The 72,089-nt window shown below is 44.2% G+C and overlaps 2 protein-coding genes across 2 annotated transcripts; one reads left to right on the top strand and one right to left on the bottom strand.

Moving 5' to 3' along the window:
• Positions 1–40,168: 40,168 nt before the first annotated feature.
• On the bottom strand, positions 40,169–61,325 carry LOC122689289 (zinc finger protein 616-like). The gene is made up of 4 exons (XM_043895582.1): positions 61,287–61,325; positions 56,401–56,476; positions 52,686–52,812; positions 40,169–46,275 (listed from the first exon to the last, which is right to left on the bottom strand). The coding sequence occupies exons 2-4, from the start codon at positions 56,434–56,436 to the stop codon at positions 42,182–42,184; spliced, it is 4,257 nt and encodes a 1,418-aa protein (XP_043751517.1). The 5' UTR covers positions 56,437–56,476; positions 61,287–61,325; the 3' UTR covers positions 40,169–42,181.
• Positions 61,326–64,993: 3,668 nt separating this feature from the next.
• Positions 64,994–65,736, top strand: LOC122690142 (clathrin light chain A-like). Its single transcript, XM_043897144.1, has one exon. It carries the CDS (start codon positions 65,095–65,097, stop codon positions 65,734–65,736), a length of 642 nt encoding a protein of 213 aa, XP_043753079.1. The 5' UTR covers positions 64,994–65,094.
• The last annotated feature ends 6,353 nt before the right edge of the window (positions 65,737–72,089 follow it).

Raw genomic sequence — 72,089 nt, 5'->3', positions numbered from 1 at the left:
TTGAGTATAGCCACGGCCACACACATCACATTTATATGGTTTCTCTCCAGTATGAAGTCTCCAATGATGTGCCAGCTGTCTGCTTCGAGTATAGCCACGGCCACATACATCACATTTATAAGGTTTCTCTCCAGAATGAAGGATCTGATGAACTGTGTGGCTTTCTTTGCGAGTAAAGGCCTGTCCACAGAGATCACACTTAAATGGCTTCTCTCCAGTATGAACTCTCTGATGAATCCCAAGGTCTGACTTTCGAGTATAGCCACGGCCACACACATCACATGTATATGGCTTCTCTCCAGTATGAACTCTCCGATGAATTCCAAGTTGTGACTTTCGAGTATAGCCACAGCCACATATATCACATTTATATAGTTTCTCTCCAGTATGAAGGATCGGATGAAGTGCCCGGCTTTCTTTGTAAGTAAAGGCCTTTCCACACACATCACATTTATATGGTTTCTCTCCAGTATGAGTTCTCCCATGCTTTTGAAGGTGTGCATTGTGCTTAAAGCAGTGGCCAAATACATCACAGTTATATGTTCTCTCTCCAGCATGAACTCTCAGATGAATTTGAAGCGCTGTGTTCTGTTTAAAGCTGCGGCTACATACATCACATTTATACGGTTTCTCTCCAGTATGATTTCTCTGATGAACTACAAGGCTCACATTATCTTTAAACCCCTTGCAACATACATCAGCTTTATATGGTTTTCTTCCTGTATGGATTCTTTGATGTCTAGTGAGTTCTGAGTGCTGAAGAAAGGTTATGCCACACTCATTACTTTTGTAAGATTTTTTCTTATGTCCTTCCTGGTCTGGGGCCTGTTCTGAGGGATGCGTAACAGCACACTCATTTTTATGAGAAATGCCTTTGCAGACATTATGAGTTCTCTGAGGTGGCAAAACTGAGGCACTACTGTTGATATTCGTCACAACTTGACTACATTCACAAATTGTCCCTTCAGACTGAAGCATCTGCAATTCATGATGAAAGTTTGATCCATGCTTTTCAACAGGCTTTTTTCCTGCATCATTTCTACTCTGATGATCTTTTCCATCAGTGAGATTTTTGTTATGGGATATAGATATTCTGTTGTCTCTTCTTTCATTATCTGTCCACAGACTCTCGAAACCATCCACAGTTTCCTGTATCTTCCTGAGGAAAAAATCTTTACTTTCATGAGTTTTGGCTCTCTCAAATATCACTCTTTGAAAAATTTCTCCTTTTCCACTGTTTCCTTTTGCTTGTAATTTCATGGTCATATCTATACAAGACACATCTACAAGATATAAAGAACCATAGGTATCCTATTAATCACAATTCATAAATAAATTTTTTTCCTGTTGAACACATGATATTATACCAAAAGTCCTACCCATTCTAAACTGTATTATGAATCTAATGATGAACTTAAAAACATAAGGAACATTATCAGAATACAACTCTTTAAAAAAAGAAAAGAGCGATCACACAGAATTCAAATTAATTTTAGGGTACCCAAGTTTGAAAGACACAATCAGGAAAACATTCATTTTATGCAAACCCATGTCAGTTCTCAAAGAAAAAGATCTTTTCTCACCACGATCGCAAAGCTTGTTCTACTTGGTAGTAAACACACTTATGTCTCATAATTAAGGATAAAAAAATAGTAAAAATTCCACGGATGGGGAGATTGGCGGGCTACAGTCCATGACACCACAAAGTGTCAGACAGGACTGAGCGATCAGCAAGAAAGGATCAACAAGGCAATACACTGTAATGGTAAATAATCTGAGGGAAGCATTCTAACGAATACTGTAAAACATAAATGGCAGTTGACAACTGTTCAACAAATACTGCATAGTGAAAATAAAGAATCTGTTAAAACAGCCCCCCTCTCCATCAGGGCTTACGAGATTTTAGTTCCCTAACCATGGATTAAACCCAGGATCACTGCAGTGAAAGTGCTGAATCCTATCCACTGGACTGTCAGGGAATTCCCTAAAATAATTTTTACAAAAAAGAACACTTTTCTAAATACTTCCTATAAATCTATAAGGAAACAGACGTATAGACATTTTGTAACAAGAAATGGTTCATGTCATACTGTGTAAAACATGAAGACTGTCATCTTTAAATGACAAAGAATTAATAAATGAAACAATCTCTACTTAAATAACAGCCACTCAATATAGCAATTGCCCATCTATATAGTATCATTTACTTACTCGATTCATTGGCTCTAAGATACATGTAAAGGAACAAGCTTTAGGGCGTTTCTTATGGCTAAGAGGTAAAGAATCCGCTATAAAAGAGTAAAATTATTTGAAAATTTATTAACTAGAGTCAGAGACAAACTCTTGGGAAGGAAATGTAAACTAACAATATATAGGATGTAATGCAGAGAACAGACATGTCATAATAACCATGCTGCTGCTGCTGCTAAGTCACTTCAGTCGTGTCCGACTCTGTGTGACCCCATAGACGGCAGGCCACCAGGCTCCCCCGTCCCTGGGATTCTCCAGGCAAGAACACTGGAGTGGGTTGCCATTTCCTTCTCCAGCGCATGAAAGTGAGAAATGAAAGTGAAGTTGCTCAGTCGTGTCCAACTCTCAGCGACCCCGTGGACTGCAGCCTACCAGGCTCCTTTGTCCATGGGATTTTCCAGGCAAGAGTACTGGAGTAGGGTGCCATTGCCTTCTCACATGAAGTAAATATACATTTTAAGCAAAAGTAACCTTTGAGGCCAGACATCCTGGAATATGAAGTCAAGTGGGCCTTAAAAAGCATCATTACGAACAAAGCTAATGGAGGTGATGGAATTCCAGCTGAGCCAGTTCAAATCCTGAAAGATGATGTTGTGAAAGTGCTGCACTCAATATGCCAGCAAATTTGGAAAACTCAGCAGTGGCCATAGGACTGGAAAATGTCAGTTTTCTTTCCAATGTCTCTGACTTTACTAGAGTTGGTATCATTCCCTCCTCCAGGGGATCTGCCCAAGCCAGCGGTTGAACCCACATCTCCTGCATCTCCCACACTGGCAGGCACTTCTTAACCACTAGAGTCATCTGGGATCCCTGGTAAAGGTTAACTTCAAGATTTTCTGTAGGCAGGGCTTTTTAAGAAGCTAGCTGTTTTTATTCCATATGCAAAAAGAAATGGTTTTGTACTTTAAAAAAAAAAAGGAAAAATCATTTTAACCAGTTTTCTCCAGAGTCTAAATAATATCACAGCAATCCCTGTGTGAAAAAACTTATCTTCCCTTTCTATAGTCACAGTTTTATATCTAAAATACAGAGCAAACAGTGCTCAAATTGACTGTGATTAACAGGGGCAGACGGATGATAAAAATCATAGATTGTCCATCTGGGGAGATGGGGGTCTTCATTTGATCAGAAGAATCTGAAGGGGTAAAGAAACTTGCTAGAGTGGGGGCAGGAGTGGGGGAAGCTGGGCTCCCCCTCCCCACTGAGAGACAGGGGAAGTTAGAAGAGGACTAGCTGATGGAGAGGGAGACAGAGGGGTGGGAGGGGTGAAATGCCACAACAGGACAGAGATAACGGAGACAGAAAGGGCAGTGGGGGACACTGTTAAGAGATGCGGGCCAGCTCAGGAGACAGCCCACTTAAAAAATGAGAATTTGATCAGCTAATAGATAATTTGACATTGTAATATGGACAACCATCGTCACTAACCGCATAATTCTGTTTCCAGTTGTGACTTCTCTTCAGACAATTTTAAGATCGTTTTATGTACCTCATGTACTTCCTTGGTGGCTCAGCTGGTAAAGAATCCTCCAGCAATGAAGGGGAGACCTGCGTTCAGTCCCTGGGTTGGGAAGATCCCCTGAAGAAGGGAAAGGCTACTCACTGCAGAATTCTGGCCTGGAGAATTCCACGGACTCTACCGTCCAGGGGGTCGCAAAGACTTCGAAACGACTGAGCGAGTTTCCCTTTCATTTTATGTACCTCATGGTAGGAGAGAGAAGGATCCAGCCTCTCATCCAACATGGCAGATTCTTATCCTTTCTCAACAGGTGAGAGTCACAAACATTCAGTAACTTCTAAAGGTACAGCCCTCTTTAATTTAAGGTTCCAATTCTCACACCATCCAGTGAAGACGTCCCATGTATCAGCTAACTAGTAGTAAGGCAAATCTTCCTATTAGGGAATAAATACTTCCTCAACCTTAACCTCTTTCTTCTTACAGAGTGGCATTTTTGTCTCACAAATACTGCTCACAGGCCAATTAAAGTTTTGCCAAATGTTGTCACTTTCGTCTCAAAGATGTGTTAACAAAATAAGCCACTGGTTCTGTAGAAATAAATAATACAAATACTTATTATAGAATTATCAAGCTGACTTTCAATACGCTAACATTAAAAGAAAAAAGAAGTAGAAACACAGCAGAAGATATATCACCAAATTGGGTTCTGACCAACATCCAGACTCAAACAGTGCTGGAAAATCCCAGGACACAGCCCATCTGGAGACTCAGTGGGGAAAAGGTCCCAGTCAGCATGTTACGGTCATGGGTGAGACTAAAAGATTGCAGTTTGGGGTTCCCGCTTATAATCCCAGGATGCTAACTGTATTCATCAGCAATCTGTGAGCAAATAGCAGCCTTGGTTGCATGTTAATGCTATTTGTTTGTCTTACAAAACTTACAATGCTGCTAAGCCTGTGGCTGAGTAGGCAAGGGCCCCTCCAAGGGCTCAACAATCTCAAGATTTGTCCCCTATCTTATCTCTGGTGCTGCAAGCCTTGCACTCACAGCAGGCAGTCAGGGCAGTGTCCAGGCAGGTTAGAAGCAAGCTCAGAGGCCTGCTTTAGAGAGGACCTAGGCCCTGTGTCTCCAGCATTGCCAGGTGTAGAATTCCACATCTTTATTCATCCAAGAAGTGATGGACATTTTGGACAGACAGAAAAATATTCACAAGTTAATTTACTATGTGCGTCCTTCTGAATGCACAGGAAACAGTAGAATATACAGTATAATATGCAGATACCTGGGCTTCCCCGGGGCTCAAAGGTAAAGTATCCACCTGCCACCCAGGAGATGTGGGTTCAACCCCTGTGGGGGAAGATCCCTCTGGACAAGGGCATGGCAACCCACTCCAGTACTCTTGCCGGGAGAACCCCATGGATAGAGGAGCCTGGAGGGCTACAGTCCATTGGGTCACAAAGAGTCAGGCACTACTGTACCAACTGAGCACACAGGCATGCATGTATAGTTCCTTTCCAAGAACTAGTGAACCAAGAACACAGGGGTAGAAAACTGGGAATTGGATATTTTAAACTTCGAAATCAGCTTTGTAAATACTCAAGCTGTGGAGAAACTTGTGTTATCACACAGTAGGCAGATCACCTGAAGAAAGGACAAGGCTATGAACTCAGTCAAGCACAACAGGAGCTCCCAAGAGACACAGAGGGAAAACGCAGAGATACCCCCAAACCAGATTCCAACTTCTCAGGAAGTGATCCTCACCCACAGACAGTAGGTTCCTATAGGTCTCCTCCATCACGTCCCAGTACAAGGCCCTCTGAGCAGGGTCGAGGCATTCCCACTCCTCTGGAGTGAACTTGATGTCCACATCCTCGACAGTCAACTGTGTCTGAAATGAAAGTACATTTCACTAACAGGCACTGAGGAGGATTCTTATTTTCATATGAAATGAGAAGAGGTTAGAGGGGTAGTGATCAATTCAGGTAATTTCCCTGTTGTTTCATAAGACTATGACATCTTCCAATCAACATGAATTTGTCACTTTTATGGATAATTCATGCAGAATATACAAATAAAATTCATTCAGTGAGTTGTCTATACAGAAGTGTTACACTCTACACACTGAGGGACATTCACTATCTAGATGAGTTACAAGACTGGTGTCTTCAGAGACGACAAAGTCCACACCAGCTTTAAAGAACACGTATTGTGATGATTATGACATCATCACACTGATGACAGGTGTTTCAACACTTCCTACACACTAAGCATTACTCTAAAGACTCTGCACGGATGAACTTATCATCAACATAATAGCACGTTAGAGAAAGATCTGTGTCCATCTGACTAGGGAGAAAACTCTGTCATTCTAAGAAATCGCTCAGATCAAAAAGTTAAGAAATGAGGCAACAACACCTGAGGTCAGGTGGTTGGGACTGACAACTGAACCTAAGGAATCAACAAGTTAAGTATCAGAGCAGGAAAGTGCATCCAGAGAGAGTTCCCTGAGAATACCTGAAATAAGTTCAAGAAAGCTTAAGTGCAATGGAGCTGTAGAATCCCAGATCTTTTGTCAACCAAGAAAAGATAGACATGATAGATGGACAGAAATATATTCACAAATCAATTTACTATCTACCTCCTTCTGAATGCACAGGGAACATTATAATATACAGTATCTTAAGTAGGTATCTGGGTTGCCCTGAGGCTCAGTGTAAAGAAACCACCAGCAATGCAGGTGACGTGGTGTTGATATCTCCGGGGGGGAAGGTCCCCCTGGAGGAGGGCAGGGCAACCTATTCCCGTATTCTTGCCTGGAGAATTCCAGGGACAGAGGAGCCTGAAGGGCTATGTCCCACTGGGTCACAAAGAGTCAGACACGACTATAGGATAAATGGTGACTGTACAGGGTCACCCCCTCTTCCCTCCAACCACACAATGTCAATACTCTTACTACTATTTCCATCATTCACGTGATGAAGTAGAAAAAACTTAAGGAAATGGAAAACACTTAAGATACAAGTGCAACTGCTACAAAGCATAAAACATGTTTCTGAGATGATGTTCTGTAATAAAAGCATGGAATTACAGACCCATGCACTCATGCATGCAAATGTAAACACACAACTACAAGGTCTCCGTGAGGAGGAAACACTTGGATTGGCAAGGTGGGAAATGGAAGAGTGTTGCAAGGAGAAAGAACAGGCTGAGTGCCGGCTCTGAGGCAGGAAGATATTTAGTGAACAGAAAGCCAGTCAGTCTGACTGGGACACGGGGAACACAGAGGGGTGATGCCAGGTAGAGATTGCTTTCTACAAGGTCTTTGGATTTAGGACTTTATTCCAAAAGTAACTAGAAGTCACTGAAGAATCTGTAGGAGGTCAATCAGGTTTAGATTTGTTTTTCAGAGCTCACTCTGCTGTGTGTGGAGGTTGCTGCTCCTTAGTCACTCAGTCGTGTCAGGTCTTTGCAACCTCATGGTAGCCCACCATGCTCCTCTGTTCATGGGATTTTCAGGCAAGAATACTGGAGTGGGTGGCCATTTCCTACTCCAAGGAGATGCCTTTTGACACATTCTGGGATGCTACTCCCATTTTCTTTTATTCACGTGTATTTCCGCATCTTTGGGACATTAAAAATGCATCAATTTGTACTTCAGTAATCTGTCCCCATTCTTTGTCTTTTCTAAGTTATTTATTTTAGTTTTGCGGGGTTTGTTGCTATGAGCGGGCTTTCTGTATTTGCAGCTGCAGTGCACGGGCTTCTCACTGCAGTGGCTTCTCTTGTTTTGGAGGACAGGGTCTACAGTATGTGAGTTTCAGTAGTTATGGCTCCCAGGCTCCAGAGCTCACGCTCAGTATTTGTGGCACATGGGCTTAGTTGCTCTGAGGCATCTTCCGGGACCTGGGATGGGACCCGTGCACTGTACATTAGCAGGCACATTCTTAGTCACTGTACCACCAGGGAAGTCGTCAACATTATCTTACACTAGCTCAAAAAAATGAAAATACAAGCAGAAAATAATATACAGAAGATTTATTCTAACCTCTATAAAATAGCTGTATGTAAAACTAATATGAGGGCTTCCCTGGTGGCTCAGTGGTAAAGAATCCACTGGGCAGTGCGAGGCACAGGTTTGATCCCTGGTTCGGTAAGATCCCACATGCCAAGGGGCATCTAAGCCAGTGAGCCTCAATTTCTGAGCCAGAGCTCTAGAGCCCAGCAGGTGAAACTACTGAAGCCAGCGCGCTCTAGAGCCTGGGCTGCAAGAAAAGAGAAGCCACCATAATGAGGAGCCCACACACCTCAACTACAGAGTGGCCACCACTCACCAGAACTAGATAAAAGCCACTGAAGCAATGAAGAGCCAGTACAGCAGAAAAGTATATTTAAATATAGTAATATTATCTTTTTCTTAATGTTAGGTATGTAGTTATTAACACAATTCAAATTTTATCTTTTCATTCCATGACCAAATATTGCATCAAGATTAGGAAAGTTGGGGGAATTCCCTGTCGGTCCAGGGTTTAAGATCTCGCACTTCCACCACAGGGTTTCAGGTTCAATGCCTCCTCAAGGAACTAAGACCCTGTAAGCTGCATCGTGTGGCCAAAAAGGAAGAATAAATAATTAGCAAACTATATTTCATAGTTTAAATTAGATGCTGTAATGAAACACTCTCTAGCCCAGAGGTCTCTTTCTGAACTTTTCATTTCACTCCCAAACATTTAAGATTTTCAAGGAGGTCCTCATTTAGTTTTAAATGTACTATAAAAAGTAGGATTGATTCTCCTTCATTGGACTCATTTCCAGATTTTGGCACGTATTATGCATTTTAATACCTTACATCTATGTGGAGCTTCATTACCCTGGTTGACAGAGAGCAGACAGGGCATCCAGATGGGCCCTAAGCAATCCCTGCTGCCCAACAGCACTGAGACCCCATCTCTAACCCGTGGGTGAGAAGCCCTGCCCAGGACGGTGCCCAGGGGAGCCTCCTCACAAGGGCCAGGTCACCGGGTCATGGAGACAAGGGATCTAAGTGGAGATGACAGGCCCTGAGGGAAGGCTCCGGGTGAGTGCGCTTGTACAGGAGTCAGACAGGACACTCCAGAGTCAGACATGATTAGCAAGCCCAGAGAAGGGCATTTCAGAAAGGACAGACTGAGTATCCACTGAGAATATGAACTTACCTGAGAAAGAGCCATTCCTGACACGTTTTCTTTCACCTTCCTCCTCTTCTGGGCTTCTTCCTCAGCTAACACGAGTCTTCAGAGGAGTGTCAAGAAGGTGGAAAACATGCTATTTAATGCTTAGAGTCAACACACCCCCTTCCTGAGCCCCAACCACACACAGGGAAGCCCTCACCATGAGGATCAGACAGTCCCCTGTGCCCACTGTCTCAGGAGGGACTCAGGACAGTCAACTCCCGCACAGAGTCCAACATGGGACTTTCCCACACTTGCCCTCGGATCACACTCCCCTCCTGGTGAGGCCTCATGCACACAGCAGCAGGGGCACCTCCACTGACCCCACGATGCCTCTCAGGTCACACAGCAGGCCCTGGTCCAGCCCCACTCAGAGCTGAGCACCCTCCCCTCCCCCAGGGCCTGATCTCAGTCTCAGAAGTGGAGGCTAAGAGCCCTGGTGCTCAATGCAGGATTCAGATCGGAATCATCTGCGGCCTGTGCACATTCCTGGGGCAAGGCCCAACACGAGATCCTGAGGAGCATGTCTGATGGGGGAGGGGTACAAAACATGCCCTGGCAAAATGCCTCATGATCTCATGTGAAGCCTGGGTTGAGCACCACTCAAGGGGTCAAGTCCAGCCTACCTCCCACTTTCTTCTTTTCCAGCCTGACTGACATAGAACGGACTAACAAGAAGGGATGTGTATACATAGCATGCATGATGTGACCATGTGACACATGTCTACACTGTGAAATATTTATCACAATCCACGAACCAACACATCATCACCTCCAAATTCCCATGTTCTGTGTGTGGTGACAACACTGACGATGTACTCTCCTGACAAATTCCCAGCATGCAGTAACAGAATAGGATTAACTACGGTCAGCGTGCTGCACACACCTCCCCAGGATGCCGTCATTTTACAACTCAAAGTCTCTACCTTTTGACCAACATCTCCCCATCTTCCCCACCTCCCAGCCCGATAACCACCATCCCAGTGTCTGCTACTAGTGGTTTCACTTTTTTACATTCCACATATAAGCGAGACCATACAATCAAGTCTTTTCCTATCTGCCTTAACTCACTTAGCATAAAATTCTCTACATTAATCCAAGTGGTCCCAAGTGACAAAAATCACTTTTATGGGTGCATGTCATTATATACGTGTTTGTGTTTCTCTGAGTGTATGCTACTGTTAGGGGATTGCACTGATTGAAACCTCCCACCCTGGCCAGGCACCATAGTAACTATTTGCATGAGTTGTTTTACAACAGGCAGTCCTGGTAAGGAGCAGGGAACTAATAAGCCTCTACCAACCAAAAGAGTTCGAGAAAGGTCAAAAGGAGACACCACCTGTCCAACCACCTCCTAGAATCCTTCTCTCTGGCATCCATCTTGGCTGAACAAGGCGTGCACCACCAGGAAGGACTCTGAGTCAAAATGATTGGCTAAAGACAACCTGGAAGCTAACCCCATCACCATAAAACCCAAGACTGCAAGCCATGTGACAGAGCAGTTCTCCTGGGTTCCCTTACCGTATTGCTCCTCCACCCGGGTGCCCTTTCCCAATAAAATCTCTTGCTTTGTCAGCACGTGTCTCCTCGGACAATTCATTTCTGACTGTTAGACAAGAACCCAGTTTCGGGCCCTGGAAGGGGTCCCCCTTCCTGCAACACTACCAACCAGGACTTCTCTGGTAGCTCAGATGGTAAAGAATCCGCTGCCAACGTTGGAGACCTGGGTTTGATCCCTTGGCTGGGAAGACGCCCTGGAGAAGAGAATGGCAGCTCACTCCAGTATTCCTGCCTAGAGAAAGCCATGGAGAGGAGCCTCGCAGGCTACAGTCCATGGGATTGCAAGAGTCAGACACGAGTGACCCCAGCCAGTCCCCAAACTGTTATCTCCAAACTCTAATAATAAAAGACAGATATGTAGGCTGATGCACATATCTGAATTTGACTTCAGTATCTTCCACAGAAACACTCCAAGTTTTGTTTAACTTCCAAATGCATCTGAAACCTTCTTCATGGGCAACTCAAAAATAACAGAAAATACCAAAGGTAACCCACAAAGTGATCTCTAGGGTTTTACTGACAGTTATTCTATGGGTTGCATACTTAATTCTCGCCCTCCCTAAAGACCACAAAAAATCCACTGTGTGGAGGGGGTGCTGTGGGGCACCTCCTGGATCCCGCCTCCCTTCTCTGGGACCACTGTGCGCATCCTCCTGCACCCAGACCTCCCTGTGGGCTCAGCTCAGGCCTTGCTTCTAACACACTGCAGGGTAACATTCTTCTTCCCAATCCCACATCCTTCCTTCCTCCAAAGGTGTGATCACAAGATTCCCAATTAAACCCAGGCAAGCAAACCTCAGTCACAGCATCTGTGTCCCAGGAAAACTGAGCAAAGACACTGGCACACCCACCATTCCACGCAGCCCACAATTAGCCATGAGCCCACGTCCAGGGCCTCCAACCAGAACCGAGACCACCTTTGTCAACAGGTCCACATGCCCCGTGATCCCACAACTATGCTTGTCTCTCTCTCACACACACACACCACTCATCGGGTTCACTAAAAGGTGCACTCCTGCTCTCACAACCCTCCTCGAGACCCCGACGAGCTCTCCCTCACTTTCTCCCATTTTTCTACCTCTTCTCCGTGCACAGCTGAACAAGAGCAGAGACCTCTAGGCGTGGGCATTGCAACAGAAATGTGCCCTAGCTGCAAATCCAAGGACACTGGGCACTCAGTATGGAGACCAAGAAGCTGGTCCTCTTGGGGAAACCACTCAGCAACAAGGACATTACGTAGCTGAGGGATGGCTGGACTGAGTTCAGTAAAGAAGTCACAAGGAGAGAGAGGCCCCAGTCTCACTGGCTCCTGTTCTCCCTGCTCATAGCTAACTGGAAGATACCCCAGCTCATTAAATGGGGGAGGGTGGTTTGGGGATACGGAGGGATCTTAAGGGATACTCCCTTAAGATACTGACCTGTCTAATCACAGGAAACTCAGCATCTACTGCTGAGCAGATGAACTGCTAGAAGGCAAAGCTGCTGTTCAAAATGGCAACTGGTCCCTGGATGGACAGAGCCTACAAGACCTGGGGACTGCAGTGAGCAGTGACACAGCGGACTAAAACATGGGGATACCTCAAGACACTAGATCTGCCAGGCTCTTTAGGATTCCAACATCTTTTTTCTTTTGAGTAATTAAGTCTCTACACTGGGTAAGGATCAATCAGAGTTGAAATGTCCAGCACAAATATGGGGGCCATCATCACCAAGTCTATAATCTCCATCATCCCTGAGGATTCTTCAGCCCAACCCACAGTCCCAGTCCTCTCCCCTAGAGTGAGATGCTGCAAGCATCCTGGGAGCAAGAGGAGTACGGTGAACACTTCAATGAGGGGAAAAGAGGAAAGACTGCAAATAATTAAAGGAGAAGGGCATATCTGATGAGGGTAGCTAATACAGAAGCAGTAAACCTGGTTAACATGACAGAGAATATCAGAAGTAGATGGGGAGACCTCTCTGGCCTAGACCTGAAGGAACAGAAAGAGCAAGGGCAACAGACCAAAGGCAGACGTAGTAACTAATATCTGAGACAGAGAAGGTTTTGGTGTTTACGAACAAGGACTAAGTGACTGTGACCAGGACAGACTGACCATGAGAACAGGGTCGGCTCCCAGGATGAGGCTGGAGACCCTGGCAAGAGGTGGGAGGCCTCCCTACAGATTGACCTTTATTCACAGAAGATGAAGAAGGAATTCACAGGGCCTGGACTCCATCTTAGCCCTGTCTATGCTGGTCCTGCTCAGCTGCCTCTCCAATGGACTCTGAACTCTCTGCTTAGTGCCTATGGGAACGACAATGGAAGGATAAGACCCCCTCCGGACAGGGGAACCTTGAAGATCTTATCCAGGTTACTTCTCACCTAAGAGAAAACATACTCTAATCACCCCTGCCTCCGGACAGTATCTATCGGAATGTAACCACAGGCTTATCGGTTATTAACTGGTTGGAATGTAACTGTGGGCTTATTGATTATTTACTGTTTGAACACATAACACGTGAATGATGGGGTTACTGTGATTGTATTTACCCTTCCTTTGTAAGTGTCAAGAAATTTCGGGTGGTGGGTTCGGACATGTACACATAGGGTATAAAAGATTTTCACAAATGCTGGTCGGGTTCCTTGGCTAAGAGCAGACTCTGCCTTGGGCCCACCGGTGTAAGAAACTGCACGCCACTATCTGCATTGTCCTTCTGAGTGAGTTTGTTTCCCAGAAAGCATGGCTATAACAAAGACAGCTCATGATTTCCTCTCAGGCTCTGAACCGATGTTCCTGCCGCCATCCTACTGTTGTCCTTTTTCATTTTGGAAGACTGGGACCCATTTCAAGTTCTAATAACAAGTGGGCTCTCCCTCCAAGAAGAACTGCCACAGAGTCACACATCCAATTTGGCCAATCATTTCAGGGGTTACTGTTGCTCAGCTTCTGGACCTGAGGAAGCATCATCAGATCAAATCATAGCTTACTAGTTATTAGATCACAAAGAGAGGAAAATGGAGTATCAGACTAACTGCTTAAATTAGGTCGTGACTCTTAATATAAAAGATCACTGACACCTTTATGAAATATTCATGAAAATGGTCTACAACTATTTATTAGTTACCAATAAATGTTTTCAAGATATAAACAAGAAACATCAAATGGGCCTCTAATAAATGTGAAACAAACCTAAAGTGAATCAGCTTATTAAAATTTTTTTCATTGAAGAAATCTGGTATAAAGTATAAAAATAAACTCAGAATATAGAATATTTAGAAAAGAATGACATGAATTAATTACAGGAGTCCACCAAATCTTATTTCAGAAGTGGATAATTGTTTACAAGAAGGTAGGTATTCAATGAACTAATCTTTATCCCAAGATACAAAATAATGAAATATAAAGAAAGGAGAAAGCAAAAAGTAAAACCATCACAAAGAGTATTTTTAATGTGCCTGGAAAAGGCATCATATAAGACGACATGTAGTAAGTCAGTTCTTGCCCCACTTCGCTCCATAACCTCTACTCTGCACCAGGAAAAGCGAAGGGGTTGACTCACCTCTGAGAGAATCAACTCACTGCCACAGACCCCACCTCTATAGCCTCTGCACAGGATGTTATCTTTTAATACAGAAAATTACCACACACACAAGCCTTACAAACAGAAGTTTTGCAATTCTCATTTTCATCTGTATAATTTTAAAAAGTGTTTTAAACTAAGTAGATTTTAAAGCCAAAAATCAATGTATCCCGACTTAATAATTCTTACCCAACCAATTCAGCGCTCGTCTGGATCTAGTCCCCTCCCCCACCTGCACACTAGTTGTTTCCACTTCATTTGGTTTATGTTTCCCTACTTCTTTCTCCGTCTCCCTTCCTCTTCCTCTCCGCTCTCCTGCTATGCCTGTCCTCTACTTCTTCCCTGCCTCCCATCCAGCCTCTCTCTGCCATCTGTTCCCCGTCAAGATGTTTTCTCTCCAACCTCCCTGGTGATCCTCAGTCTCCATATTTCTGCCTTTCTTCCGCCATCTCTGCCCGCCCTTCCTCCCAACTCTCTGGCACCCCCACGTGGCTACACTTCCTCTCAGTTTCCTTTCTCAGCTCCTCCAATCACTAGGCGTCCCCTTTCTCTCCCAGCAGGATATTGCTCTGTAAGCCAAGGTCCCAACTCTTGTATCCCTTTTGCGGGCTCTCTGTGTGAACTGCCTCTCCACTGTTGCCCTCTTTGGGACCCCCTGATTTACAGTCCCTTTCCCTTGAAGGCTATAGAAGGGGGCGGCAGAGGATGAGATGGTTAGATACCATCTCTGGACTCAACGGACACAAATCTGACCAAACTCGGAAATAGAGGGGTCGTAAAGACTCGGATTGAACACCACCACCTCCCTACCTTGCTCACCTTTAACTCTCAGGAAATTCTGCTTTTCTCTAAACTTTTCCCCTAACCGCTACCTTCAAGGCCGATTCTTTCTCATGCTGTTGTCTCTTCACAAGTTCCTCACCAATCCTCTTCATTGCCATCGCTTCTCCCTCATGCTTTTCTCAATTAAATATTTCTCTAGGAGTCGCTGCTTCTACTGCTTCTGACCACCCCCCAGCCTCCTATTTGCAGGGATGGCGACTGAATAAGAAGCCCCCCTCCCGTAAGAGCCAAACTGCAACGGAGGGAATTTGGGACGTAAGAACCTCGGGTGTCACGTGGCTGGCGCAGGTCACCTGCCCCGACACGGCTCAGGGCAACGTCCTTATGAAGGCAAGGCCTGTGGGGCGGAAGGACCCGCCTGAGGAAACTTGAGGTGAGAAGGTCTGGGAGGGAAGGGGTCTCAGCATATAGGCGGGCTCTCCAGAATACCAGGACCGAGGAAGGGGGTGGTCGGCGCAGCTAGGGGCCGAGAGGACGAGGCTGGGGTGCGCGGAGCTAATAAACCCACCTCGCCGAAGAGAGTTGTATGCGGTGTAGGAAGGCAGAATGGTCAGTGAGGTCAGCACATGGTTTAAAGCAGGAAAGAGGTGCGAAACGCAGCGTCTCTGTGGACAAAAAGCTGGAAGCGACTTCAGAGCGACTTTAAAGCAAAATGGAGGCGCCCCTTTGCCGGGCACCAAGACGTCTGAACTTGCTGGGGATGGTGGGACCGGCGCAGGGATTTAGAGTCACTAGCGAAGCTGAGGCTCGGGGTACTGAGGAAAGCAGACTGCAGGCCGGAGGTTTGATTAGAAAGAGAGAAACTCACGCTGAGCTGAGAGACCTCCATTTGCCGCGCTTTGCTTCCGGGTTTGTGGGACGCCGCGCGCACGCGCAGTGAAAGGGCGGAGCGGCCTGGGGGCGGGGACTCAGCAGAGCCTGGTCGTCGGGGGGCGGGGCGTTGAGCGAAGCCGAACCCGCGTGGGGACGGCGGGAGCGTGGGGAGGGGCTTCGAGGCGTGGGGAAGGGCTCCGCGAGCAGGGGGCGGGGCGGGGGGGGGGGGGGGGGGGGGGGGGGGGGCGGGGCGGCGAGGAGAAACAATTCATTCTTGTAGTCACCTCTGAAGGTGACTGCAGCCGCAGTATTAAAACAGGCCTACTCCTTGCAAGTAAAGTTATGATAAAACCAGACATTGTATTAAAAAGAAAAGGCATATATAATTCCAGAATACCTAAAGAGTGAGACGCAATTTTGAAACCTATCATAGTCATTGCATTTCTAAGTATAAAGTGTTTGGTGAACCCTGAGTTTGAAGCAGTACCTAAAGGCCTTGCCGCGTTCTGTACACTAGCAAGGTTCTCGTTGGGATGGATCCTCTGATGGTTGGTAAGGTGTGACCCTGAGGTAAAGGTTCTACACACTCATGTCACTTGTAAGCTTTCTCTCCAGAATGAGTTCTTGACTGAATCCTGACTTCAGATTGTTGTCTAAAACCCCTGATGCACTCATTTCATTGATGTAGCTTCTACCGAGGGAGTATTCTCAGAAAGCCAAAGGTGTAAACAGCTGAAAAGCCTGGCCACATTGATTGCATTCGGATGGTCTCTCCAGTATGGATCAGCTGATGTCTTTTTAGGCCTGAATGCCACGTAAAAGATTTGCCATACTCTTACATTTGTAACGTGTCTCTATATTAAATAATCTGATGATGGGAATGATCAGCCCATTACTGAAGCTCTGACGACACACAATATATTTATGATTCCCTCCAATCTAGACTGGAGGGATTGACTGAGCTCTTTATGTATGGCTTCTCACCAGTACGGATTTTGTAAAAACACATAACACATGCACTATGTGGGTAAGACTTCAGTGCTAATTAATTATCTGATGGTTAGTTACGTCTGAACACAGAATCAAAGCTTTGTCACACCTAGCACATTTCATGTGGTTTTCTTCAAGTTTGACTTTTCTGAGTGTCAAAAAGTGGATATACTTTACTGCATTTACTACACTTGTAAGTTTTCATTGCCATATGGATTCTCAGATGATCTGCAAAGTTATTCCTTGTGACTGAAGGGTTTGCCACATAAATTACATTTATGTGGTTTCTCTCCTCTAGGAACCACCTAACGGTCAGTTAAGGCTGAGCAAGCACTAGAAGCTCTGCCACATTTGAGTGCTTTCTATACAGTATGAATTCTCTGATGAATTATAAGGCCTGAACTCAGATTAAAAGCTTTGCCATACTCATTACATTTGCACTAAATGTGTCTCACAATTGTTCTATTTCTAATATTTTTCTCCACTATGAATTATCTACGATTTCTAACATGGTCATTTCAAATATAGTGCTGGCCACATATATCACATTTCTACGCTTTCTCTCCTACATGAACTGCATGGCGGTGAGTTAAAGTTGACTGTTCACTAATATGTTTGGCACAATTGTTACATTTCTAAGGTTTCTCCCCAGTATAAACTCTACAATGAACCACAAGGTTTGCATTTAGATTAAAGGACTTGCCACTGAGGTCACATTTACATGGTTTCTCTCCAATATGACTTCCTCAATGAACTACAAGTTTTCCAATATGACTAAAACCCTTGCAACAGATATCACATTTATATGGTTTCTCTCCGGTATGAATTCTCTGATGAACTGCAAAGTAAGAGCTGGAACTGAAGACTCTTCCACAAAACTACATTTCTATTCTTTCTCTCCTATAGGAACTGCCTAATGGTGAGTTAAGGATGACTGTGCAATAAAACATTTGTCACAATTGTTACATTTGTAAGGTTTCTGTCCAGTATGAATTCATCCATGAACTACACAGCTTGAAGTTTGACTGAAGTCCTTTCCACACACACCACATTTACACAGTTTCTCCCCAGTATGATATCTCTGATGAACTGCAAGCTTTGCAGTTTGATTAAAGCCCTTGCCACACAGAACACATTTATATGGTTTCTCTCCAGTAGGAATTTTCTGATGAAGTGTAAGGTTTCCATTTACACTAAAGGGCTTGCCACATACATCATATGTATATGATTTCTCTCCAGTGTGAACCCTCTGAAGAACTGCAAGTTTTGTGCTTTGACTACAGCCATAGCCACACACATCACATTTATATGGTTTATCTCCAGAATGAGCTCTCTGATGAACTGTAGAGTAATACCTGCAACTGAAGAATTTGCCACATAAATTACATTTACATGCTTTCACTCCTGTATGAACTGCCTGATGTTTAGTTAGGTTGACTGTGTACTCAAACATTTGTCACAATCGTTACATTTGTAAGGTTCCTCTCCAGTATGAACTCTTGATGAATTCCAACACATTCCTTTCGAGTAAAGCCATGGCCACATACTTCACATTTATAAGGATTCTCTCCAATATGAATTCTTTGATGAACTGAAAGGCTTGCATTTACACTAAAGGCCTTGCCGCACACATCAGTTGTATATGGCATCTGTCTAGTATGAATTTTCTGATGAACTGAAAGGCTTGCATTTATACTAAATGCCTTTCCACACACATCACATTTATATGGCTTCTCTCCAGTATGAAATCTCCAATGAATTCCAAGTTGTGACTTTCAAGTATAGCCACAGCCACATACTTCACATTTATATGGTTTCTCTCCAGTATGAATTCTCTGATGATTTTGAAGGTGTGTATTCTGTTTAAAGCAGTGGCCACATACATCACATTTATGTGGTCTCCCTCCAGTATGAACTCTCCGATGAATTTGAAAGGTTGTATTTCATTTAAAGCAGCAGCCACATATATCACATTTATATGGTTTCTCTCCTGTATTTCTCTGATGAACTGCATGGCTTGCATTATCATTAAAGGCCTTGCCACATATGTCACTTTTATATGGTTTCCTTCCTGTATGGATTCTTTCCTGTCTAGGGAGTTTTGAGTCCTGAAGAAAGGTTGGGTCACACTCATTAGGGTTTTTCTTGTGTGCTTTCTGGTCTGGGGCCTGTTCTGAGGGATGCGTGACAGCACTCTCATGTTTATGAGAAATGCCTCTGTGGACACTACGAGTTCTCTGAGGTGGCAAACCTGAGGTGCTACTGTTGATACTCGTCACAACTTGACTATATTCAAATATTGTTCCTTCAGATTGAACTATCTGCAATTCATCTTGAAAGCTTGATTCATGCCTTTCAACGGGCTTATTTCCTGTACCATTTCTACTCTGATGATCTCTTCCATCAGTGAGATTTTTGTTATGGGATATAGACATTCCTTTGTCATTTCTTTCATTACCTGTCCACAGACTCTCAAAATCATGCATAGCTTCCTGTATCTTCCTGAGGAAAACATCTTTGATTTCATGGCTTTTGGCTCTTCCAAACATCAGTTTTTGAATAATTTCCCTTTTCCACTGTTTCCTTCTGCTTGTAATTTCTTAATCATATATATATTTGAGACATATCTGCAAGATACAAAGAACCATAAGTATCCTAATAATTAAATTTATAAATAAACTGTCTCATGTTGAACACATGATATGATACTGAACTCATACCCATCCTGAAAAGAACTATGAATATTCCCAAAGATCTTAAAAACATAACAATAAAGGGATTGATCTCTGTTCGTTTCCAAGGCAAATCATTCAATATCACTGTAATCCGAGTCTATGCCCCAACCACTAATGCCAAAGAAGCTGAAGTAGAATGGTTCTAAGAAGACTTACAAGACCTTCTAGACCTAACAGCAAAGAAACAATGTCCTTTTCATCATAGGGGACTACAATGCAAAAGTGGGAAGTCAAGAGATACATGAATAACATGCAAGTTTGGACTTGGAGCACAAAACGAAGCATGGCAAAGGTTAACAGAGTTTTGCCAGGAGAAAGCACTGGTCATAGCAAACACCCTCTTCCAACAACACAAGAGAGGACTTTACACATGTACATCACCAGATGTCAATACCAAAATCAGATAGATTATATCCTTTGCAGTCAAGGATGGGGAAGCTCTATGTGGTCAGGAAAAACAAGACTGGGAGTGAACTGTGGCTCAGATCATGAACTCCTTATTGCCAAATTCAAACTTAAATTGAAGAAAGTAGGGAAAACCACGAGACCATTCAGGTATGACTTAAATCAAATCCCTCACGATTATACAGTGGAAGTGACAAACAGATTCAAGGAATTAGATCTGATAGAGTGCAAACTAATTAAGGACTGAGGTTCATTACATTGTACAGGAGGCAGTGATCAAGACCATCCCCAATTTAGACAGCATATTAAAAAGAAGAGACATTACTTTTCCAATAAAGGTCTGAGTATAGCTTTGACTAGACGGACCTTTCTTGGCAAAGCCATGGTTTTTTCCAGTAGTTGAGTATTGATATGAGATTTGGACCATAAAGAAAGCTGAGTGCTGAAGAATTCATGCTTTTGAACTGTGGTGTTAGAGAAGACTCTTTGAGATTCCCTTGGACAGAGAATCAAACTAGACAATCCTAAAGGAAATCAGTCCTGAATATTCATTAGAAGGACTGATGCTGAAGCTGAAGCTCCAATAGTCTGGCCACCTAACACAAAGAGGTGACTCATTGGAACAGACGCTGATGATGGGAAAGATTGAAGGCAGGAGGAGAAGGGGAAAACAGAGGATAAGATGGATGGGAGGTATCACCAAATGGGTGGACGTGAATTTGAGAAAACATTGGGAGTTGGTGATGGACAGGCTAGAGCCAGTGCTTCACAACAAAAGAAGCCACTGCAATGAGAAGCTGTGTGCCCCGCAACTAGAGAGTAGCTGCTGCTCACCTCAAATTGAGAAAATGATGCAGAGCAATAAAGACCCAGTACAGCCAAAAAGAAAAGACCCTGCCTTTGGGTCTTTGAGCGACACAGCACCACTGGAAGGTGGTATACATTTCACACGTTAAAGAATGTAGGAGGAAGCTGGGGAGAAGAATAATCTCCTGTGAGAGTTCACAAACACTGAACACGTGTTTTCCCACAGAACATCCCATTTGGAGTTTCCCAAACACTATGAATGGTGTGGCTTCCTCTCTCTCTTTGTGAGATCTGACCTTTGATCACACTGTTGATACCTTACAATTCATCAGGTTTCTGGACATTTGCACCTCATTCTCCACAATCCAGGGATCTTCCTCTGCTACAAAAATAGAGGTGAGATTCAGATCAGATACAGAAATTCTTGCTCAGAATAAATGCCATGTACTGTGGCTTCTTCCAAAATCCAACCTCTCCTTTTTAACTAAATGTATGTTACTTTCAACACTTCTGTTTATTCGTTTATTTATATTGGTTATGGTGAGTGTTCATTGCTGCTTGGCCTTTACTCGAGGTTTGGCAAGTGGGGGTTCCTCTCCAGTTATAGCACTCCATTTCTTATTTGCTGTGGCTTTTCTTGGGTGCATGGGCTTTGGAAGTTGTCCCCTGTGGGCTCAGTAGTTGCAGATTCTGGTCTCTAGAGTGCTGGTTCAGTAGCTGTGGTACACTAGCTTAGCTGCTCTGTGACATGTGGGATCTTCCCAGACCAGGGATTGAACCCATCTCCTGAAATGGCAGGGGTAGAATCGCAGCTCTTTTATCAGCCAAGAAGTGAGGACATTATAGACAGAAAAACTCTTCACAAATTAATTTACTATCAGCCTTCTTCTGAATGCACAGGGTACAGCATAATATACATGAATATGCAGTCGTTCCCTGCATGGGGAAGAACCCCGTGGACGAGGGGATGGCAACCCACTCCAGTATTCTTGCCTGGAGAATTCCACAGACAAAAGAGCCTGGAGAGCTATGGTCATTGGGTCCCAAAGAGTCAGATATGACTGGAGTGACTGAGCACACACACATGCAGATATGTAATTACTTTCAAAGAACTAGTGAACCAAGAACACAGGGGAAGGAAAAGGGATTTGGATATTTCAAAGTTTGAAATCAGGGTTACTTACAAATGCTCAAGCTGTGGAAAAACTCCTTGTATATCACACAGTGGGTAGATCACCAGAAGGAAAGACAAGCTTATACTGATGCCAATCATGAGCTTTTTCACCTCTGAATCAACAAGGCTGTGAACTCAGTCAAGCAAAACAGGAGCTCACAAGAAGCACAGAGGGAAAATGCAGAGATGCCCCAAGCCAGATTCCAACTTCACAGGGAAGTGATCCTCACCCACAGACAGCAGGTTCCTATAGGTCTCCACCATCATGTCCCGGTATAAGGCCCTCTGAGCAGGATCAAGGCACTCCCACTCTTCTGGAATGAATTGGATGTCCACATCCTCGATGCTCAACTGTATCTGAAATGAAAACACATCTCACCAACCAGCCGTGAGGACGGTTCTTATTTTCACACAAAAGTAGAAGTAAGAGGTGTAAGGATCAATTCAGTGGAAGTAATATTCTGATTAATCTATTAAAAGCTATTTGGAACACACTGTTGGTCTCTAATTTCCTGCTTTTTCATAAGACTATAATATACTCCAATCGACATGAACTTGTCACTTGTGTGGACAATACATGAAAATGTATTATGTATTATGCCTGATGTCCGAATCCCCAAGCGGGAAGAGAGAAGGCCTCCAAGACAATGCAACTCGCAAAAAGGGAAGTTTATTGCTGACTCAAGTCAGGGCTCCTGACACATCCAACGCAGTGGTGCGGGGTCAGAGAGCCCCGAGCCCAAGCTGTTACACAAATTTATAGGGTGAGCACACGCCGTTGGTAGTTGGTTTAAGCGGATTGGTCAAACACACTCAAAACTTTTGCGCACGCGGGACTTTCCTGGGGGTTTCCGCCCCGTTTCTAGTTGGCAAACAGTGGTCAGTGTTAAGCTGATTGGTTGTATCCAGTTGGCCTGATAATCTTACCACCAAGAAGTAGGAAGGCCTACTCCTAATCTAAGCTGCCTGCCATGGCGTTACTTCTGCTCGCCTCACATTCCCCCCTGTCTGTTGTTCAAGTAGAGGAATCTTCCTCTTTTCCATCTTGGGCCACTGGCTGATATTGTCATCTCAACACCATAATCTGAATGGTGTTGAGGCGTTTTATAATAAATGATACTAGTCGGTTTAAAATACATGGGCCCAATGTGAGTATCAATAATAGCACTATAAGTGGACCCAGGAGGGTGGAAATTAAGGTAGTCAGCCAGGGGGAGCATTGAAACCAAGCCTCAAACCATCTCTGCTGGGCTTCCCGTTCTCTCTTTTGTTGCGCCAGTCCCTCTCTCACTTTTGCCATAGATTCTCTTACCACTCCTGTACGGTCTGCATAGAAACAACATTCTTCTCCCAGAGCCGTGCAGACCCCACCCTGTTGGAGAAAAATCAAGTCTAATCCTCTCTTATTCTGCAAGACCACCTCAGACAAGGAAGTCAAAGACTTCTCTAAGTGACTGATTGATTATTTTATGTGAGTTATATCTTCATCTACAGCGGCTCGTAGGGAGGAAAGCCCTTGGCCTTGCAGAGATAGTGAAACTTAGTTAAATTGCACCCGTATCTGAGGTACTTGGCCCTGGGGATTGCGCCACACTCGCGGCTACCAAATCTCTGTTTCCTACGTCCCATTCCCGGGGCCCATCACAAGAGGTTACACAGCTCCAGCTCCTGCAATAATAGCTTTCCATGCCACCACAGGTTTTCCAGTTATTTCCTATGTTGCCCGGGCATGCGAAGAACCCCTCTTGGCCGAGTTTTCTCCCTGTCCCTGTGGACCCCATGGCCCGAATTGTGGGTATTTCCCCCGGGGTCCTTCCCCGGGGAAGACTCCCCTCAGATCAAAGTAAAGGTCTGGCCACCAGGTGTTCGGAGGGTGGACTCCTGAGGTTTTGTTGAGCAGCTCATGGGTCTGCCCGTCGCTGAGTTTCCAGGTGATCGACTAGTCGCTCCTGGGTCGATAAGGGCAGCCATCAACAGGAGAATTAGGAGGCCTCTCGGTGGACGAGTTTCAGCTTCAAAGGATTTGACGGGTGAGGACTCTCCTTCCATTCTGCTCGCGCTTTTTCTTGTTCTTCTGGTGTGGCTTGCCGCACGTGATTGCAGTGAACCCAGGGTCCAATCCCGTCGACCTTGACAGCGGTAGGAGTGGTAGGGAGAACAACATAAGGGCCTTTCCCTCTAGGTTCTAATACTTCAGATTGGTGCCATTTTACCCAAACCCAATCACCTGGGCCAATATTATGTGAGGGGATGGCCCCCTTATTTTGACCCTTGTGTATCTCTCGAATCAATTTCCAAACATGGTTATGTACCTTACTTAATGCCATCAGAGTTTGCTGGAATTGTCCCAAAGTCCTGCTCCTGCCAGCCCAAGACTGAACAAGGTTGCTATGGTGATCGCACTGATTGGCCCTCTCTTTTGTCTTAGCATTTCCCGGTCCCAATGTGAGTACATAACCTCTTCAGAGTGGTATAAGATTTTTGGCATTACAGCAACCAAGACACAGAGGGGGTGGCAGGCATTTTCCTTCGAAAATAGGACACACAGGAGGGGGTCTTCCATACAGAATCTCAAAATGGGTAAGATTCAGCTTATAAGGGGTGTGTGTGCCTGAAAGAGTGCGAAGGGAAGGAGGGTCACCCAGTCCCCGCCAGTCTCTATTGCCAACTTTGTCAAAGTTTCTTTTAGGGTCTGATTCATTCTCTCAACCTGTCCTGAGCTCTCGGGATTATATTCACAATGTAACTTCCATTTTGTCCCCAGAGCTCGGGCCAGCCCTTGTACAATCTGGCTCACAAAGGCAGGTCCGTTATCAGAGCCCATAGTCACTGGCAGCCCGTACCTAGGCACTATCTCCTCTAAGATCTTTTTAGCAACCACTATTGCTGTCTCTCCCTTAGTGGGGAAGGCCCCCACCCACCCTGAGAAGGTATCTACCAGAACCAACAGATAGCGATACCCATACTTGCCTGGCCTTACCTCAGTGAAATCTATCTCCCAGTGTTGCCCTGGCTTTTCCCCTCGGTACCTCGTTCCCGTGTGCTGCTTCTTCTCTGCCCTCATTAGCTGGCATGCATTGCAAGCCTGAATTATCTCTCATACAGTTGCATTTTGTCGAGGGAACCTCAGGCAGGCCGTCTGGAGAAGTGTTAGGGTCCAAGTCCATCCGTGACTGTCATTCTCCCAGGGTCAAAATGAATCTGAGCATTAACTTTAGTCAACAAGTCTCTTCCAAGTAGAGGGGCTGGGCATTCTGGTATCACCAAAAATGAATGGGACACCTGGTGGGTCCCCAGATCTACTTTTTGTTCTGTGGTCCAACAATATCTTTTTGTCCCCGTGGCTCCTTGCACCAAGCTGGTTTTCTTAGACATTGGTCCCAGTTTTTGATTTAAAACAGTGTTGGGCACCAGTATCTACCATGAAGCCAACAGGTTTCCCCTCCACATGTATGGTTACCCAGGACTCGGGGAGGGGTGCCGAGTCTTGACTCCCCTAGTCACTGTCTTCCCCCGCATACAGAACTCGAGTTCCAGGGGAGATTCTCTCTCTCTGGGTCGTTCCTCTCCTCGGGTCCCTCTTGGGCACTCATTTTTCCAGTGCCCCTGTTCTTTGCAGTAGGAGCACTGATCTTTCTTTAGGGCCTGCCTTTTTGGTTTCTCTTTTTCTCCCATCTGGGGGTCTCAAGGTTCCCTCAATTCTGTTCCAGCCTTTATCCCCGCAAAAAGAATCTGGGCTAGCTCCCTCTGGTTCTTCCGGTTTTCCCTCGCTCTATATTCTCTATCTTCTTTCCTGATCTTCTCAGCTAATTCCCTTTCCTCCCGTCGAATTCGTTCTTCCCTTTCTTCTGGGGTCTCCCTATTATTAAATACCTTTTCAGCTGCTTTCAGTAAATCCTGTATCATCTGTTCTCCCAATCCCTCTATCTTTTGTAATTTCCTCCTAATATCTGGGGCTGCCTGATTTACAAACACTAACAGAACTGCAGCGTGTGACTCCTCAGCCTGAGGGTCCATAGGTGTATATTGCCTGAAAGCTTCCATCAGCCTCTCTAGGAAGGCTGCCGGGCTCTCAGTGGGCTCTTGCCTTACTAAATTTACCTTTGCCAAATTTGTCAGCTTTCTAGCTGTGGCCCGAAGGCCTGCCATCACAGTCTGGCGGTACACTCGAAGACGCTCCCTACCTTCCACTCGCTCAAAATCCCAGTTAGGCCGCAACACAGGAAACCCCTCGTCCACGAGATGAGGCTGGGCGGTTGGCCTCCTGTCGGCCCCCAGGACCCGTTTCCGCGCCTCTGCCAGAATTCGCTCCCGTTCTTCTGTGGTGAAGAGCACCTGCAACAGCTGCTGACAATCGTCCCAGGTGGGGTTGTGAGTGAACAAAATGGAATCTAAGAGGCCAATGAGGCCTTGGGGTTTCTCTGAGAAAGGAGGGTTTTGGGTCTTCCAATTGTACAGGTCACTCATGGAAAAGGGCCAGTACTGATAGGTTTGCTCTCCGTCCGGGTTAGCTGGTCCCATTCGGACGGGGAGCGCCTGAACAGTGGATGAAGGTAACTCTGGGTCCCCAGGGTCTTGCCCACCCCGATCTCCCCTAGTTCTCCCCCGGGTCCCCAATGCTGGTCCCCCCTCATGGTCGGTTCCCGTTGGCCCTCCTAGTCCTCTCGGTTCACCCGTGGGAGCTTCTCACCTCAGAGGGAATTGCAAGGGGGACACATATGGTGGAGGCCTCATCTCCGTTTCTAGATCTATCAGGTTTGGATAAGATGATTCCTGAAAGACTAGTTTTGGGTCCTCTTTCTTTTTGGTTTTCTCTGGGGGGGTCTTCATCACCAGGACCTGTGAATTAGAAGAGCTAGGAGGTTTGTGAATGAAAGGTTTTAACCACTTAGGCAGATCTTCCACTAGATCCTGCCAAACCATGACATAGGGGACCTGATTCGGATGGCCCCAGGGATCCGGAGCCATAATCTTCTCCTTCGCAGTGTGTATGATGGACGGTTGAAGGGTGCCTTCCAGAGGCCGTCCAACCTGGAAGGTGGGCCACTCTGCAGACTTTTCTTGACTAACAAAGACAAGTTATGGGCCCTGGCCCTGACATCCGAAAAATGGTCAGTCATGAGGGAAAGTGGGGTAGATTCCCCCTGACCCATGGTAAGAGAATGATGCACCAGAAGAGAACAAGACCAGAGACAATGCCGGCACACACACAACACGGAGAGTCGAAGACAAACACACGGATAGACAAACGTCGGCCGACAACACAGAGCTGGGTTTTCGGGCCCCCTGAGTTTTCTTGCCTCCCGGTACTAGGTTCACCGTACTGAATGGCGTCCACTGCTCATCAGACTCGGGATCAGGAGAGGAACTCTCCTTCCCGCAGAGCCGGCTGCCTTCCAGCACGCTCGCTGGCTTCGGTTTTGCGCCGGCTGGAACGTTCAGTCCGTTCCCAACCCTCTATAGAAAGCTTTCTCCTGTGCCAGATACCTTCCTGCTTCACAGCAGGGCCTCGGATTTACACTGGACTTTCCTGTCCTGCCTGAGCACCGGTGCTATTATCTATCCTTCCCCTCTGTCCTGGAAGTGTTCTCTTCCCCCAGTCAAGGGATCCCGGGCGAGCCCCCAAATGTTATGCCCGATGTCTGAATCCCCGAGTGGGAAGAGAGAAGGCCTCCAAGACAATGCAACTCGCAAAAAGGGAAGTTTATTGCTGACTCGAGTCAGGGCTCCTGACACATCCAATGCAGTGGTGCGGGGTCAGAGAGCCCCAAGCCCAAGCTGTTAACACAAATTTATAGGGTGAGCACACGCCGTTGGTAGTTGGTTTAAGCGGATTGGTCAAACACACTCAAAACTTTTGCGCACGCGGGACTTTCCTGGGGGTTTCCGCCCCGTTCCTAGTTGGCAAACAGTGGTCAGTGTTAAGCTGATTGGTTGTATCCAGTTGGCCTGATAATCTTACCACCAAGAAGTAGGAAGGCCTACTCCTAATCTAAGCTGCCTGCCATGGCGTTACTTCTGCTCGCCTCACAATACAAATAACATTCAACAATGAGATGACCCTGTAACAGGGAGTTGCCCCTGTAGAAGGGTTACATATTACACATGGAGTGACATTTAATATCTAGCTGAGTTACTACAATACGGTATCTTTAGAGATGACAAAGTCCACAGTGGCTTTAAAAGAACACCAGATCTTACATGTGAAGATGATGACACTATCACACTGACTATAAGGGTTTCAACACATCCTACACACTAAACATTATTCTAAACACTTTACACATATGAACTTGTCATCAACATAACACCACATTAGAGAAAGATCTGTGTCCATCTTATGAGGATAAAACTCGGCCACTCTAAGAAATCACTGATCCACAAGTTAAGAAATGAGGCAACAGCCCTTGAGGTCAGGTGGCTAAGCCTGACAAAGAATAAAAAGCTAAGTAACAGAGCAGGAAAGTGCATCCACAAAGAGTTCCCTAAGAATACCTTAAACAAGTTAAAGAAAATTGAAATGCAATGGAACGGTATAAATAGTCACTGTATAGGGTCTCCCTCTCCCCCTGAACCCACATGTCAATAATCTTACTACTATTTCCATCAATCATGTGATGAGGTAGGAAAAACTTAAGGTCATGGAATACACTTAAGATACAAGTACAAATGCTACAAAGCATAAAACATATTTAAGACATGATGCTTTGTAATAAAACCATGGAGTTACATAACCATGCACTCATACATGCACATGTAAACACACAACTGGTTGAAACAAGGAAGACTGGTCTTTATAGTTTTTTCTTTCATTGAATCAAAATTTACTGAGCAACAACTCTGTGCCCCAAACTTGGAATACAGCAGTGAACATGGTGGAGCTTACAATCTGCCAGCCAGTCAGCCAATTATATCCATAATTTTAACATTACTATTGTAATAACTGCTCGGAAAAAGGCCTGGTGCTAAGGGAAGATTTAACAGAAAGTCTTGACCTACATCGAGAAGTCAGACAAGGTCTCCGTGAGGAAGAAACACTTAAGATTGGCAAGATGGAAAATACAAAAGTGAGCCAAGCAGAGAGAACAGCCTGTGTGCTGACTCTGAGGCAGGAAGATATTCAGTGAACAGAAAGTCAGCCAGTGTGACTGCAATGTAGGGAATAAAGAGGGGTGATGCCAGGTAGAGGCTGATTTCTGAAAGGTTCTGCAAGGTCTATAGATTTAGGACTTTATTCCAAAAGCTACTGGAAGCCATTGAAGAATCTGCCGGAGGAAAGTTAGACACTTAGATTTGTTTTTAAGAGCTCACGTGGCTGAGTGTGGAGGTTGCTGATCAGTTGCTCAGTCGTGTCAAAGTCTGCAACCCCACAGACTTTAGGCGCCAGTCTCCTCTGTCCACAGGATCTCCCAGGCAAGAATAGTGGAGTGGGTGGCCATTCTCTTCTGGAAACAGTTGGCTTTTGACACATTCTGGGATGATACTCCCATTTACATTTTAATCATGTATACTTCCGCATCTCTGGGACATTAAAAATGAATCAATTGTACTTCAGTAAGTATGTCAACATTCTATTTCTTCCCTAAAGCTTATTTATTTTGGTTATGCTGGGTCTTCATTGCTGTGAGCAGGCTTTCTCCAGTGGAGGCTGCAGTGTACGGGCTTCTCACGGCAGTGCTTTCTCTTGTTTTGGAGCACAGGCTCTAGAGTGTGCAGACTTCAGGAGTGATGGTCCCGGGCTCTAGAGCACAGGCTCAGTAGTTGTGCCACATGGGCTTAGTTGCTCTGAGGGATCTTCCTGGACATAGGGTGGAACCGTGAACCCTACTTTGGCAGGCACATTCTTCTCCACTGTACTGGGAGGACTCCTCAACATTATTTTATACTAGTTCAAAATAATAAAAAGTAGTATAAGCATAAAGTAACATACAAAAGACTCCAACTACAATCTTTATAACATACCTATATTTAAAGGTAATATGAGGGCTTCCCTGGTAGCAAAGTGGTAAAGAATCCATTGGCCAGTGCAAGAGACACGGCTTTGATCCCTGCTCCAGTACGATCCCATATGTCAAGGGGTAACTAAGCCCATGAGCTTCAATTTCTGAGCCAGGCTCTAGAGCCCAGAAGGTGAAACTACTGAAGCCAGCCTCCTCTAGAGCCTGTGCTACAAGATGAGAGAAGCCACCACAATGCCTGCACACTGCAACTAGAGAGTGGCCATCACACAGAACTAGATAAAAGCCACTGCCGCAATAAAGAGCCAGTACAACATATACATATATTTTTAAAAGAGTAATATGATTTAATCCTTAAAGTTAGGTATCCAGTTATTAACAAAAGCCAAAGTTTATCTTTTTATTCCATGAACAAAATATTGCATTGAGATTAGGAAAGTTGGGGAATTTCCTGGAGGTCAAGTGGTTAAGTACTCATATTCTATTGCATGGTTTCAGGTTCAATTCCTACTCAGGGAACTAAGACTCCACTAGCTGCATCATGTGTCCAGAAAATAAATAAAAAAAAAAAGTGTTGATTTCATAGTTTCAATTAGATGGTATAATGAAACACACCCTAGCCTCAAAGTCTCTTTCTGAACTTTCCATTCCATTCCCAAATCCTTAAGATTTTCAAGGAGACTCAATTACTTTTAAATGTACTACACAAAGTCAGAACTGATTTCGCCTTAGTGGCCTCTATCCCTATTTTACAATATACTGTGCATGTTAATACCTGACATTTACCTGCAGCTTCCTTACCCTGGTTGACAGAGCAGACATCACATCCAGATGGGCCCTAAGCAATCCCTGCTGCCCAACAGCACTGAGACCCCATCTCCAACCCATGGGTGAGAAGCCCTGCCCAGGACAGTGCCCAGGGGAGCCTCCTCACAAGGGCCAGGTCACCGGGTCATGGGGAGATGGGATTTAAGTGGAGACGACAGGCCCTGATGGAAGGCCCCGGGTGAGTGTGCATGTACAGGAGTCAGACAGGATACTCCAGAGTCAGAGAAGATTAGCGAGTCCAAAGACAAGTATTTCAAGAAGGACAGACTGAGAATCAACTGAAAATACAGTAAGAAATATTTCTTACCTGAGAAACAGCCATTCCTGACTCCTGCTTTTTCTCCTCCCTCCTCTTCTGGGCGTCCTCAGGCAACAGGAGTCTTCAGAGGGGTGTCAAGAAAGTGGAAAACATGCTGTTTAGTGCTTAGAGTCAACACAGCCCCTTCCTGTGTCCCAACCACACACACAGGGAGGACCTCACCATGTGGAACAGACAGTCCTCTGTGCCCACTGTCTCAGGAGGGACTCAGGATGGTCAACTCCAGCACAGAGAACAACACGGGCGCTTTCCCACACTTTCCCTGGCATCATACTCCCCTCCTGGTAAGGCCTCATGTGCATCGCAGAAGGGGGCACCTCAGCTAACCCGACACCCTATTCACTGCCTCTTCTCCTGGCACAGCTGAACAAGAGGGCTAAAGAGCAGAGACTACTGGGCGTGGGCACTGCAACAGAAGCACACCCAAGATGTAAATCCAAGAACACTGAGCATTCAGAATGGAGACCAAGAACCCGGTTCTCTTGGGAAAACCTGTCAGCTGCTGCGGACTTTATGTAGTTGAGGGATGGTTGGTAAAGAAGTCACAAGAGAGAGGTCCCATCTCACTGGCTCCTCTTCTCCGCGACCACAGCTCACCGGCAGATACCTCAGGTCATTAAGAGGGTGTGCAGCTGTCAGATGGGGAGGTGTTTACTTCATATGCATTTAACTTCCATACCTTCTGGCCACTCTAATCACAGTAAACTCAGCATCCCCCGCTCTGAGTAGATGAACTGCTGGAAGGCAAAGCTGCTGTTCAAGATGGCAAACGGTCCCTGGATGGACAGAGCTTAGAAGACCTGGGGGCTGCAGTGAGCAGTGACACAGCAGACTAAAACATGGGGACACCTCAAGATCTATGGGGCTTTTCAGGATTCCTCACATTTTTTTTTGAGTAATTAAGTGACCACATGGGGTAAGGATCAATTAGACTTGAAACATCTAGAACATATATAGCAACCATCATCACCTACCCTGTCCCTCTGTCTCCCCTGAGAATTCTTCAGCCGAACCCACATTCCCAGTCCTCACCTGCAGAGTGAGATGCTGTAAGCATCCTGGGAGGAAGAGGAACTTGGGGCATCCTTCAATGAAGGGAAAGAGGAAAGATTACAAATAATTAAGGAAGAAGGGCATCTCTGATGAATGTGATTAATATAGAAGCAGTAAATCTGGTTAACGTGACAGCAAATATCAGAAGGAGATGGGGAGACCTCTCTGGCCTAGACCTGAAGAAACAGAAAGAGCAAGAGCCACAGTGATATAACAATCAAAGATAGGAGAAAAAACTAAGATCCGAGACAGAGAAGGTCTTGGTGTCTATGAACAAGGACTAAGTGAATCTGAGCAGGACAGACTGACCATGAGAACGGGGTCGGCTCCCAGGATGAGACTGGAGACACTGGCAGCGACCTGAGGAGTCAGGATGCTGCTCTGAGGACACGGGGAAGCCAGCAGAGGTGGGAGGCATCGCTTCACACTGACCTTTATTCACAGAAGATGGCTCATGATTCTCTCTGACTCTGAGCCTATGTTCCTGCCTCAATCCTACTGTTGTCCTTGTTGCATTGTGGAAAACTGATTCATCTCAAATTCTAATGACAAGTAGCAACTCCCTCCAAGGACTGCCACACACAGTCACACACCCAATTTGGCCAACCATTTCAGGACTCACTGTTGCTCAGATTCTGAACCTGAGAAAACATCATCAGATCAACTCATAGCTCACTACTCACCAGACCATATGAAAGAGAGGAAAATGGACTATCATACTACCTGCTTAAATTAGGTCTTGATTCATTAAAAAAGATCACTGACATCCTTACTAAGTACTCATCAAAATAGTCTATAACTATTTATTAGTTATCAAAAAACATTTCCAAGATATAATGTAAAGAGAAGACAGCAAAAGGGCCTCAAATAAATGTGTAACAAACCTAAAGTTAATCGGCTTATTAAAAATTTTTTCATTGAAAAATGTCGGTTAAAAGTGAAAGAAAAAACTGTTAATGTAGCATCTTTAGAAAAGAATGACTTGAACTAATTATAGGAGACCACAAAATCTTATCAGAAGCAAATAGTTGACAAGAAAGTAGGTACCAAATGAACTAATATTTAACCCAAGCTACAAAAAGAATTAAATGTAAACAAAGGAGAAAGCAAAAAGGAAAACCATCACTAAGAACATGTTTAAAGTTCCTTGAAACGGTACCATGTAGTAACAGAGTCTATCAATTCTTATACCACTTCTCTCCCACAACCTGTACTCCACACCAGAAAAGGGAAGCAGGTGACCCACCTCTGAGAGTCAAGTCACTGCCTTACCCCCCAGTTCAACAGACTCTGCACATGGATTTTATCCTACAATACAAATAATTATAACACCCATAAGCCTTACAGACCATTTAGAAATTCTCATCTTCCTCTGTATAATTTAAAGGAAGAAGATTTAAATTTATTTGACTGTAAAGCTAAAAATCAATGTATCATGACTTAATAATCCTTATCCAATCGATTCAGCACTCTTCTGGATCTAGTCCCCTCCCCCACCTGCACACTAGTTTCCACTTCATTGGGTTTATCTGTTTCCCTATTTCTTTCTCCATCTCCCTTCCTCTTCCTCTCTGCTCTCCTGCTGTGCCTGTCCTCCTGTCTAGTTCTTCCCTGACTCCCATCCTGCCTCTCTCTGCCATCTGTTCCCCATAAAGATGCTTACTCTCCAATCTCCCTGATAATCTAAAATCTCTATGTAATTTTGCCTTTCTTCCTCCATCTCTGCCCTCCCTTCCTCCCAACTCTCTGGTACCTCCAAGTGCAATGCTTCCTTTCAGCTCAATTTCTTTCTCAGCTCCTCGAATCATTCAGTTCAGTTCAATTGCTCAGTTGTGTCAGACTCTTTGCGACCTCATGGAGTGTAGCATGCCAGGCTTCCCTATCCATCACCAACTCCCAGAGTTTGCTCAAACTCATATGCACCCACTCAGTGATGCCATCCAACCATCACATCCTCTGTCGTCCCGTTCTCCTCCCGCCTTCAGTCTTTCCCAGCATCAGGGTCTTTTCTAAAGAGTCAGCTCTTTGCATCAACTGGCTAAAATATTCGAGCTTCAGCTTCAGCATCAGTTCTTCAAATGAATACTCAGGATTGATTTCCATTAGGATTGAGTGGTTTTTATCTCCTTGCAGTCCAAGGGACTCTCAAGAGTCTTCTCCAACACCAGAGTTCAAAAGCATCAATTACTCCACGCTCAGCTTTCCTTATGATCCAACTCTCACATCCATACATACCTTACTGGAAAAACCATGGCTTTGACTATATAAACCTTTGTCGGCAAATTAATGTCTCTATGTTTTAATACACTGTCTAGGTTGGTCATAGCTTCTCTTTCAAGGAATAAGTGTCTTTTAATTTCATGGCTGCAGTCACCATCTGCAGTGATTTTGGAGCCCAGGAAAATAAAGTGCATCGCTGGCTCCATTCACTAGGAGTCCCCTTTCTCTGCCAGCAGGATATTGTCTGTAGATCAAGGTTCCAACACTTGTATCCCCTTTCTGGGGTCTCTGTGTGAACTGACTCTCCCCTGTCCCCCTCTTTGGGACCGCAGATTTACAGCCCCTCCTCCTTGAAGGCTATAGAAGAGGGCAGCAGAGGATTAGATGGTTAGATAGCATCCCTGTCCTCAACACCACCTCCCTATGTTGCACACATGCAGGAGACCTTTATTTTCTCTAAACTTCTCTCCTTTACCCACCGTTACCTTCAAGGCCTATGCTCTTTCATGTTTCTATCTCTTCCCAAGTTCCTCACCAATCCTTTTCGTTGCCATCGTTACTCCATCATGCTTTCTTCAATTTCTAATTCTCTCGGAGTCTCTCTGCTTCTCCTGACCCTCCTGGCCTCCTATTTGCAGGGATGGCGACTGAATAAGAAGCACCCACCCGCAAGAGCCAAATTCCAGAGTGTGGTATTTGGGACACAGAACCATGGGTGTCACGTGGCTGGGCCAGGCCACCTCCACCCACACGGAGTCGGGATAACGCTCTAAGAAAGGAATGCCTGAGGGGCAGAACTACCGGCCTGAGGAGAAGCGACGACTGAGCGGCTGGGAGCCTGGGGGTCTCAGGAGCGGGACGGGCTCTCCAGAATCCCAGAACCGGGGAGAGAACTGGGCCTCTCCGGGAGCGGGGGCCGGCGCGGCCTCCAGGGGTCGAGAGCGTGAGCCTGGGGACCGCGGAGCGAATAAACCCACATCGCCCAAGAGAATTTCACCTGGTGCAGGAAGGGCAGAGGGGTCAGTGAACTCAGAAATTGGTTTTCAGCAGCAAAGAGGTGAGAAACGAAGCGTCTCAGGGACCAAACGCAAGCATACGCTTCAGAGCGACTTTAAAGCAAAATGGAGGCGCCTCTTCGCCACACAGGAACATCTGAATTTGCTGGGGGTGGTGGAACGGCCGCGGGAATCTAGATTCAATAGCGACCCTCAACTCACATTACAGAGGAAAGCTAACTATCAGAAGAAAATTTGACAAGAAAGAAATTCACTTGTTTAGTTTTGCTTTTATTTCCAATATTCTGGGAGGTGGGTCATAGAGGATCTTGCCATGGTTTATGTCGGAGAATGTTTTGCCTATGTTCTCCTCTACGAGTTTTATAGTTTCTGGTCTTACATTTAGATCTTTAATCCATTTTGAGTTTATTTTTGTGTATGGTGTTAGAAAGTGTTCTAGTTTCATTCTTTTACAAGTGGTTGACCAGCTTTCCCAGCACCACTTGTTAAAGAGGTTGTCTTTTTTCCATTGTATATCCTTGCCTCCTTTGTCAAAGATAAGGTGTCCATAGGTTCGTGGATTTATCTCTGGGCTTTCTATTCTGTTCCATTGATCTATATTTCTGTCTTTGTGCCAGTACCATACTGTCTTGATGACTGTGGCTTTGTAGTAGAGCCTGAAGTCAGGCAGGTTGATTCCTCCAGTTCCATTCTTCTTTCTCAAGATTACTTTGGCTATTCAAGGTTTTTTGTATTTCCATACAAATTGTGAAATTATTTGTTCTAGTTCTGTGAAAAATACTGTTGGTAGCTTGATAGGGATTGCATTGAATCTATAGATTGCTTTGGGTAGAATAGCCATTTTGACAATATTGATTCTTCCAATCCATGAGCATGGTATGTTTCTCCATCTGTTTGTATCCTCTTTGATTTCTTTCATCAGTGTTTTATAGTTTAAATGACCCAATCAAAAAATGGGCCAAAGAACTAAACAGACATTTCTCCAAAGAAGACATACAGATGGCTAACAAACACATGAAAAGATGCTCAACATCACTCATTATCAGAGAAATGCAAATCAAAACCACAATGAGGTACCATTACATGCCAATCAGGATGGCTGCTATCCAAAAGTCTACAAGCAATAAATGCTGGAGAGGGTGTGGAGAAAAGGGAACCCTCTTACACTGTTGGTGGGAATGCAAACTAGTACAGCCACTATGGAAAACAGTATGGAGATTTCTTAAAAAACTGGAAATAGAACTGCCATATGACCCAGCAATCCCACTTCTGGGCATACACACTGAGGAAACCAGATCTGAAAGAGACACATGCACCCCAATGTTCATTGCAGCACTTTATAATAGCCAGGACATGGAAGCAACCTAGATGCCCATCAGCAGATGAATGGATAAGGAAGCTGTGGTACATATACACCATGGAATATTACTCAGCTGTTAAAAAGAATTCATTTGAATCAGTCCTAATGAGATGGATGAAACTGGAGCCCATTATACAGAGTGAAGTAAGCCAGAAAGATAAAGAACATTACAGCATACTAACACATATATATGGAATTTAGAAAGATGGTAACGACAACCCTATATGCAAAACAGAAAAAGAGACACAGAAGTACAGAACAGACTTTTGAACTCTGTGGGAGAAGGTGAGGGTGGGATGTTTCGAAAGAACAGCATGTATATTATCTATGGTGAAACAGATCACCAGCCCAGGTGGGATACATGAGACAAGTGCTTGGGCCTGGTGCACTGGGAAGACCCAGAGGAATCGGGTGGAGAGGGAGGTGGGAGGGGGGATCAGGATGGAGAATACGTGTAAATCTATGGCTGATTCTTATCAATGTATGACAAAACCCACTGAAAAAATAAATAAATAAATAAAGGAAAAAAAAAAAAAAAGAAATGGATAAAATGTTCTCCAAGACAGCCCGTTTCTCCCCTTCCCGTGTTCAAATGAGCCAGTTAGCAATGTTTAATAGTAATATAAATTAAGGGTTGTCAATATATTAAGCTGAAAATATATTAAGACTACATAAAGGAAAATAAAAGTATTAGTGAATGCCAAAAAAAAAAAAAAAGAAAGAAATTCACTTCGCGCTGAGACCTCTGCTCGCCACTCTCTGCTTCCGGGTGTGTAACGCTGTGCGCACGCGCAGTGAAAAGGCGGAGCTTCCTGGAGGCGGGGCCGAGCGGAACCCAGCGGTCAGGGGCGAGTGACTGAGAGAAGTCAGGCCTGCGTAGGGACAATGGGAGGGTGAGGCGGCCGGGGCCTCACTGCTGAAGGTGGCTGCAGTCAGGGAATGAAGACAGCCTGCTCCTTGAGAGGAAAGGTATCATAAAAGTCGACAGTGTGTTTTAAAACAAAGGCATCACTTTGCAAACGAAGGTCCCTAATGTCAAAGCTATTGTTTTTCCAGTAGCAGGTAGAGATGTGAGAGTTGGCCCATAAACAAAGTTGACCAAAGAATTGCTTTTGGATTGTGGTAATAGAGAATCTTGACAGTCCCTTGGACTGCGAGTTCAGTCCTGGGTGTTCATTGGAAGGACTGATGTTGAAGCTGAAACTCCCAATACTCGCCACCTGATGCGAAGAGCTGACTCATTTGAAAAGACCCTGATGCTGGGAAAGATTGAGGGCAGGAGAAGAAGGGGACGACAAAGGATGAGATGGTTGGATGGCATCACCGACTCATAGACATGAGTTTGGGTAAACTCCGGGAGTTGGTGATGTAAAGGGAGGCCTTGCGTGCTGCGGTTCATGGGGTCACAAGGAGTCGGACACAACTGAGCGATTGAACTGAACTGTTGGATCATTGTAAAAGCAAGAGAGTTCCAGAAAAATATTTACTTCTGCTTTACTGACTATGCCAAAGCCTTTGATTGTGTGGATCACAATAAACTGTGGGAAATTCTGAAAGAGATAGGAATACCAGACCACCTGACCTGCCTCTTCAGAAATCTGTATGCAGGCCAGGAAGCAACAGTTAGAACTGGACATGGAACACCAGACTGGTTTCAAATAGGGAAAGGAGTATGTGAAGACTGTATATTGTCACCCTGCTTACTTAACTACATGACTACATCATGAGAAATTCTGGGGTGGATGAAGCACAAGCTGGAATCAAGATTGCTGGGAGCTGCTGCTGCAGCTAAGTCACTTCAGTCGTGTGCGACTGTGTGAACCCACAGACGGCAGCCCACCAGGCCCCCCCGTCCCTGGGATTCTCCAGGCAAGAACACTGTAATGGGTAGGCATTCCTTCTCCAATGCATGAAAGTGAAAAGTGAAAGTGAAGTCACTCAGTCGTGTCCAACTCTTTGAGACCCCATAGACTGCAGCCTAACAGGCTCCTCCGTCCATGGTATTTTCCAGGCAAGAGTACTGTAGCGCATTGCCATTGCCTCCTCCAATTGCCAGGAGAAATATCAATAATCTCAGATATGCAGATGATAGCAGCCTTATGTCAGAAAGCGAAGAACTAAAGAGGCTTTTGATGAAAGTGAAAGAGGAGTGGAAAAGTTGGCTTAAACTCAACGTTCAGAAAACTAAGATCATGGCATCTGGTCCCATCACTTCAGTGCAAACAGGTGGAGAAACATTGCAAACAGTGACAAACTTTATATTCCTGGTCTCCAAAATCACTGCAGATGGTGACTGCAGCCATGAAATTAATAGACACTTGCTTCCTGGAAGAAAAGTTATGACTAACCTAAACAGCATTATTAAAAAGCAGAGACGTTTCTTTGCCAACAAAGATCCGCCTAGTCAAAGCTATGGTTTTTCCAGTAGTCATGTATGGATGTAAGATTTGGACTATAAAGAACACTGAGCACCCAAGAATGATGCTTTGAACTGTGGTGTTGAAGAAAACTCGAGAGAGTCCCTTGGAATGCAAGGAGATCCAAAGAGTCCATCCTAAAGAAAACCAGACCTGAATATTCATTGGAAGGATTGATGCTGATTCTGAAAGTCCAATACTGTGGCCACCTGATGAGAAGAACGGACTCATTTGAAGAGACTCTGATGCTGGGAACAATTGAAGGCAGGAGGAGAGGATGTCAGAGGATGAGATGGTTGGATGGCACCACCGACTTGATGGCCATGAGTTTGACAAGCTCCAAGAGTTGGTGATGGACAGGGAAGCCTGGCATGCTGCAGTCCATGGGATCACAAAGAGTCGGACACAACTGAGCGACTAAACGGAACAGCTTGGAAGTGTACCTTGATTCAACTAGAAAGTTTCAGCAGTTAACAAACATTCTCATAAGACTTCAACGTATGGATTCATCTGTCTCAATATTCAAACCAAACTTTGGGTGTGGTTCCACCTTCTTTCAGTGACTGCAAAGTAACAAGAACCAACATGTTGGGAACTGAATATAGGAAATTTCTAGTTTATCAAACCATAAAAATTCCCATCATATAGTGTGGATTGTAAACGATTTCCGGGTCTTCCCTGGTGCTCAGTGGTAAGGAATCCGCCTGCCAAGGAGGAGACATGGGACAGATCCCTGGTCTGGGGAATTCCTACATGCTTTGTAGATATCCCATGAGCCACAACTACATGACCAATAACAAGTGAATAATAAAAAATAATTTATTTCAGAATGCTCCCAGCTCAAAAAGAGCTATCACTTTTAACCTTATTTCCCAAGTTTTTTATTTCCTAATTTTTGCAGTTATTATTCCTATTTTCAGTTCATGTAAATTAGGCACATGCTACTAGTTTCATTTCGGCACAAGAGGACTCAGGAAATATAACTGCACCGTTATGTACAGTGTGGAAAGAATAACTCAAGTGCAAATTATTAGCATATAATCCCAAAATTATCTATTGCTTGATTTCATCATGAAAAGAAATTCTACGTTCTTTCAACCTTGAGAGCCTTTGGTGCATTGCTAGTTTCTGTTATTAAGTACTGAGGTGGCGAAAACTCTGTTGTTGAAAGAAACATGATCCATTCAGGGTTATGGGGGAAATTATACAAATTTTATTAGAGCACAAGACTTACGGTACATTCTGCAGAAAACAACGGTACAACAGAAATGGCAGCAATCAATGATGAAACAGATACACACGCATACTTTTCTGGTTCTTTTGACTCAAGTTTCTTCACAATAGCTTTCCACAAACATTGTATTAGTGTGGTTTATCTCCAGCATATATGTTCTTAGATACCTAAAGAGTGAGCAGTAATTGTCACAACTGCCATAATATTTGCATGTCTAAGTATAAAGTATTTGGTGAACACTGAGATAACAGGGAGTACCTAAAAGCCTTGTGACATATTCTACACTGGTAAGGTTCTCTCTAGTATGGATGATCTGATGGATGGTGAGTTGTGATCCCAAGTTAAGGTTTACATACTCATGTCACTTGTGAGCTTTCTCTCCAAAATGACTTCTTTACTGAAGCCTGACTTCAGATTGTTCCCTAAAAACCCTGACACATTTATTATTACAATGATACAGTTTTTATCTAGTGTGAATATTCTCAAGAAGCTTAAGGTGTAAACAAAAACCCTGGCCACACTGATAACATTTGGAAGGTCTCTCAAGTTTGCGTCACCTGATGTCTTTAGGCCTGAATGGCACCTGAAGGAATAATGAATTTTCCTGATGAAGGGAATGATCTGCCTGTTATTGAAATCCTGGCCACAGAAATTATGATTTCCTCCACTGGAGGGACTGATTGTGCTCTGAATGTATGGATTCTTGCCAGTAGGTATTTTCTCATGTTTTGTAAAAAAAAAAAATGAACACCTTCCAAAAGACTTACCACATGCACTATGTGGGTAAGATTTCAATTCACATTAATTACCTGAGGATCAATTAGGTCTGAATATAGAATCAAAGCTTTACCATATCTACCACATTCATGCAGTTTTCCTCCAGTCTGACTTTTCTGAAGGCCCAAAACTTCATATACTTTCTTCACTCACTACATTTAGAAGTTTTCACTGCACTGACTCTCAGATGATCTGCAAAGTCATTCCGTGTGACTGCAGGCTTCGTCGTAAAAATCCCATTTATGTGGCTTCCCTCCTGTATGAACTGCCAAATGGTCAGTTACAGCTGAAAGTGAACTACAAACTTTGCCATATTCATTTTTATGCTTTCTATACAGTATGAATTCTGATGAATTATAAGGCCTGAACTCAGATTAGGGGCTTTGCCATACTCATTGCAGTTGCACTAAAATGCTTCTCACAATTGACCCATTTTTAACAGTTTTCTCCACTATGAATTATCTGATGCTTCTTATGATGGTCATTTCAAGTAAACCACTGGCCACATACATCACATTTCTATGCATTCTTTCCTGTATGAATTGCCTGATGGTGAGTTAAGACTGGCTGTGCACTAAAACTTTTGTCACCATTGTTTCACTTGTAAGTTTTCTCTCCAACATGAATTCTCTGATGAACTGTAAGGTTTGCATTTAGATTACAAGCCTTGACATTGAGATCACATTCATGTGTTTTCTCTCCAGTATGAATTCTCTGATGAACTCCAAGTTGTGCACATCAAGTAAAGCATCAGCCACACACAACATATTTATACGGTTTCTCTCCAGTATGAATTTTGGATAAACTGCAAGCTTACCAATATAACTAAAGGCCTTGCCAGACAACACATTCATATGCTTTCTCTCCAGTATGAATACTCCGATGAATTGCAAGGTTTTCAGTTTGGCTAAAGGTCTTGCCACATACATAACATTTATATGGTTTCTCTCAAATATGAGTTCTCTAATGAACTGCAAAGTAACAGCTGAAATTGAAGACTTTGCCACATAAATGCATTTCTATGCTTTCTCTCCTGTATGAACTGCCTGATGGAGAGATAAGCATGACTGTGCACTAAAAGCTCTGTCACCATTGTTAATTTGTAACATTTCTCTGCAGTATAAATTCTTTGATGAAATGCAAGGGTTGATTTGAAACTAAAGACCTTGCCACATGCATCACATTTATATGCTTTCTATCCAGTATGAATTTTCTGATGAGATGTAAGGCTTCCTTTTACTCTAAAGGCCTTGCCACATACATCACATTTGTATGGTTTCTCGTTGGAATGAATTTTCTGATGGTATGTGAGGCTTCCATTTAAACTAAAGGCCTTGCCACATACATCACATTTATACGGTTTCTCTCCAGTATGAATTTTCCGATGAGTTGTAAGGCTTCCGTTTATAGTAAAGGCCTTACCACATACATCACATTTATACGGTTTCTCTCCAGTATGAATTTTCTGATGCGATGTAAGGGTTCCGTTTACTCTAAAGGCCTTGCCACATACATCGCATTTATATGGTTTCTCTCCAGTATGAATTTTCTGATGAGTTCTAAGGCTTCCGTTTACACTAAAGGCCTTGCCACATACATCACATTTATATGGTTTCTCTCGGCAATGAATTTTCCGATGAGATGTAAGGCTGCCATTTACTCTAAAGGCCTTGCCACATACATCACATTTATATGGTTTCTCTCCAGTATGAACCCTCTGATGAACTGTGAGTTGTGTGCTTCGAGTATAACCACGGCCACATACATCACATTTATACGGTTTCTCTCCAGTATGGAGGATCTGATGAACTGCATGGCTTTCTTTGCGAGTAAACGCCTGCCCACACACATCACATTTATATGGTTTCTCTCCAGTATGAGTTCTCTGATGAACTGTAAGGTAACACCTGGAACTGAAGACTTTGCCACATAAAGTACATTTACGTGCTTTTTCATCTGTATGAACTACTTCATGTATTTTTAAGGACGCCCGAGTAAAAAAACGTTTGTCACAGCTGTTACATTTGAAAGGTTTCACTTCAGTATGAATTCTCCGATGAATTCCAAGTTGTCTGTTTCCGGTAAAGCCACGGCCACATACATCACATTTATACGAATTCTCTCCAGTATGAATTCTCTGATGAATTACAAGCTTTGACTTTCGAATATAGCCACGGCCACATACATCACATTTATATGGTTTCTCTCCAGTATGAAGGATCTGATGAAGCACATGGCTTTCTTTGCGAGTAAAGGCCTTTCCACACACATCACATTTATATGGTTTCTCTCCAGTATGAACTCTCTGATGAATTTCAAGTTGTGATTTTCGAGTATAGCCACGACCACATACATCACATTTATATGGTTTCTCTCCAGTATGAAGGATCTGATGAAGTGCATGGCTTTCTTTTCGAGTAAAGGCCTTTCCACACACATCACATTTATATGGTTTCTCTCCAGTATGAGTTCTTTGATGAACTGCTAAACAACACCTGGAACTGAACATTTTGCCACACAAATTACATTTACATGCTGTCTCATCTGATTGAACTGCCTGATGTTTATTTAATGATGATAGTGCAAAAAAAAGTTTGCCACAGCTATTACACTTGTAAGATTTCACCTCAGTATGAATTCTCCGATGAGTTCTAAGTTGTTTCTTTCCAGTAAATTCACAGCCACATACATCACATTTATATGGCTTCTCTCCGGTATGAACTTTCTGATGAATTCCAAGTTGTGACTTTCGAGTATAGCCACAGCCACACACAATACATTTATATGGTTTCTCTCCAATATGAATTCTCTGATGAACTGCTAAGTAACACCTGGAACTGAACATTTTGCCACACAAATTACATTTACATGCTTTCTCATCTATTTGAACTGCCTGATGTTTACTTAAGGATGACAGTGCAAAAAAACGTTTACCACAGTTGTTACACTTGTAAGATTTCACTTCAGTATGAATTCTCCGATGAGTTCTAAGTTGTCTCTTTCCAGTAAAACCAGAGCCACAAACATCACATTTATAAGGATTCTCTCCAGCATGTATTCTCTGATGAATTACAAGTTGTGACTTTCGAGGATAGCCATGGCCACATAAATCACATTTATATGGTTTCTCTCCAGTATGAGTTCTCTGATGAACTGTTAAGTAACACCTAGAACTGAACATTTTGCCACACAAATTACATTTACATGCTTTCTCATCTGTTGGAACTGCCTGATGTTTATTTAAGGATGACAGTGCAAAAAATCTTTTGCCACAGCTGTTACATTTGTAAGATTTCACTTCAGTATGAATTCTCCGATGAGTTCTAAGTTGTCTCTTTCCAGTCAAGTCACAGCCACATACATCACATTTATAAGGGTTCTCTCCAGTATGAACTCTGTGATGAATTACAAGTCGTGACTTTCGAGTATATCCATGGCCACACACATCACATTTATATGGTTTCTCTCCAGTATGAAGAATTTGATGAAGTGAACGGCTTTGTTTGCGAGTAAAGGCCTTTCCACACACATCACATTTATATGGTTTTTCTCCAGTATGAGTTCTCTGATGAACTGCTAAATAACACCTGGAACTGAACACTTTGCCACACAAATTACATTTACATGCTTTCTCACCTGTTTGAATTGTTTGATGTTTATTTAAGGAAAACAGTGCAAAAAAACATTTGCCACAATTGTTACATTTGTAAGATTTCACTTCAGTATGAATTCTCCGATGAATTCTAAGTTGTCTCTTTCCAGTAAAGCCACAGCCACATACATCACATTTATAAGGATTCTCTCCAGTATGAATTCTCTGATGAATTACAAGTTGTGACTTTCGAGGATAGCCATGGCCACACACATCACATTGATATGGTTTCTCTCCAGTATGAAGTCTCCAATGAATTGCAAGTTGTGTGCTTCGAGTATAGCCACGGCCACATACATCACATTTATATGGTTTCTCTCCAGTATGAAGGATCTTATGAAGTGCATGGCTTTCTTTGCGAGTAAAGGCCTGTCCACACAGATCACATTTATATGGTTTTTCTCCAGTATGAAGGATCTGATGAAGTGCATGGCTTTCTTTGCGAGTAAAAGCCTTTCCACAGACATCACATTTATATGGCTTCTCTCCAGTATGAACTCTCTGATGAATTTCAAGTTGTGACTTTCGAATATAGCCACGGCCACAGACATCACACTTAAATGGTTTCTCTCCAGTATGAAGGATCTGATGAAGTGCACATCCTTCCTTGCGAGAAAAGGCCTTTCCACACACATCACATGTATATGGCTTCTCTCCAGTATGAACTCTCCGATGAATTCTAAGTTGTGACTTTCGAATATAGCCACGGCCACATACATCACAATTATATGGTTTCTCTCCAGTATGAAGGATCTGATGAAGTGCACAGCTTTCTTTTCGAGTAAAGGCCTTTCCACACACATCACATGTATATGGCTTCTCTCCAGTATGAGTTCTCCCATGATTTTGAAGGTGTGTCTTGTGCTTAAAGGAGTGGCCACATACATCACATTTATATGGTCTCTCTCCAGTATGTACTCTCAGATGAATTTGAAGGGCTGTGTTCTGTTTAAAGCTGTGGCTACATACATCACATTTATACAGTTTCTCTCCAGTATGATTTCTCCGATGAACTGCAAGGCTCTCATTATCATTAAAGGCCTTGCCATGTATGTCAGCTTTATATAGTTTTCTTCCTGTAAGGATTCTTTGATGTCTAGTGAGTTCTGAGTGCTGAAGAAAGGTTATGCTACACTCAGGAGTTTTGTAAGATTTTTTCTTGTGTCCTTCCTGGTCTAGGGCCTGTTCTGAGGGACGCATAACAGCACTCTCATGTTTATGGCAAATGCCTTTGTGGACACTATGAGTTCTCTGAGGTGGCAAACCTGAGGGGCTACTGTTAATATTAGTCACAATTTGACTACATTCAAAAATCGTCCCTTCAGACTGAAGCATCTGCAATTCTTCATGAAAGCTTGATCTGAGTCTTTCAACAGGCTTATCTCCTGCATCATTTCTACTCTGATGATCTTTTCCAGTGAGATTTTTGTTATGGGATATAGATATTTCGTTGTCACTTCTTTCATCATCTGTCCACAGACTCTCAAAACCATGCACAGTATCCTCTATCTTCCAGAGGAAAAAATCTTTGGTTTCATGGGTTTCAGTTCCTCCAAACATCACTCTTTGCAGAATTTCTCCTTTTCCACTGTTTCCTTTTGCTTGTAATTTCTTGGTCATATGTATATGAGATACATCTACAAGATATAAACCATAGGTATCCTATTAATTAAAATTCATAAATAAATTCTTTCATATTGAACACATGATATTATACCAAAAGTCATACCCATTCTGAACAGAACGAAGAATCTTCCCGATGATGAACTTAGAAATATAAGGAACATTTACAAAGAACTAGAACTCGTTAAAAAAAAAAAAAGTGATCACACATAATTCAAATTAATTTTAGCATAGCCAAGTTTCAAAGATGCAATCAGGAAAATATTCATTTTATGCAAACTCATGTCAAGTCATAAAAGAAAAGGTATTTTCCCACCATGACCTCAAAGCTCATTCTACTTGGCAGTAAACACACTTCTGTCTCATAAGTGAGGAGAAAAAACACTAAAAATCCATGGACGGGGAGATTGGCAGGTTACACTCCATGAGATCACAAAGAGTCAGACAGGACTCAGAGGGACTGAGCAGCAAGGATCAAAAAGGCAATACCCTGTAGTGGTAAATAATCCAAAGGAAGCATTCTAACAAATATTGTAAAACATAAATGGCAGTTGACAACTGTTCAACAAGCACTGCATAGTGAAAATAAAGAATCTGTTAAAACAGCTCCAGCACCCACCCCCTCACTCCCCATCACAGGGCTTATGAGATCTTACTTCCCTGACCATGGAATAAACCCAGGATCACTGCAGTGAAAGAGCTGAATCCTGTCCACTGGACTGTCAGGGAATTCCCTAAAATAATTTTAAAAAGAAAAGAAAGAACACTTTTCTAAATACCTCCTATAAATCTATAAGCAAACAGACGTATAGACATTTTATAACAAGAAGTGGTTCATGTCAGTTATACTGTGTAAAACATAAAGACTGTCATCTTTAAATCACAAAGAATTAATAAATGAAACATTCTCTATACTTAAGTAACAGCCATTCAATATAGCAATTGCCTATCTATACAGAATCCTTAACTTACTCGGTTCATGAGCTCCAAAATACAAGTAAAAGAGCAAGCTTTGGGGACTTCCTTATGGCTTAGAGGCAAAGAATCCACTATAAAAAAGGAATATTATTTGAAAACTTATTAACTAGAGTCAGAGACAAACTCTTGGGAAGGAAATATAAACTAACAATATACACTACGTAATGCAGACAAAGGGACATGTCACAATAACCATGACATGAAGTAAATATACATTTTATGCAAAAGTAACCTTTGAGACAAATTTCTTGATGGTCCAGTGGATAGCATTACGTGCTTACACTGTAGGGTTACAGATTCCATCCCTGAATGGAGAACTACAATCGCATCTGCCACATTGTTCAGGAAAAAAAAAAAAGTAACTTCTGACTTTTCCAGCAAAACAGTCAAAATTATATGACACCTAAGAGCATGAATTAACTCAATTTTTAAAATAAAGGTAGTGGATTCACAGGGTTCATGTACACAACCCCATGGTATATGAAAGGAATGAGCAAGCAGGACTGAAACCCAGACCTACAGATTCATACATGTTCTTAACCACCAGGGCCCACTTGGGCAGAGCAGATTACAAAAGGTTACAACAAACTCTAGGAGTTTAAAAAGATACGGTCAAGTAAGACACATGAACTGATCTGCGTAACTAACAGCCTTACTCAGCCATCTCACCTATGAATGGTTTCTGAGGTACCACACCCCCATATCAATTCAGGTCGTGTCCTGCAAATATGCTTCAGTGGATGAGCATGGGTCATTTTGTACAGTATGAGCAAGGAGGGAACATGCAGCCTGATTCATATATGCATCACGTGCAAGACTGGGGATCCAAGAGAGGACCTCAACGTCCACTGTCCTTACAGGTTTCCTGAGTTACAATCATAGAAGATCCAAACCACATTCCTATTACACACAGCCCTGAAGGTTGTGGTAAAAGCAGTAACAACAGGAATAGCTGAGGGCTCTGAACAGGAAGACAGGTTAAGGGCAGCTCTGTGTAGGATCTGAGACACCAAATGCAATCGAAGAGCTGACAATCTTTCCCCTTCTTCCAGTGAGGTGTCCCAAGTGCAGCAAATAGGAAGAGAACCAGGCTGGCTCCAAGGATTATGGCTCTGGAGGTGTTACTGTTGCTCTACATGGACCAAAAAGTGGACATCCCATGGACTCCAGCACAGAAGGGGGACAAAGAGGAAACAGGTCCCTTTGAAACACCTCATTACATGCTCCCCAAAGTGAAGCAACAACATTAACAGGAGTCAAATGACACACTGCTAAAGATCATATAAAAACTACACTTTGGGACTTTTTTCCTTGGAATCCAATTTCCATAAACCTCTCATTCCTTTTTTTTCCCCCTTAATAAATCAGACCTAATTTCTTTCTCCCTAATAAAATATAATTTTCATGTAGGATTCAGACAATTTTCACATGGGCTACAGATTGAATATCTACAATCAGTCTCCTTGTCTCTGCATTTGCTGAGATAAGAGATAGCTAGCCTCCAGCTGAGGAATCTATAGGAATCTGTAACAAAAACAGGGTAAATAGCCAGTCTTTGTCTCTTACCTCAAGGGAATAATCATGGCAAGGACAAAGAAAGCAAAAAACCCTGTCTATTAAGGGAGACACTACACATGTGCAGAAAGGTTAGTTGAGGTCAAGTCAGAGGATAATTCCAGGCTATAATGACTCTTGCTCCTCCCAGAAGCCTTCACTTCGAGACTCATCTTGGCTAGGGTATGCGTCCGCACCCCAGGTGAGAGTGCTGAGACAAATTAACCAGAGGGGACAAAAGAAAGTGACTGGCCCAAGGGGACACGAAGACCTGGAAAACTGTACCTTTTTGAAGAATTGACACTTTCCAAAGGTGGGGCTCTCTCTCTGAGCTAGCCCATGCACCTTTCTGCATGTATGTTTCCTTTCAATAAACTTTTTCCTTTACTCTTTATTTTGTGCCTCTTCATCTGAATTCATTCTTGACTAGGCAGTCAAGATTAGGGACCTTAACCCTATCTGTTTGCTGCTGTGGTCCAATGGTCAGGACTCTTGGTCTGGGAAACAAAGACATTGCTTCCAGCTTCCGCTCACTTCCACTCACTGCTATAAGCATCTAAACTCAATTTCACTTCTCATACCTTTTTTACTGAGAACACCCATCTTACTTTCCTTAAGCAACCATGAACTGTGCTTTCTATTAGCATTTTCTAGATTGGTGAACAAAAATACCAGTGATAACTTCTAAAAATATTTGCTTTCTTATAGACAGCATCTCAGGATACTCATCAATAGTCCTAAATCTCTCAGTGTAATACAATAGAAGTATTACACAATGTAGATGACTGAAGACATGTCTTAATTAGATGAGCAAACATTAATACTAGATATTTAATACTGAATATTTCTCAGTTCACGTGAACCTGATTTGTATGCACTTACTGTTTTAAAAAAAATTTTATTTGTTATTTTTGGCTTCAACAGATCATTGTCGCTGATCCATCTTTCTCTCCTTGTGTTGAATGGGGACTATTCTCTAGTTGTGGTGTATGAGCTTCTCATTGTAGTTACTTCTCTTGTGGACCACAAGCGCTAGAGCACGGGTGGTTCAGTGGTGGTGCTGCACAGGCTTAGTTGCTCTGCAGCATGTGCAGTCTTCCCAGACCAGGGATCGAACCCATCTTCTGCACTGGCAGGCGGATGCTTTACCACTAAGCCACCAATGGTAAGTCAAGTGCTTACTTTCTTTTAAAGCCAATTGAGTAAGAGCTCATTTACAAATAAACCTCAGCAACATTATCCAAAATCAAAGACACACACTGAGACATGCATAAATCCAGACAGATTTAAAATGTCTCTCTGATGCTACTGGAGTTGATTGCAATTGCCTCCTCCAGGGGATCTTCCCTAGCCAGGGACTGAACCCACAACTCCTGCATCTACCACACTGGCAGGCAGCTTCTTTACCACTAGAGTCATCTGGGATCACTGGTAAAGGTTCACTTCAAGCTTTTCTGTAGGCAGGGCTTTTTAAGAAGCTAGCTGTTTTTATTCCATATGCAAAAAGAAATGGTTTGTACTCTCAAAAAAAAAAAAAAAATCATTTTAACCAGTATTCTCCAGACTCTAAAGAATATCACAGCAATCCCTGTGTCAAAAACATTATCCTCCCTTTCTATAGTCACAGTTTTATATCTAAAATACAGATCAAATAGTTCTCAAATTGACTGTGATAACAGGGGCACATGGATGATGAAAATCTTGGATTGTCCCTCTGGGTAGATGGGGGTCTTCACTTTATCAGAAGAATCTGAAGGGATAAAGAAATTTGCCAGAGTGGGGACAGCAGTGGAGGAAGCTGCCCCCCAACCCACCACCGAGAGACAGGGGAAGTTAGCTTCATCAGGGGACTAGCTGATGGAGAGGGAGACAGAGCGGTTGAGAGGGGTTAAAGGCCACAACAGGACAAAGATAACAGAGACACAAAGGGCAGTGGCAGACACTGTTAGAGCTGTGGGCCAGCTCAACGGAGAGCCCACTTAAAAAGTGAGGAGCTAATCAGCTGAAATATAATTTGACATTGTATATATAGACAATCATCCTCACTAATTGCACAATTCTGTTTCCAGGTGCAACTTCTTTTCAGACAATTTTAATTTACGTTTATGTACCACATGTTACTTCCCTGGTGGCTCAGCTGGTAAAGAATCCTCCTGCAATGAAGGGGACACCTAGGTTCAATCCCTGGGTTGGGAAGATCCCCTGAAGGGAAAGGTTAACCACTCCAGTATTCTGGCCTGCAGAATTCCATGGACTCTATATTCCATGGGGTTGCAAAGAATCCAACAGGACTGAGTGAGTTTCCCTTTCATTTTATGTACCTCATGGTAGGAGAGAGAAGGATTCAGATAGGATCCAGCAGGACACATTCTTATCCTTTCTCAATGGGTGAGAGTCACAAACATTCAGTAACTTCTAAAGGTACAGCCCTCTTTAATTTAAGGTTCCAATTCTCACACCATCCAGTGAAGACGTCCCATGTATCAGCTAACTAGTAGAAAGGCGAGTCTTCACATAAGGGAATAAAAACTTCATCAACCTTAACCTCTTTCTTCTTACAGAGTGGCATTTTGTCTCACAAATACTGCTCACAGGGCCAATTAAAGTTTTGTAAAAGTTGTCACTTTTGTCTCAGGTTCAAAGATTTCTTAACAAAATTAGAGATTTGTTCTGTAAATAAATAATACAAATACTTATTATAGAATTATTGAGCTGACTTTCAATATGCTAACAATAAAAGCAAAGAGAAGTTGAAACAGCAGAAGATACATCACCAAATTGGGTTCTGACCAACTCAAACAGCACTGCGAAGTCCCAGGACACAGCCCATCTGGAGACCGAGTGGGGAAAAGGTCCCAGGCAGTGTGTTAGGGTCTTGGGTGAGACTTCAAAGAAGGCAGTTTGGGGTTCCCCTTTAAATCCCAGGACGCTATCTGTTATCATCAGCAATCTGTGAGCAAATAGCACATCTGTTTTTCTGTTAATGCTATTTGTGCTAAAAAACCTATAATGTTGCTAAGCCTGGGGCTGAGTAGGCCAGGGCCCCTCCAAGGGCTCGACAACCTCAAGATGTGTCCCTTATCTTATCTCTGGTGCTGCAAGCCTTGCACTCACAGCAAGCAGTCATGGCACTCACAGTCAGGGCAGTGTCCAGGCAGGTTAGAAGCAAACTCAGAGGCCTGCTTTAGAGAGGACCTAGACCCTGTGCCTCCTGCATTGCCAGGTGTAGAATCCCGTCTCTTTTGTCATCCAAGAAGTGATGGACATTTTGAACAGACAGAAAAATATTCACAAATTAATTTACTATGTGCGTCCTTCTGAATGCACAGGAAACAGTATAATATACAGTATAATATGCAGATACCTGGGCTTCCCCGGGGCTCAAAGGTAAAGTATCCACCTGCCACCCAGGAGACATGGGTTTGACCCCTGCGGGGGAAGATCCCCCTGCACGAGGGCATGGGAACCTACTCCAGTACTCCTGCCGGGAGAATCCCATGGACAGAGGAGCCAGGAGGGCTACAGTCACTGGATCGCAAAGAGTCAGGCACGATTGTAGCAACTGAGCACACAGGCATGCATGCATAGCTCCTTTCCAAGAACTACTGAACCAAGAACACAGGTGTAAAAAACAGGGAATTGGATATTTCAAAGTTCGAAATCAGCTTTATAAATACTCAAGCTGTGGAAAAACTTGTGTATCACACAGTGCGCAGATCACCTGAAGAAAGGACAAGCTTAAACTCCTGATGCCAATCACAAAGTTTTTTCAAGTCTGAATCAACAAGGCTATGAACTTAGTCAAGCACAACAGGGGCTCCCAAGAGACACAGAGGGAAAATGCAGAGATACCCCAAACCAGATTCCAACTTCACAGGGAAGTGATCCTCACCCACAGACAGCAGGTTCCTGTAGGTCTCCTCCATCACATCCCAGTACAAGGCCCTCTGAGCAGGGTCGAGGCATTCCCACTCCTCTGGAGTGAACTTGATGTCCACATCCTCGATGGTCAACTGTGTCTGAAATGAAAGCACATTTCACTAACAGGTGCTGAGGAGGATTCTTATTTTCATATGAAATGAGAAGAGGTGAGAGGGGTAAGGATCAATTCAGGTAATGTAATATTCTGATAGATCCATTAAAAGCTATTTGGAACAAACTGTGGGTCTCTAATTTCCAAGCTGTTTCATAAGACGATGATGTCTTCCAATCAATATGAATTTGTCACTTGTGTGGACAACACATGAAGAATATACAAATAAAATTCATACAGTGAGTAGTCTATGCAGAAGTGTTACACTGTACACACGGAAGGACAATCACTATCTAGATGAGTTACAGCAAGAGACTGCTGTCTTCAGAGACGACAAAGTCCACAGCGGCTTTAAAAGAACACACACTGTGATGATTATGACATCACACAGGTGTTTCAGCACTTCAGACACACTAAGCATTACTCTTAAGACTTTACACAGATGAACCTATCATCAACATGACAGTATGTTAGAGAAAGATCTGTGTCCATCTGACTGGGGAGAAAACTGTCATTCTAAGAACTCGTGCAGATCAAACAGTTAAGAAATGAGGCAACAGCACCTGAGGTCAGGTGGTTGGAAGTGACAACTAAACCTAAGGAACCAACGAGTTAAGTACCAGAGCAGAAAAGTGCATCCAGAGAGTTCCGTGAGAATACCTGAAATAAGTTCAAGAAAGCTGAAGTGCAATGGAGCTGTAGAATCCCAGATATTTTGTCAGCCAAGGAAAGATGGACATGATAGATGGAAAGAAAAATATTCACAGATTAATTTACTATCTACCTCCTTCTGAATGCACAGGGAACACTATAATATGCAGTATCATAAGTAGGTATCTGGGTTGCCCTGAGGCTCAGCAGTAAAGAATCCACCTGCAATGTAGGGGACATGGTGTTGACATCTCTGGGGGGAAGATCCCCCTGGAGGAGGGCATGGCAACCCATTCCCGTATTCTTGCCTGGAGAATTCCAGGGACAGAGGAGCCTGAAGGGCTATGGCCCACTGGGTTGCAAAGAGTCGGATACGACTATAGGATAAATGGTCACCTAATAGGGTTACCCGCTCTTCCCTCCAACCACACAATGTCAATACTCTAACTACTATTTCCATCATTCACGTGATGAGGTAGAAAAAAACTTAAGGGAATGGAAAACACTTAAGATACAATTTCAACTGCTACAAAGCATAACACATGTTTATGAGATGATGTTCTGTAATAAAAGCATGGAATTACAGATCCATGCACTCACCCATGCACACGGAAACACACAATTGGTTGAAACAAGGAAGAATTGTGTTTATTTTTTTCTTTCAATCAAAATTTACTGAGCATCAAGTCTGGGTCCCAAGCTGGGAATACAGCAGTGAACATAATGGAGCTTATGGTCTAGCAGCCAGCCACCCAATTACACCCATAATTTTAACATTACAACTGCAATATGTGCTCTGAAACAGGCCTGATGCTACAAGATTTATTGGAAAGTCTTGACCTACATCAAGAAATCAAACAAGGTCTCCACGAAGAAGAAACACTTGGATTGGCAAGGTGGAAAATGGAAGAGTGTTGCAAGCAAAGAGAACAGCCTGAGTGCTGGCTCTGAGGCAGGAAGATATTTAGTGAACAGAAAACCAGCCAGTCTGACTGGGACACAGGGAACAAAGAGGGGTGATGCCAGGTAGAGATTGCTTTCTACAAGGTCTTCAGATTTAGGACTTTATTCCAAAAGTACCTGGAAGTCACTGAAGAATCTGCAGGAGGTCAATCAGAGGTTTAGATTTGTTTTTCAGAGCTCACTCTGCTGTGTGTGGAGGTTGTTGTTGCTTAGTCACTCAGTCGTGTCAGATCTTTGCAACCTCATGGTTTCCCACCATGCTCCTCTGTTCACGGGATTTTCAGGCAAGAATACTGGAGTGAGTGGCCATTTCCTACTTCAAGGAGACGCCTTTTGACACATTCTGGGATGATACTCCCATTTTCTTTTATTCATATGTATTTCATAATCTTTGGGACATTAAAAATGAATCAATTGTACTTCAGTAATTTGTCCACATTCTAATTTTTTAAAAGTTAATTATTTTGGTTTTCCTGGGCCTTTGTTGCTGTGAGGAGGCTTTCTGTATTTGCAGCTACAGTGCACAGGCTTCTTATTGCAGTGGCTTCTCTTGTATTGGAGCACAGGGTCTAAAGTGCGTGGGTTTCAATAGTTATGGCTCCCAGGCTCCGGAGCTCACGCTCAGTAGTTGTGGTGCATGGGCTTAGTTGCTCTGAGGCATCTTCCTGGACCTGGGATGGGAGCTGTGCACTGTACACTGGCAGGCACATTGTTATCCACTGTACCACCAGGGAAATCCTCAACATTATCTTATATTAGTTAAAAAAAATGAAAAACAAGCAGAAAATAATATACAGAAGATTTATTCTAATCAGTATAAAAATACCTGTATTTACAAATAATATAAGGGCTTCCCTGGTGGCTCAGTGGTAAAGAATCCACTGGCCAGTGCAAGAGACCCAGGTTTGCTATCTGGACCAGTAAGATCCCACATGCCAAGGGGCAACTAAGCCCCTGAGCCTCAATTTCTAAGCCAGAGCTCTAGAGTCCAGTAGGTGAAACTACTGAAGCCAGCGTACTCTAGAGCCTGTGCTGCAAGATGAGAGAAGCCACCACAATGAGAAGCCCACACACCACTTCTAGAGAGTGGTCACCACTCGCCAGAACTAGGTAAAAGCCACTGAAGCAATGAAGAGCCAGTACAGCAGAAAAGTATATTTAAATATAATAATATGATATTATCATTAATGATATGCATGTAGTTATTAACAAAATCCAAAGTTTATCTTTTTATTCCATGAGCAAATATTGCCATCAAGATTAGGAAAGTTGGGGGAATTCCCTGTCGGTCCAGGGTTTAAGATCTCCAAGTTCCACCACAGGGTTTCAGGTTCAATGCCTCCTCAAGGAACTAAGACCCTGCAAGCTGCATCATGCAGCCAAAAAGGAAGAATAAATAATCAGCAAACTATATTTCATAGTTTAAATTAGATGCTGTAATGAAACACTCTCTATCCCTGAGGTCTGTTTCTGAACTTTCCATTTCACTCCCAAACACTTAAAATTTTCAAGGAGGTCCTAATTTAGTTTTAAATGTACTATAAAAAGTCAGGACTGATTCCCTCTCATTGGCTTCTTTTCCAGATTCCAGTACGTACTGTTCATGTTAATAAATACCTCACATCTACGTGCAGCCTCTTTACCGCAGTTGACAGAGAGCAGACAGAGCATCCAGATGGGCCCTAAGCAATCCCTGCTGCCCAACAGCACTGAGACCCCGTTTGCAACCCATGGGTGAGAAGCTCTGCCCAGGACGGTGTCCAGGGGAGCCTCCTCACAAAGGCCAGGTCACCAGGTCACGGGATCTAAGTGGAGACGACAGATGCTGAGGGAAGGTTCTGGGTGAGTGCACATGTATAGGAGTCAGAGAGGATACTCCAGAGTCAGACACGATTAGCAAGTCCAGAGAAGGGCATTTCAGGAAGGGCACACTGAGAATCCACTGAGAATATGACCTTACCTGAGAAAGAGCCATGCCTGACTTGTTTTCTCTCATCTTCCTCCTCTTCTGGGCTTCACCCTCAGGTAAAGTGAATCTTCAAGGCATATCAAAAATATGGAAAACATGGTGTTCAGTGCTTAGAGTCAACACACCCCCTTCCCGAGCCCCAACCCCGCACAAAGGGAAGCCCTCACCATGAGCCCACTGTCTCAGGAGGGACTCAGGACAGGCAACTCCCGCACAGAGTCCAACACGGGGGTTTCCCACACTTTCCCTCGGATCACATTCCTCGCCTCGTGAAGCCTCATGCACACAGCAGCAGGGGGCACCTCTGCTCACCCCACAATCCCCCTCAGGTCACACAGCATGCCCTGGTCCAGCCCCACTCAGAGCAGAGCGCCCTCCCCTCCCCCAGGGCCTGATCTCAGTCTCAGAAGTGGAGGCTAAGAGCCCTGGTGCTCAATGCAGGATCCAAATCGGAATCATCTGCGGCCTGTGCACATTCCTGGGGCGACGCCCCCACATGAGATCCTGAGGAGCATGTATGATGGGGGAGGGGTACAAAACATGCCCTGGCAAAATGCCTCATGATCTCATGTGAAGCCTGTGTTGAACACCACTCAAGAAGTCAAGTCCAGCCTACCTCCCACTTTCTTCTTTTCCAGCTTTACGGACGTAGAACGGCCTATCAAGGTGTTGTGTATACATTCCATGCACGTTGTGTCCATGTGACACATGTGTACACTGTGAAATATTTATCATCAACCACTAACCAGCACATCCATCATCTCCAAATTCCCATGGTTTGTGTGTGGTGACAACACCGACGCTTTATTCTCCTGTCAAATTTCCAGTAACACAGGATTAACTAGTCAGCATGTTGCACATATCTCCCCAGGATGTACTCATTTTACAACTCAAATCTGTACCTTTTGACCAACATCTCCCCATCTTCTCCACCTCCGAGCCCCAGATAACCACCATCCCACTGTCTGGTACTAGTGGTTTTCACTTTTTCACATTCCACATAATGGAAGCACATATTGTATCAGTCTTTCCCTGTCTGTCTTGATTCACTTAGCACAATGCTTTCTACATTCATCCAATTGACCCAAGTGACATAAACCGCCATTTCTATGGGTGCACAATATGTCATTATATGTGTGTGTGTTCGCTTGGGTGTATGTTACTGACCTAGAACCTGGGCTCTTTAATCAACAGCATTAGTTAAGAGATCAAAGGAGAAATTCAGGGAAGGCTTTATTTTGACTCCTGCTGCAGTAAGGTGGAGCTAGAATAAGAAGTATATGACCAACCGACAGTCCTAGTGCCCATCCCACAGTCTTAGTCCTCACCCCGAGGGTAAGATGCTGAAAGCATCCTGGGAGGAACAGGAACACAGTGCACCCTCCATGAAGAGAAAACAGAAACCACTCCAAATAATTAAAGGAGAAGGGCATCTTTGATGAGGGTGATACAGAGGCAGTAAACGTGGCTAACTTGACAGCAAATATCAGAAGAAAAAGCGGAGATCTCGCTGGCCTAGAGGTGAAGGAACAGAAAGAGTGAGAGCCACGGTCACAATTTAATTACCAAAGGTAGGAGAAAAACCTAAGATCTGAGACAGAGAAGGTTTTGCTGTTTATGAACAAGGACTAAGTGAATGTGAGCAGGACAGACTGACCAAGAGAATGGGGTCGACTCCCAGGATGAGGCTGGAGACCCTGGCAGTGACCTGAGGATGACAAAGGGCTGTGGAGCCACCTGAGGAGTCAGCATGCTGCCCAGAGGACATGGGGAAGCCAGCGGAGGTGGGAGGCCTCCCTGCAGATTGACCCTTATTCATAGAAGACGGCTCATGACTGTCTCTCTGACTCTGAGCCTATGTTCCCGCCTCCATCCTACAGTTGTCCTTTGAATTCTGGAAAACTGGGATTCATTTCAAATTCTAGTAACAAGTGGGAACTCCCTCCAAGAAAAACTGCCATACACAGTCACACACCCAATTTGGCCAATCATTTCAGGAGTCACTTTTGCTCAGCTTCTGGACCTGAAGAAGCATCATCAGATCAACTCATAGCTCACTAGTTACTGGATCACATAAAAGAGAGGAAAATGGACCATCATACTAACTGCTTAAATTAGGTCTTGATTCAATAAAAAAGATCACTGACATCCTTACTAAGTACTCATCAAAATAGTTTACAACTATTTACTAGTTACCAAAAAATGTTTCCAAGATATAACACAAAGAGAAGACAGGAAATGGGCTTCAAATAAATGTGAAACAAACCTAAGTTAATCAGCTTATTAAAACTTTTTTCATTGAAAAACTCTGATGCAAAGTGGAAAAAAATAAAAATCAATTGATAATATAGCATATTTCCAAAAGAATAACATGAACTAATTTCAGGAGACCACCAAATCTTTTCAGATGTCAATAGTTGTTTACAAGAAAGTAGATATTGAAATGAACTAATCTTTATCCCAAGCTAAAAAAAGAATTAAATGTAAACAAAGGAGAAAGCAAAAAGGAAAACCATCACTAAGAACATGTTTAAAGTTCCTTGAAAAGGTACCAAGTAGTAACAGTCTGTCAATTCTTTAACCACTTCTCCTCTCCCACAACCTCTACTGCACACCAGGAAAAGGGAAGTGGGTGACCCACCTCTGAGAGTCAAGTCACTGCCTTACCCCCAAATTCAACAGACTCTGCACATGGATGCTACCTTTCAATACAAATAATTACAACCACCACAAGCCTTACAGACAGAAGTACTGCAATTCTCATCCTTTGTATAATTTAAAGGAGCAAGATTTAAATTTATTAGACTGTAAAGCAAAAATCAATGTATCACATCTTAATTCTTTATCTAATGGATTCAGCACTCTTCTGGATCTAGTCCCCACCACCACCTGCACACTACTTGTTTCCACTTCATTGGGTTTATCTGTTTCCCTATTTCTTTCTCTGTCTCCCTTCCTCTTCACCTCTGCTCTCCTGCTGTGCCTGTCCTCCTGTCTACTTCTTCCCTGACTCCTATCCTGCCTCTCTCTGCCATCTGTTCCCCATAAAGATGTTTTCTCTCCAACCTCCCTGATAATCCAAAATCTCCATGTATTTCTCCCTTTCTTCCTCCATGTCTGCCCTCCCTTCCTCCCAACTCTCTGGCATCTCCAAGTGCAATGCTTCCTTTCAGCTCACTTTCTTTCTCAGCTCCTCCAATCACTCAGTTCAGTTGCTCAGTCAAGTCAGACTCTGGCATCCCATGGACTGCGGCATGCCAGTCTTCCCTGTCCATCACCAACTCCCGGAGTTTGCTCAAACTCATGTCCATCCAGTCAGTGATGCCGGCCCCTTCTTCTCCCACCTTCAATCTTATCCAGCATCAGTCTTTTCCAATGACGTAGTTCTTCTCATCAGGAACCCAAAGTATTGAACCTTCAGCTTGAGCATCAGCCCTTCCAATGAAAATTCAGGACAGATTTCCATCAGAATTGAGCTGCTTGGTCTCCTTGCAGTCTAAGGGACTCTCGAGAGTCTTCTCCAACACCACAGTTCAAAACCATCAACCCTTTGGCACTCAGCTTTCTTTACGGTCCAACTCTCACATGCACACGTAACTACTGGAAAAACCATAGCTTTGTCTATAGACTTTTGTCGGCAAAGTAATGTCTCCGCTTTTTAATACGCTGTCTAGGTTGGTCATGGTTTTTCTACCAAGGAGCAAGCATCTTTTAATTTAATAGTTGCAGTCACCATCTGCAGTGATTTTGGAGCCCAGGAAAATAGTCTGTGACTGTTTCTGTTCACTAGTAGTACCCTTTCTCTGCCAGCATGATACTGTCTGCAGGTCAAGGATCCAACTCTTGTATCCCCTTTGTCAGCTCTCTGTGTGAACTGTCTCTCCCCTGTCGCCCTCTTTGGGACCGGTGATTCACAGCCCGACTCTCTTGAAGGCTATAGAAGGGGGCGGCAGAGGACGAGATGGTTAGATAGCATCCCTGGACATGAATTTGAGCTGACTCTAGGAGATACAGGGGTCGCAAAGACTCAGACTCAACACCACCACCTCCATATGTTGCTCACCTTTAACTTTCCGGAGACCCTGCTTTTCTCTAAACGTCTCTCCTTGACCCACCGTTACCTTCAAGGCTCTTTCGTGTTGCTATCTCTTCCCAAGTTCCTCACCAATCCTCTTCATTGCCATCGCTTTTCCCTCATGCTATTTTCAATTTGCTATTTCTCCTGACCCTCCTGGCCTCCTATTTGCAGGGATGGCGACTGAATAAGAAGCACCCACCCGCAAGAGCCAAATTCCAGAGTGTGGTATTTGGGACACAGAACCATGGGTGTCACGTGGCTGGGCCAGGCCACCTCCACCCACACGGAGTCGGGATAACGCTCTAAGAAAGGAATGCCTGAAGGACAGAACTACCGGCCTGAGGAGAAGCGACGACTGAGCGGCTGGGAGTCTCAGGAGCGGGGCGGGCTCTCCAGAATCCCAGGACCGGGGAGAGAACTGGGCCTCTCCGGGAGCGGGGGCCGGCGCGGCCTCCAGGGGTCGAGAGCGCGAGCCTGGGGACCGCGGAGCGAATAAACCCACATCGCCCAAGAGAATTTCACGTGGTGAAGGAAGGGCAGAGGGGTCAGTGAACTCAGAAATTGGTTTTCAGCAGCAAAGAGGTGCGAAACGAAGCGTCTCATGGACCAAACGCAGGCATCCGCTTCACAGCGACTTTAAAGCAAAATGGAGGCGCCTCTTCGCCACACAGGAACATCTGAATTTGCTGGGGGTGGTGGGACGGGCGCGAAGATTTCGATTCAGTAGCGACCCTCAACCCACATTACAGAGGAAAGACAACTGAGAGAGGAAGACTTGACTAGAAAAAGAGAAACTCACTTTGCGCTGAGACCTCCGCTCGCCGTTCTCCGCTTCCGGGTGTGTGACGCTGTGCGCACGCGCAGGAAAAAGCGGAGCGGCCTGGAGGCGGGGCCGAGCCGAGTCCAGCGGTCAGGGCGCCGCCGGAGAGAAGTCAGGCCTGCGTGGGGACAGTGGGAGGGTGAGGCGGTCGGGGCCTCACTGCTGAAGGTGGCTGCAGTCAGGAAATGAAAAGACGTCCTGCTCCATGAGAGGAAAGGTATCATAAAAGTAGACAGCGTATTTTAAAGCAAGGGCATCACTTTGCCAACGAAGGTCCCTAATGTCAAATGTGTTGTTTTTCCAGTAGCAGGTAGGGATGTGAGAGCTGGTCCATAAACAAGGCTGACCACAGAATTGATGCTTTTGAATTGTGGTGATAGAGAAGAGTCTTGAGAGTCCCTTGGACAACAAGGGGATCAACCAGTGAATCCTAAAGGAAATCAACCCTGAATATTCACTGGAAGGATTGATGCTGAAGCTCCAATACTTTGGCCAATTGATGCAAATATCGGACTCATTGGAAAAGACCTTGATGCTGGAAAGATTTAGGGCAAGAGGAGAAGCGGGTAACAGAGGATGGTTAGATAGCATCACTGACTTAATGGACATGAATTTGAGCAAAGTCCAGGAGACAGCGAAGGACAGGGAAGCCTGGCATACCACAGTCCCTCAGGGTGCAAACAGGTGGACACCACTGAGCGAGGAAACAACAGAATACATATACATATATCCATTCTTTTTAAGTTTTTTTTCCCCATATAGCTCATTATAGAGTATTTAGTAGAATTCCCTGTGCTATATAGTAGGTCCTCATTACTTATTGACTTTGTGCATAGTAGTGAGATGAAGTGAAAGGTATGTTAATCCACATATCCCAGTTTATTCCTTCACCTCTCAAGCCCTGATAACCATACCTTGTTTTCTATGTCAGCACCTCTATTCCTGTTTGTAGAGAAGTTCATTTGTACCCTTTGTTTAGATTCCACAGATAAGTGATACCATATGATATATGTCTCTTGTTGATAGAAAAGCTGAAGTCTCCCAGACCCCCATGACACACAAGAGAAAGGCTCAACCACCTACTGGTTAGAACAAAAGAACCACAGACTCAGTGTCTGATGCACATTTCTGAGTTCTTTTTTAAAAACATTTTTTGATTTGACTGCATCAGGTCCCATGACTTCATGGCAAATAAAAGGGGAAACAGTGGAAACAGTGACAGACTTTCTTGGCTCCAAAATCACTGTAGATGGTGACCATAGCCATGAAATTCAAAGACGCTTGCTCACTGGAAGAAAAGCTATGACAAACCTAGACAGAGTATTAAAAAGCAGAGTCATTATACTGCCGACAAAGGTCAGTATAGTCAAAGATATAGTTTCTCCAGTATTCATACAGATATGAGAGTTGAAATATACAGAAAGATGAGCGCCAGGGAATTGATGCTTTTGAACTGTATGTTGGAGAAGACTGTTGTGAGTACCTTGGACTGCAAAAAGATCCAACCAGTCCATCCTAAAGGAAATCAGTCCTGAATATTCATTAGAAGGACTGATGTTGAAGCTGAAACCCCAATATGTTAGCCACTTGATGCGAAGAGCTGACTCATTAGAAAAGGCCATGATGCTGGTAAAGACTGAAGGCAGGAGGGGACGACAGAGGATGAGATGGTTGGATGGCAAAACTGACTCAATGCACAAGATTTTGAGCAAGTTCTGGCGTGATGGTGGAGGACAGGGAAACCTGGCTTGTTGCAGTCCATGGGGTTGCAAAGTGTGGGCCACGACTGAGCGACTGAACAACAACAGCATCATAGCAATCACCTAATGCCACCATTTCAGTAGGAATTTTCTGTCTTAGGGCTATAAAACTTGACTGCAAGCCTGGGAAAGCATTCCACTCTCCCTTGAGCTGACCTGCTGTGCTAACACTGTCATTCAGTCTAATAAATTTTATTCTCTTCCCTTTTGACCTCATGTCTGGAAATCCTTTTTCAAGCTGTGCACGGACCATGACAGTCATTCTGAAGCACTGGCCTGTCTTATGAGGGACAGAGTGAGCTTGAATTCGGTCACACCACTAAACTTGGAACACACCCATACGCCACGCGTGCGGCTCAAGCAGAGGCTCTCACTTGCTGCTTCCCACAACTCTCCTGCAGACCCAACACTCCCCTCCAATTTCTCCCATTTTTACCAGTTTTCGTGTGCAGTTGAGCAATAGGGCTACACGGCAGAGAGCACTGGGCATGGGCATTGCAACAGAAACACACAAGCTGCAACTCCGAGGACACTGGGCACTCAGTACAGAGACCAAGAAGCTGATCCTCCTGGGAAAACCTGCCAGCAACTGGGGACATCTCAAAGTTTAGGCCCCTGAGATTTGGTTGGATTGAGCTCAGTGAAGAAGTCACAAAGAGAGAGAGGCCCCAATATCACTGCCCAGTGTCCTCCCCCACTCAGAGCTAAATGGAAGATACCCCAGTTCTTTAAGGATGTGGTGGGGGGGGGGTCTCCTTTTTGGAAGCTTCCTTCCAAAGCTTCTGGCCACTCTAACCACAGTAAAATCAGTATACTCTGCTCTGAGCAGATAAACTGCTGGAAATAATGCATTTCCCCACAACAGCCCTCATATGAAGTCTCCCATTAACAGGAATACCATTCCTCAACAGGCTTCTACTCTACAGATCTTTTATTCAATCCACCCACATGTTGCAAACCAAGACCTGAGCCTATTCATAACCCTGTCTCTACATCCCATACAACTGTGTACAGCACTCCTGTTATCTTCCCAATTCTAGGAAAACCTCCCTTCTCCAATTTTAATGAAGACAACCCACTCCTACTCAACTCCATCAAAGCTCTATTAGCTGGAAGCATTTTCAATCCATTTCTTATCTCTGACAATATTCCAGCAACAGCAGTCCCACAAATAACTGGGCCTCATTACTTGAAGGTAACTGCTCCTTGCCGCCCCCCGCCCCCCTCCCCGGCTCCCCATAATCATATCAGGCTTGAGTCTAGCACTGGCAGTCAACCTAATACACAAAATCTGAAATTATCCCTCAGATGTCTTTGGAATTCTCCAGTCTCTTAGGATATTTTCCTACTATTATACATCACTTTTCACCACGCTTGTCAGCAATCCGAAAGTCAGCATTATCCCCACTGGGTTTCATATCACTGGAAAACATGCAACCAAAACCCACTTCTTTAATTCAAAGAAAATTGCCAACACTAGCATCAGACCAAAGGGGCTCCCCAGGTGGCTCAGTGGTAAAAAATCCGCCTGCCAATGAAGGAGATGCAAGAAAAGGGGGATCCATCCCGGAGTCGGAACATCCCCACGATTAGGAAATGGCAACCCACTCCAGTATTTTTGCCTGGGAAATCCCATGGACTGAGGAGCCTGGCCGGCTACACTCCATGGGATCCCAAAGAGTCAGACAAGACTGACCACAGAGAAGATTTCTATTTCTCTTTGAGTCTAGTGCTCATACCAGTAAGCAGCAGCACTGAAAATAATTTACTAAAATGAAGGGCCGTTGTAGTCGATTTAGTACCCTGGTCATATAAACCAGAAAGGGACAGTAATATGGCTCCCTAACACTGAGAAAAAAATTCCAGCTCCACCAGCAGTCCCAAAGCTGAAATTCTAAACTAGTTCCTGCTCTCCCTCCTCCAGCTTGTGTCTGATAGCAGGCGCAAGCACAGCGGCCGCTGCCGGACGCCGTGTCTGCTGGTCGGTTGGTGTTTCTCTGAAAGTCGGTGCCGTGGAACTTGCCGCCATGGCTGAGTTAGATCCGTTCGGCGTCCCCGCTGGCGGTCCCGCCCTGGGGAACGGAGTGGCCGGCGAAGAGGACCCTGCTGCGGCCTTCTTAGCGCAGCAGGAGAGCGAGATTGCGGGCATCGAGAACGACGAGGCCTTCGCCATCCTGGACGGCGGCGCCCCCGGACCCCAGCCTTACGGCGAGCCGCAGGGGGTTCCAGATGCTGTTGATGGCGCGATGAATGGAGACTACTGTCAGGAGAGTAATGGGAGGACAGACAGTTATGCAGCTATTTCACAAGTGGATCGATTGCAGTCAGAGCCTGAAAGTATCCGTAAATGGAGAGAAGAGCAAACCGAACGCTTGGAAGCCCTTGATGCCAATTCTCGGAAGCAGGAAGCTGAGTGGAAAGAAAAAGCAATAAAGGAGCTGGACGAGTGGTATGCAAGGCAGGGCGAGCAGCTCCAGAAGACAAAAGCCAACAACAGGGCAGCAGAAGAAGCCTTTGTAAATGACATTGAGGAGTCGTCCCCAGGCACTGAGTGGGAACGGGTGGCCCGGCTGTGTGACTCTAACCCCAAGTCCAGCAAGCAGGCCAAAGATGTCTCCGGCATGCGTTCTGACCTCATCTCCCTCAAGCAGGCCCCCTTGGTGCACTGAACAGCCACCCTGTGAAAACACACCTCTGCAAATTAATCCTACTCAGTGAAGCTCTTGACGGTAATTGGATTAATTATGTTGATTTCTTTTGGACCAAACCTTTCGTCTTTAGAGTTGATCACTGTGATTGCATGTTTCCTTCAACTGTGTTCTCCCTGGCATTCAAAGAGGAGGGGAGGTGGCGGCAGAGGAAGGGTGGGAGGCCTCCCAACGGCAGCCTCAACCTATGCTTTTGTGCATTATTCTGAGAATAAATTTCTGTTCCAAGAAAATGTAAATAAATAAACTAGTTCCTGAACACGTGTTTTCGGATATTTACAAAATTATCAAGTGCCATGTCATAAATAAAATGACTTTTTCCCTATAAATTACTAGGCATTTCGTACACTATATGCGTTACCTCAGGATTTTACACCAAAAGGAAAGCACACCCTGGGCCTCTCACGGACACATCTGAATTGACTTAGGGTGGAGGAACGGGTAGGGGAACAGGAAGGTCCGAGGTGACCCGAGACCACGGATATGGAGGAGAGGGGGATACCGCAGGCGCAGGTTAAGAAAAATAAAACATAAAACTACCTCATGATTCCCACGGCGACCGCACCTACCAAGAGTCGGCTTCGGAATTTGCTGTAAACGCGCCTGCGTCGTGTAGAGACGCAAAAGACTCCTCTGCCCTTGGTACGAGACGAAAGCCCAGCTAGGGGCTGAGCGTACGACACTCACCTGCCTCTGGGTGTGTGAGGCGCGGGACGTAGTACACTCGCCTACGACTGGGCGTGCGAGGGGCGGGGCGTATGACACCCACCCTGCGTCTGGGCGTGTGAGGGGCGTGGCGTAGGACAAGCCTCTGTCTGGAGTTGCGAGGGGCGGAGCCAAGCGAGGCCGAACTGGGCCGAAACGGACCGAGCAGGGACCAGCTGGACTGAGCGGGGCCAAGAGGACACCCGTACGCTTCTACGTTTGGTTCCCGAGTTATCTTGTCAGTGTTGAGAAGTACTTGAGGGCTTTCTGGTGGCTCAGACCGGAAAAGAATCCGTCTGCAATGAGGGAGACCTGGGCTGGGAAGATCCCCTGAAGGAGGGCATGGTCATCCACTTCTGTTCTTGCCTGGAGAATCCCGATAGACAGGAGCATGGCGGACTAAAGTCCATAGCGTCCCAAGGAGTCTGGCACGACTGAGCGACTAAGCACTCACACACGCCCACAGAGGGTTTTACACGTCTTGGGTTGCACCATAGTTTCTTCATTAGTTAAATAGCTGTAACAGTTTTAAAGTAAAAGCGTAAAATTCTGTCGGGTAATTACGTTTGAAACGAAGAAGGTTGCCTCTTAACAATAGGATTCCTACGGATGAGGCTGAAGCGATTCAGAGGTCTGGAAGCTGAAACCTGGTGTGGCCGCACAGCTGGGGGTGCGTGAGGGTTGATGTGAGGCAGTCGTGGGGGTGGGGTGGGGGTTGATGTGGGATGGTGGCTGGACCCAGGAATATTCCTGCGATTAGAATTAATTGAAGCCATTTAAGAAAAGAAGAACTGGATCTGTGTGAATGACTAGAATATAAAGCAAGCTAGAATATAAAGCACACAACTCTTAGAAAGGGCTACTTCATACTAACACTTTTAGGGAGAAAAATGTCTTGACATTCCACTTCTTCAAGGATAAAGCTTATTAGTCACTGCAGTGGCCCAGCGACAGTGCACCCTGAGGGGAATGCAGGACGGAGAAAAGCAAGCACCGTTCTGTGCTTTGGACATTCTGGCCTTGGTAGACCAGAAGGACCGCTTGGGCCCATCCTCCTCTTCAGCAGGTCCAGATAAGTTTGGGGAATTGTCTCCTGGTTTTCAGATCACCCAGTTATTGGTTGAGAACACCAAATTTTATTTGGCACTATATTAACATGCATAGCCCCCCCCCACCACCACCCTCCCCCCCCCCCCCCCCCCCCCCCAGTTAAAAGATACACGAGGATCCTGTTTGAAAGATACTGGGATTTCCTCAGTTGAAAGACACTTAGTGGCACCTCCCTGGTGGTCCAGTGGTGAAAAATCCACCTGCCAATGCACTGGACAAGGGTTTGATCCCTGGTCTGGGAGGATACCACATGTACAGGAGGAACAAGCCTGTGCCACACAAGTACTGAGCCTGTGCTCTAAAGCCTGCGTTCTGCAACAAGAGTAGCTACAGCAGCGAGAAACCTGCACACAGCAACTGGAGTGTAGCTCCTGCTGCCTGCAACTAGAGAAAGTCCACGTGCAGCAAAACCAAATCAACATAGCCAAAAAAAATAAAGATATTGAATGTTGTGGACTGACCAAAACAAGGAGCAGCAGGACTCCTGTCTCCAACCAAGCCCCAGCCAGGTTTATGTATTTTATGTACAGAATTCATAGCCCCTGCTCACAGCAAAGAGAGAAAAGCCAGCACAATAATGAAGACCTAGCACAGCCAAAAATAAGTTTAAAAAATTATTAAAGAAGAGAGAAAAAATGTCCTGTACTGAGAACTACATTCTTTATAAAAAGTGTTTCTGTTCCATGCTTGTGAAGACATAGCTTCAAATGCGTTTGAGAAAAACTTGTTTACATCATAATATAGATTACTTAAGTCAACACTTCTTTAATGGAATGGAATGTCAAACTACTAGATTTGATGGTAATTAGGCAGTTTATTGTTTGTTTAAAAATTTGAATATATTTTCTTCATTTTCTTTGTTGTTTCAGAAAGCTCTATCAGATGTGGACAACAAAGCAGACTGTAAAATATAAATTCTTGAGAAGAGAGAGTTTATTTTCACCTAAATTATCAACTTTGCACCACTTATAAATATTTCTATGTGTATTAACTGACTGAACTCATGTCCTGATGGAAATTTGTTCATATTTATAGGGCATGTACTATGTCCCCTGTGATTGTCTTATGTACATTTTAATCTTACAGGTCTCAAAATAACCCACAGACTAATGTATTTGATAGCCTAAGGTAGGGAAGAAATGTAAATTAGACATTAAATCAGGGTCACAGTAATAGCTTATGGTGTTGGATTCTTGATCTCTGAAGAAGATTTAGCTTTGGCACCAGGGACCAGAATTGATCACTCAAGAGCTTTTGTGTCGCAGAGTTTTATTAAAGTCTGAAAGGGGCAGAGAAAGCCTCTGATATAGACATCAGAAGAGGGCAGAGAGTGTCCCCCTCACTAGTCTTAGCAAGGGAATTATATATACTTTTTAATTAGTTATTATAATAAATAAAAAGACTGTCTCAAGTTTGTGAAAATTTTACCAGACCCACTCCCACAATTTACATTTTAGGATAACAGGATTAGAACTTAACAATAGAAAGATCCTACCAGATCCACTCCCATAATATATATTCTAAAATATCAGGATTAGTCAGAAGGTTTTCAGGAAGGAGAAACTAAAAAAAAAAAAAAGGAAGGAGAAACTGTCCTCAAGCAGGATACATGGTTGTTATATAATCCTTAGTACAGAGTTTAAACTGAGTTGTGTAATCATCAGTTCCAGGCTTAAAGAAAAAAAGCAATTTTATGTGACTAAGACTAAGGAATGTTGGGGGGTGGGGGGAGTTTGTCCTTTCCTCCTTCTGGAGAATTCCAGACCCCTATCTCCTTCTTGAGAACCCAAGACCCCTTTCGCCTCCTCGGGGACCCCAGACTTCTTATCAACCTGCCTAGGAATTGACTCTTTCATTCCCCCCTTTTCTTTTAGGAGAATTATGATGCCAAGGGTATGGGCATCGTTTTCATTCCATAACTACTTCCTGCTGTGATGGGGCACTGCTCCTAAATTGTTGAGGCAACATATTCTCCTAAACCTTATATTGAAGGTCTCTGATCCAGTGGCCCCAAGTTATAGTTGGAGGAGTCTGTGGCACTCCTAGGAGCCTGAACAACCATTTGTAGTTTAAAAGTTTTCAAAAGGTTAGAAACAAATCCAGTTACACAGTTACAGATGCAGGGAGCAAACAGTAAAGACAGAACAATTAGAATTATTATGATTAAGATAGTTTTCCACCATGGGGAGCTGGTTAACATTTCCCAAAGTGAGGTGACTGAGGCTTCAGGAGAATCCATAGCCGGAATCATCTTGTTCATGTGTTTAGTAAAGTGAGTAACATTAGTGCTCATATTGGGTATGAATAATGGCACAAGTTCCTCCTTGTGCAGCCCTTAGAATATCTAAGTCCAATCTGTTTTGTAAAACCACTTTTCTAATTTGTATCTGTTCAGCATTAAGGGCTGAAAGTTAGCCAGAGTATCAGCTCTTAGCATAACATCTGATCTATGGTTCCCAGAGAGAGAACCACTATTTCAACCAGGTAATTATACCAGTGAAATATTTATTTTGCCCCGTGAGTTTTAAGGTTTGGCAGATTAGTAGGCTTCTCTGGAAGCTCTGAAAATATGAAGCCAAGGGTAAAAGCTAGACCTAGGGCACATCTCCCTATCCAGCCATGTTGTGACTCAAGGACGAACAAGTAGATAACCAAGGAGGGTATTGGAATGCAGGAATGGAAAAACCAGACCCTTATCATCCTTCCCTCCCATCCCTAATGTTTAACTATTAATGGAACAGTATAACCTGTTCCCCTCCTACCTCATAGGGAGGCGGTGTTTGCCTTATTCTTCCCCCCACCCAGTATAGGGGCCTCATTCAATCAGCAAATGACCTACAAGACCCTATCCCACTCCTTGTACCCTGGGTATAAAAGTGGACTAATGGCCCCCATTCAACGTGGGTTCTCCCTTGAACTAGCCTGCTGTTCTTACAGTGTCTCCCACTCTAATGAACTTTATTTTTCTTTCACTCTGTCTCATGTCTGGAAATTCTTTTCCAACCCGCGCCCAGACCATGACATTTTTGGTGGCCCGTATGGGGAACTTGGGGTCTCTTCCCCACCTCCTTACTTCTCCTTTCTCATAGGGACCCTCTACCAACAGGCAAGTGCTGTGGAAGCACTAAGGAACTCTGGCCAGGATTACCCTCTGGTGTGTTCTAAAAGCCCCACTGCTCACTGCGCCCCAGCAGCTGCTGCCTGAACGGGGTGAGGGTCTCTCCTTTGTCTTCTTTCCAACTGAGGACTAGGCCAACCAATATTGTGTGGGCACGGGTCAGGCACTTAAGAGTCATTAGGGCGCCTGCCACGTGAAGACTCCTGTGTGAGGATAAGGGGGACACGGAATGGATCAGGCCACAGGGTCATCCGCTGCCAGCAAGACAACTTCTGTGCACCGTGTAAGGCACATAATCGTTGAAGCAAAACAGAGACCAACATCCCCTGGCCACCACCTCCCCGATAGGATTGTAAGGTGAATCCCTCAGACTTCTTCCCTGTCACTTTGACTTCTTTCCCTTTCAGTTAGGATTGACTTACAGGAGCCTAGATGTTGCCTCAAAATAGGAAAAGGAGTACGTCAAGGCTGTATAATGTCACCCTGCTTATTTAACTTATATGCAGAGTACATCATGAGAAATGCTGGGCTGGATGAAACACAAGCTGGAATCAAGATTGCTGGGAGAAATATCAATACCCTCAGATATGCAGGTAACACCACCCTTATGGCAGAAAGTGAAGAGGAACTAAAAAGCCTCTTGATGAAAGTGAAAGAGGAGAATGAAAAAGTTGGCTTAAAGCTCAACATTCAGAAAACAAAGATCTTGGCATCCGGTCCCATCACTTCATGGCAAATAGATGGAGAAACAGTGGAAACAGTGGCTGAGTTATTCTTTTGGGCTCCAAAATCACTGCAGATGGTGATTGCAGCCATGAAATAAAAAGACACTTACTCCTTGGGAGGAAAGTTATGATCACCCTAGACAGCATATTAAAAAGCAGAGACATTACTTGGCCAACAAAGGTCCGTATAGTTAAGGCTATGGTTTTTTGAGTAGTCATGTATGGATGTGAGAGTTGGACTATAAAGAAAGCTGAGCATTGAAGAATTGATGCTTTTGAACTGTGGTGTTGGAGAAGACTCTTGAGAGTCCCTTGGACCGAAAGGAGATCCAACCCATTCATCCTAAAGGAAATCAGTCCTGAATATTCATTGGAAGGACTGATGTTGAAACTGAAACTCCAATACTTTGGCCACCTGATGCGAAGAGCTGACTCACTTGAGAAGACCCTGATGCTGGGAAAGATTGAAGGTGAGAGGAGAAGGGGATGACAGAGGAGGTGGCTGGATGGCATCACTGACTCAATGGACATGAGTTTGAGTAAACTCTGGGAGTTGGTGATGGACAGGGAGGCCTGGCGTGCTGCAGTCCATGGGGTCACAAAGACATAACTGAACGACTGAACTGAGGTGAACTGAAGATATTGCCTCTGAGCCA

The sequence above is a fragment of the Cervus elaphus genome, chromosome 4 (assembly GCF_910594005.1).
Source record: "Cervus elaphus chromosome 4, mCerEla1.1, whole genome shotgun sequence".
NCBI lineage: Eukaryota > Metazoa > Chordata > Mammalia > Artiodactyla > Cervidae > Cervus > Cervus elaphus.
Note: the sequence above shows the minus strand (reverse complement) of the source record. Positions and strands in the feature narration are given on the sequence as shown.

Bases quoted from the DNA above. Each gene is read 5' to 3' on its own strand.
- LOC122689289 (XM_043895582.1), bottom strand. From the start codon at position 56,436: ATGAGAGAAAACAAGTCAGGCATGGCTCTTTCTCAG. The intron at 52,813-56,400 runs GTAAGGTCATAT...CTTTCATTTCAG, and splicing joins CAGGCATGGCTCTTTCTCAG to ACACAGTTGACCATCGAGGA. The intron at 46,276-52,685 runs GTGAGGATCACT...TATATCTTGTAG, and splicing joins CAGGAACCTGCTGTCTGTGG to ATGTATCTCATATACATATG.
- LOC122690142 (XM_043897144.1), top strand. From the start codon at position 65,095: ATGGCTGAGTTAGATCCGTTCGGCGTCCCCGCTGGCGGTCCCGCCCTG.